This window comes from Notolepis coatsorum (assembly GCF_963971535.1).
Source record: "Notolepis coatsorum genome assembly, chromosome: 8".
Lineage (NCBI taxonomy): Eukaryota > Metazoa > Chordata > Actinopteri > Aulopiformes > Paralepididae > Notolepis > Notolepis coatsorum.
In genome coordinates, this window is record NC_140172.1 from 148,621,800 (window position 1) to 148,693,888 (window position 72,089).

Genomic DNA, 72,089 nt, shown 5'->3' on the forward strand with positions numbered 1-72,089 from the left:
CAGGGGACACACACACACACCACTGAGGATAAACGGGGCTACCGTGGACAGGGTGAGCAGCTTTAAGTACCTGGGGGTCCACATCTCAGAGGATCTGACATGGACAACACACATAGACTCAGTCGTAAAGAAGGTGAAGCAGCGCCTCTACCACCTGAGACAGTTAAGGAAGTTCAGAGTATCGGGGAAGATACTCCAGTCCTTCTACTCCAGAGCTGTAGAGAGCATCTTGACTGGAAACATCACTGCCTGGTATGGAAACAGCACGGCACAGGACAAGAAGGCCCTACAGAGATACGCTCAGCCGAGCGTACTACGGGTATTGCACTACCACCCCTGCAGGTCCTATATAACAAGAGGTGCGAATCCAGAGGTGCAAAGCCTGTTCAAGCTGCTGCGGTCAGGCAAACGAACACCAGCAACTAGGACAGAGAGACTTAGCATGTTTACCATGCTCTGTAAAAACTCATGTACATATACCGATATGCCCTACTTTGATTACTGTATTATTGCACAATGTCGTTCTATTGGATTCTTATTATATTATTATTATTATTGTATATGCACAATCGTTGTGGGCAAGACCCCCCGCATTTCACTGTATACTTGTATGCCGTGACAAATAAAACTTGACTTGACTACAGGTGGGGGTCTGTCACTCAAATCGCATTCCGAGGCTGGGCCACAAACAGCCTGAAATCCTGAAGTAGAAAATTATGCTTTTGAGTACTTCTTTAGAAATACAAAACAATGAACTTTACAGATGTGTTCCATAGACTCACAGGAATTGTGTAAAGTTGCCCAAATAGTACAAGGAATAGCAAGACATGGGACCTTTAAGTATCATTTCTGGTTACTTTTTACACCCCTGGGTCTTGTGTATATGACGCCCAAATGTTCCCAAGGGGATCAATAAAGGAATAGCTTATCTTATCTTATCTCTTACACACACACATAGAACATAGAGACAAAGGTGCTCACACATATACAAGTGCACACAGGGGAGTAGCTGTAGATTCTGGGCCCCATGAAAGAATGTATTTGTGGGCCCCCAATAAATGCGCCATTGGCCATTTATTTATTGATGAAAAAGCATAATATGGTTTTAACCTATACAGTCGGATCAGCAGTTCAGCACCTGCACTGTTGGTGGGTGAGCCTAGTAAAGGATGTCGCATTGCGTTCATCTTCAATGAATGGACCAATGCAATAGTCTACCAAAGAACCTTGAGTCGCACTAGGCTGGGAACAACCCTGGGTCAAGTGATAGTAAACTGGACTGGACGAACAACATCGAGGCCCTCTACAGGAAGGGACAGAGCAGACTGTTCTTCCTGAGAGGGCTCATGTCTTTTAATGTCTGCAGCAAACTGCTGCAGATGTTCTACCAGTCTGTGGTTGCTGGTGCCCTCTTCTTCGCTGTGGTATGCTGGGGGGGCAACACCAACACAGACAAAATAAACAAACTGGTCAAAAAAAAAGCTCTGTGGTGGGAGCGGACCTGGACAGTCTGAATCACATTTTTTTTCTCTTTTTTTCTGCCTTAAACAGATATTTTTCAAGTTCCAAGTTTTAATACTCTTATCAACATGCGAGTCAACAAATGCTTGCTTTATGCAGCCATTTAACACAAAAGGATGACCCTCATGCATTGCAAATTTGCATCAAATTCAAAACAGAGTGATGCACAAAATAACTTAAAAGAAAATAATAATTTAAAACAATGAATAAAGTGTGCATGAAATAATAGGGGAAAGAAAACATTAGGAACTTGTTACATTCACGCACACAAGGGCTGAGTAATCACACCCCCCCCCCCCCCCCTCTCTCTCTCACACACACTCTCCCAGCTCTCTTTCTCTCTTGCCCCTTCCTCATCTCTCTCACCCCCCCTCTCTCTATATATCTCACACACACACATTTTTTCTGGCCCCCCCCCCAGTGCTGGGCCCTTGGAATCATCCTAAACTCCCCCCCCCAGCTACGCCCCTGAGTGCACACACGCCCATGCAGTGGCGGACTGGCCATCGGGACGTTCGGGACGAATCCCGATGGGCCGGGACCAAAGTGGGCTGGTCCAAAAAAAAAAAAAAAAAATTATAAGTTTTTTTTTTTTTAACTTTTTTTACTTTTTTACTTTTTTTTTGGGTCAGTGTGTGGGCCAGTGTGTGGGCCACTAATGTGGGCCGATGTGTGGGCCAGTGTGTGGGCCAGTGTGTGAGTCGGTGTGTGGGCCACTAATGTGGGCCAGTGTGTGGGCCGGTGTGTGGGCCAGTGTGTGAGTCGGTGTGTGGGCCACTAATGTGGGCCAGTGTGTTGGCCAGTGTGTGGGCCGGTGTGTGGGCCAGTATGTGGGCCGGTGTGTGGGCCGGTGTGTGGGCCAGTATGTGGGCCAGTCTGTGGGCCGGTGTGTGGGCCAGTGTGTGGGCCACTAATGTGGGCCGATGTGTGGGCCAGTGTGTGGGCCAGTGTGTGAGTCGGTGTGTGGGCCACTAATGTGGGTCAGTGTGTGGGCCGGTGTGTGGGCCAGTGTGTGAGTCGGTGTGTGGGCCACTAATGTGGGCCAGTGTGTGGGCCAGTGTGTGGGCCGGTGTGTGGGCCAGTATGTGGGCCGGTGTGTGGGCCGGTGTGTGGGCCAGTATGTGGGCCAGTCTGTGGGCCGGTGTGTGGGCCAGTATGTGAGTCGGTGTGTGGGCCACTAATGTGGGCCAGTGTGTGGGCCAGTGTGTGGGCCGGTGTGTGGGCCAGTATGTGGGCCGGTGTGTGGGCCGGTGTGTGGGCCAGTATGTGGGCCAGTCTGTGGGCCGGTGTGTGGGCCAGTGTGTGGGCCACTAATGTGGGCCGATGTGTGGGCCAGTGTGTGGGCCAGTGTGTGAGTCGGTGTGTGGGCCACTAATGTGGGCCAGTGTGTGGGCCGGTGTGTGGGCCAGTGTGTGAGTCGGTGTGTGGGCCACTAATGTGGGCCAGTGTGTGGGCCAGTGTGTGGGCCGGTGTGTGGGCCAGTATGTGGGCCGGTGTGTGGGCCGGTGTGTGGGCCAGTATGTGGGCCAGTCTGTGGGCCGGTGTGTGGGCCAGTGTGTGAGTCGGTGTGTGGGCCACTAATGTGGGCCAGTGTGTGGGCCGGTGTGTGGGCCAGTATGTGGGCCGGTGTGTGGGCCGGTGTGTGGGCCAGTATGTGGGCCAGTGTGTGGGCCGGTGTGTGGGCCAGTGTGTGGGCCAGTGTGTGGGCCACTAATGTGGGCCGGTGTGTGGGCCGGTGTAGTGTGTGGGCCGGTGTAGTGTGTGGACCAGTGTGTGGGCCATATGTGGGCCGGTGTGTGGGCCAGTGTGTGGGCCGGCAATAAAACAATAAACAAGTTGCATAAACTAAATCAGATTAAAAATGATCACAGTTCTGGTTTGCCTTAAGATGCAGTTTAAGATGGGTCTTGAACATGGAGTATGTAGGGCACTCTCTAATCACAACTGGCAGGCTATTCCAGTAGTTACCACTTTTAACAGAGAACACAGTTTTTGCAATGGTAGTATACCGAAAAGGCACCTTACAGTCCCCTCTACTGATGGCCCTGGTGGTAATGCCAGTGTCTGCTTTCTGTTGGATGAACTCATTCAATGGGGGAGGGGCAAGTCCATGCAGAACCTTGTACATGAAGCAAGTATATTTGAAAACTTGGAAATTCTCGAAACTTAGCATGTTATGTTTTTCTAAAACATTACAGTGATGAAATGAAATTGGTTTCCTATCAAATACTTTTATGGCTTTTTTGTAGAGTAATTATATTGGTGTAAGAGTAGTGACATATAAAAGAGACCAGTTGATAAAACAGTAGGCCTACTCGATGTGTGATAAAATCATTGAATGCAGAAACATCCTTGCAGCATTAACTGGCAGGCAGGGCCTGATCTGCCTGAAGTTTTCGATGTTAAACTTGACTGTTTGTCACTTTCTTCACATGACTTTTTGAAGGTCAATGTAGAGTCCAATGTGACCCCAAGATACTTGAATTAATGTACAATGTCCAGCTCCGCCTCTCCCAGAAACACATTAGAGTGAGTGACCTCTACTGGTGACTTTGTGAACATCATACACACTGTTTTCTTGGTGTTAAGTGAAAGACATGCTTTTGTTAGCCAGTCTTGAATGAGACATGAGACATCAGTGAATGAGATTCACGTTTCCTCCCAACCGCGAGTAGGCCTAGAAGCGCAGAAATGGAGAATGCAAAAAAAGAAAGGGTGGAGCTGAAAAAGCTAGAATTAAAAAACTAAAATTGCTAGTAAAAGACGCAGAACAATGTTCTAAAATTACAGACATGTTTACCCGCTGCTGCTGCTAATGATGATGAAGTTCAAGTGGAAGGAACCAACAGTAACATGACAGGTGCATGCAGTAGCCTAGTGCATATTCTACTGTTGGTGTCTGCCGGTTCATGAGGGCTAGCTAGCCTATACTAGCTCTTGCAGTGATTTCAGTCATTCTATTACAAGACAATGTGCTTTCCGTATTCCTGATTCCTTACAGCACGTGGACGTAAATAGTTGTGACTTGTGACGTTTTTTCTCTGACTAAAAGTTTAGTTAGCAATGTTAGGACTAGTGCCCACCACAGCATCAGAAGCTAAAGTGCTAACCTAGAGAGCCAATCAGAACCTAGGACGGTCTGCAAATTAATCGGCTACTAATATTATAATAGTAAATACTAAAATAAAATACTATTATGTTCCCTTCCAAATTTTCATGTTGATATAATATTGGTAATCTAATTGATTGAATTGATTAGTTGCCATTTTACATGCTTAAATAAGATGTACCTTAGAATTCCCAACTGTTAGCCATGTTCTCGATCTGTATATGATTAGTCTCATCTACATGTTTGTAAATAACCACAGCTAACTAGCTTAAGCTAACAACTAGGTCAACTACTACCCCGTAGTTAAACATATGTGATTGCATATAACAGCTAACTGCTACAGCTAAGTTGGTAGTTAGCCTATTCCATTAATGTTGAATGTATTTATGAAGGTTGTTGATGGTGGTTGGCGCTGATTAGCAGACATGATTCCGTCAGTCTGCCACAGGGCAGCTGTGTTTGCTGATGCTGCTCACAACCACCAGTAGTGTATGACTGTGTGAGTGTGAATGCTTGATGGTTTCTGTGAAGCGCTTTGTGGAACAATGCTGATATACAGTTAAGAATGAGTAATTCGCTTTTGGTTTTTAAGAAAAATTTGTAAAGCTATTTTTGAAAACTACAGAGGTGAATAATACTGTTTTCTTTTGCTATTTTCTTTTAGAATACTGTTTTGGAGTCTTAATTTTTTTTTTTTTTTTTTTTTTTTATCCACTTTTTCTCCCATTTTCTACATTTTCTCCCATCCCAATTTCGTATCATCCAATTCAACCCTCCCCTGTCACGAACGCTGTTTCTTGCCTCCCACAAGCCGGCTGCAATGTGGACTAAGTCATACATAGCACAAGTCCCCTCCGGTACTTGAGGTAACAGCAGTCGCATCTTTTCACCTGCGCAGCTCGATCTCTCAGTGGCGAGGAGTAACGCGTGGGAGGCTCACGCTGCCCCCGACACTTCCTGATTCTACTGCGCAGGCACACCAACCGACCTGTAGGAGTCGCTGTCCACAACGCCCAATCCCCACCCATCAGTTTCCCACCCCCTAATACTCGCCAATGTGTATTAGTATGAATGACCAGCTAAACTGAAAGCAATGTGGAGCGCTGGGCTCGAACAGGTGAGCCCAGCGTCTCCAGTATTTGCGGCGAGCGCCTTGCCCACTACGCCACGTAGCCGCCATTTTTTTTTTAAAATTTTTGTTAAGAATATAGGACAGGCATATATAAGCATTATGCTTCAGTCTGTACCTTTTCAGTCACTGTAAAATCAAATATTGTTAAATGATGGGGTATATTGTATTGTGTGAGATGATGACTGAATAAACTACTACTACTACTACTACTACTTTAGGTGTTTTCAAAAGGCTGAAAAACGCTGTATGAATTCAAGCCATTATTATTGATTGCTGATGTTCTTCTTATGCAGTTGACTCTGAGGAAGAGAGAGAGAGAGAGAGAGAGAGAGAGAGAGAGAGAGAGAGAGAGAGAGAGAGAGAGAGAGAGAGAGAGAGAGAGAGAGAGAGAGAGAGAGAGAGAGAGAGAGAGAAAACAGGCTCTTGGAATGGGTGTCTGGGAGGAAGTGGGGGGTCTTTCAATGTTGATTAAACGGCAAGCAACTAATGTCATGAGTGCCAAATTAAAGGACAATAAATCCATTAACTGAAATTGTGTAGCACAGACCTTTCTATTAGGGATGCTCGATATTGGCTTTTTTACTGATACCGATATACCGATATTGTCCAACTCTTAATTTCCGATACCGATATCAACCGATATCAACCGATACCGATATATGCAGGGTTTCCCGCCCCAAGAAATGGAATAATTTCAGGTAATTAACATTACATATCTCTTGTTGTGGAATTAACACAACATTATGCATACTTTTGACAATAAATAAAATCAGAATTGGTTCTTACTTGCTTGCCTGGGTAAATAAAGGTTATAGAAATGTAAATAAAATATTATTTCTTTAAAACCGATACCGATATTTTTCGATATCACATTTTAATGCCGATATCGGCCGATAATATCGGTAGGCCGATAATATCGGACATCCCTACTTTCTATGGATCAAAACCTCAATATTATTATGGTGTAGTTAATACTTCATGTATCCTTAATCCCTAGGCTAATGAGGCACTAAGATGTTAGTAAAAAAAAACATATGCCAATGACGGGAAGTAACGGTATATGTATGTGTGTGTCTGTGTGTGTGTGTGTGCACTGTGCATGAGTGCACATCTAGGGGCGGTGTGTAGATTTGGTCTCCCTGATGTTGACTCCTTAGCCACAGCCTTGGGTTGTTTAATACTGGACAAGTGTTTCATAACGCCCGTTGTGTGGGCCGGTTTCGGGGCCGGTGCGTGGGCCGGTGCGTGGGCCGGTGTGTGGGCTGGTGCGTCTGAATGTCCCGGGCTGAATTTGTGTCCCAGTCCGCCACTGCGCCCATGTGCACATGTGCTCATATGCAGGGATTCATGCACACGCATGCAAATACCTCAGACACACACACACACATACAATGCACTTTCACCTAGAAACCCAGTGTATGCGCGCACGTGTGTGTGTGTATGTGTGTAGTACATGAACACATGGAGCTATCATGCCTTGCAAATGAGGCATGGGGAGAGAGAGAGGGGGATTGCGAGGGGATGGAGAGAGAGATGGAGCAGATGGAGGGAGAGAGAAGGAGGCGATGGAGGGAGAGAGAGAAGGGGGGGTGTAGGGAAAGAGAGAAGGAGGGGATGGAGAGAGAGAGGGGTTCCTAACTAAAGACACGTGTTACTTTATCAACATGTCAGGCTCACATGTAGCTTTCTTCTAAGCTAGGCTAGCTGCTCCCTACTGCTTCCAGTCCTTGTGCTAAGCTAGGCTAGCTGCTCCCGGGATCATCCCTATGTTCCCCGGGTCTTATGTTCCCCGGGTTCTAGGTTCCCCGCTTTGATTGATTAATAGATTGAACATTTTATAAATTTTTATTAATTATTAATGTCCGCCTTGTTTCGAACGGTTAAGCTTAGGCCCTCTTTCGAACTGGTTAAGGTTAGAGTTTGGAATCAGGGCTGGTGGTCTAAAATGTTCAATCAATCAATCAATCAAAGCGGGGAACATAGAACCCGGGGAACATAGGACTCGGGGAACATAGACATGCTCCCCTGCTCCCTACTGCAGTGTTGGGGTACTACTGTAGGCTTAAGGTTAACAAAAGTGGCATATAGGGCCTTAGGATTTACCAACCTAGGACTGGTGTACTGGTCCTTCTCGCCTCTTAAGGGCAATATTCAGTAATCCCTAATCACCCACGCTCCCCCTAGTACGCCCCACACCCCCTCACACCCGGTGGAAGTAGTGGTTGATATAATTTTCCCCAAAGCAGTACCATACCTTTTCTCTGTAGGAGACCTGAAATTAGTACCTACCCCGCTTAGTGGAATACAGGGTTATCAAAGAGGTTAGACAGTAATGCACTATTAAACCACACACACACACACAGTGAATCCAATTATCAGTCTTGTTTACTGTCAATTTCAGGGTTGACGCAGAAACAGAACAATGCATCACAATGCTACTTTCTTAGTAGACATTCCCTTTTGCACTCGGCATGAAAGTAAAACCATGCATCACAATGCTACACTCCTGGTAGACATTCCCTTTAAGGGCGCTACGACAGTAGCACAACTCTTAACAATGCTACTTTACTGGTACACACTAGTGGTAAATACTTCCCCACCCGAGAGCCCCAAATGCTCTCCCTTTTCCTCGCATACGCTTCACAGTTTAAACACACAGTAACACATAGCAGTATACCATCTCAAGTGGGCCCACACTTTAAGAACCAATTTGCTTATAACTACGCTAAGCCGGCACCCTAAAGTAACCACCAAGAAAAGAATAAAGAAAACCCTGTTGCAGCGCTGAGTCGTAGCTTGGGGGACGTAGTGGGCGCAAACACAATGGCCCTTTCACTCCCTTGAGAGCCTGAACAAATAAAAGGGCAGTACTCCAGAGGCAAGGAAAAGAACGGGGTGTCCCTTTAACGAGCATGCGCGCATATCAAAGTTCGCCGCCACGGCGCATATGTAGCGTGATCGAATCTGCGTTGTGTCTGGTGTGAGGTGGACGTAGACTCAGACAACGGTACTCAGTTGATGGTATTTATTTCCTGTTAACAAACCAACACAGCACGTACACAAAACATGGCGGCGTTAGCGACCGTCATCAAAGTGCAGTCCACCTCTGCTCTCGTACTCAGCCAACTCAAAGAGAGCGCGCGCGCACATTTAAAACAGCGCGCCGTCTACAGTTACAATCATTAAATACATGTAGCTCAGTACAAGTCAACTTCAGCAAAAACATATGAAACAATATGAAATAAAAGGCAGTGTGTAAGCATTAAATAAACCAAAATACAAAAACAACGGTTCATACCTGTTAACAAACCAACACAGCACGTACACAAAACATGGCGGCGTTAGCGACCGTCATCAAAGTGCAGTCCACCTGGTATTGCCAAACAGAATACTGAGTTAGTACACGAACGTACTATGGCTGTTTTACACAGGGCGAATTAATGTCATTACACAACAGGGTATTTCAAGACCAAAACCAAAACATAAATCAGTTTTACAAGTTATACAAAGCAATTAAATCCAATATTAGGTAAACGAAAGCGCATACCTCTGCTCTCGTACTCAGCCAACTCAAAGAGGGCGAGCACTTGCGCCAGCGTGTCTCTCGTCAACAAGCCGGCTAAACCATTTGGTACATTAGTTGAACGTATTTACAATACAACAATTATTCAATGGAAAGATATCCTATCTTCTCTAAACCCATTATAAAAGACCCAAAAGGGATTTCGTTTGGAGAATTGGTAACTCAATGTGAGGAAATTAATATAACCTAGTAACCAAGGCACCCCTCCAAAACTCTAGAGTGGGCTCGGTCCACTTTGTTCCTTCAAAGTAAAAGTGTTTCCATGTTGACCTACTTATTTAAGATAAAAGATACCAGTTTCTGTCCATGATTCTAGCATAACAACTTCACTCTGCTACATACTCCCCTACTGACTTATGCCAGATCATGGACAGTGTTCCCTTCAATCAACTCAACAGCGTAAGTATAAACCAAAGAAACAGAAAATAATAAAAAAAATCACAATGAATCAACGCGTCACATGTAACCCGGTGTATTCCCTTAATTCCAAACCTAGAAAATAGGTTGACCAGCTCAAAAGCTATCCGATAAAGGATCAGGAAAAATAAAGGGTAGCGAACCCCTCATCTAACCACAGGCAAAAAAACATGCCATGTACATATTTATACCATGGAATACACCAAAATTACCAAATCATGTCTAATGCAATAGACAACCGTAACTACCAGTATGACTCAAAGAAAACCAAACAGCAAAATCAATGAAAGAAAAGAAAAAAAAATTTCAGTAATAAAAAGAATTACCCAAAAGAAAACAAAAAAATTGTGTCATCTTTTAGGATGACAGCAGAGCCCTGACTTGTACAGCCATCGTCTGAATGAGCCTGTTAACTGGCCTGATTAGTCTCCCCCGCCTAGTGTAAACCCCTTGAGGTACCTCAACTACACTCGGTGTGACATCGACAATGGCCGATTCAGGTTCACTCACTGGTACAAATAAGGATGCACTACAAGGGGCCTCCTCCGAAGCCATCATGTCTCCAGTAAATCAGTAAATGATTCCACAGTTGTCGTGTCTGACGACTGATCACTATCCTGATAAACAATTACCGAGTACGACTCCTCTGATTCAACATCTGCATCTGGTCCCTCCATCCAAAAGTGGCGTGGTTTCTTCAGTTTACACTCCTGCTCCTCACCATTATGTGTCTCAAGTGTAATTCTATGATGTTGATCACTAGTCATGCTCCCCACCTGCTCCTCTGCTGGCTCTGATACACCCATCCCTGTCATGGTATCTACTACCCCCTCCACACTGGACTCAGGAAGATGAGCAACCCACCGGGCAGTCCTCAGCTCATCCTCAACAGAATCATCTGCCATTTCCTCACTCGGAACAGTGCCAGGAATAGACGCCTCAATCTCTGGCTCATCCCATGACGGCAGAGGCAGGAAATTGACGGGCATAATCAAGTTCCTATGAACAGTCTTAATCCTCCCTGTGACAGGATGACGGATACTGTATACATTCAGCCCACTGTTTTTACATACTACAGTATAGACGGCACTCTCCCAGCGGTCAGCTAGCTTTTTCTTGCCTCGCTCCCCCTTATTTGCCAGTAAGACCCGATCCCCCTTCTCTACCGCATGTCCCTTTAACTGTCTGTTATACACCTCAGCTTGCCTGGTCTGTTGCTTCTCAGCATGCTTTTGAGCAAGTGCCATTGCTTCCCTCAGATCCTTCCCCAGTGATTGGACATACTTATCCACATCCACCGTATCTCCATCCAAAAGGACACTCTGAAACATGACATCGACAGGTAATCTTGGAGTGCGACCAAACATCAAAAAGAAGGGTGGAACCCCCGTGGTCTCATGCACTGTGCAATTATAAGCAAACGTCAAAGTGTTCAACATCTGAGGCCATTTCACCTTGGAACGAGGTGGCAAAGCACGGATCATACTACCTAAAGTGCGGTTTAGACGTTCTACTTGTCCATTTCCCATAGGATGGTATGGCGTGGTATGGGATTTTTCAACCCCTGCCATCTGAAGCATTTCTGCTATGAGTGCACTCTCAAAATTAGCTCCTCTGTCGCTATGAATGCAGGCTGCAAAACCATAAACAGAAAAAAAGTTATTCCAGAGCACTCTGGCCACCGTCTTTGCAGTTTGATTGGGACACGGATAAGCACACGCTAGTTTGGTAAAATGGTCAGTTATAACAAGCACATCAATGGACTTATTATTGGCATCCTCAGCCGACCAAAAGTCAATACACACCAACTCCAGTGGTGCAGTGGTGACTATAGATACCAGCGGAGCCCTAGCCTCCGGCTCAGGCGCTTTGCTCAGTACACATCTCTTACAATGACTCACATATTCTTTGACATCCTTTTCCATGGAGTCCCAATAGAAACGTTGTCTAGTGAGCCACAATGTGCGCTGCTGGCCCTGGTGCCCAGCCTCATCATGTACCCCTTTCAGCACCTGTCCTCTCAGAGCGCTCGGTACAACATATTGAAAGACCTTCTTCTTACTCACAACGTGTTTTGAAACACGGTACAACACTCCCAATTTTGTTGTGAGTTTTCCCCACTGTCTCAATGTGCGGTTTGTTTCTTTTGACTCATGAACTCTCTCTCTTCGAGATGGACGGCGGCCTCTATCTACAAAGAATTTGACTCTACCAGTGACAGGGTCCTGGCACTGTTTGTCGTACAATTCCTCATGAGTGAGGACAGGCAATGGGCTCTGTCCCATGGACACCAACCTTTCTAGCTGCTGCACATGAGAGACTGCTCTCATAGCGGCGCCATCCTCCCAACAGCGATGTGTGTGGAGTACAGCAGATACCTCTTCACGAGATATGCTCCCACTGTCACTACCCACCTCACCACTGGCCTTAAGGGAACTCTGAGTGGACAACCCTAGGCCCTTCCTCCTCACCTCTGGTTCCTCACAGGTAAGACGGAACATGTTCTGCACGTCATCCACCTCCAAACCTCTAGCCTCCCTCAACAAGACATCATACGAGGTCCTTGTCAGCCTGTGCATCACCCTAGGCTTAGCAAACGGCTCCCTGCTCAGTGCATCAGCTACTGTATTTTTAGGCCCAGGGATGTACTGAATGTCAAAATCAAAAGGTGCCAGCTTAGCCACCCATCTCTGCTCGCATGCATCGAGTTTTGGCTTTGTGAGGATGTACTTAAGTGGATTATTATCTGTCCACACTGTAAATTTATGTCCTCGCAGCCAATGGCTAAACTTGTCGTGTATAGCCCATTTCATGGCGAGAAACTCAAGCCTATGAGCGGGATATTTAGACTGCGCATGATTCAAAGATTTACTAGCAAAAGCTATGGGCCTGGCTGTGCTACACCCTTCCTGCACTTGTGAAAGCACAGCTCCCAGTCCACTAGTGGACGCATCTACCGACAATAAAAATGGCTGAGAAAAGTCAGGGTGAGCCAACAGAGTTTGTCCCACCAATGCGGCTTTTAACGCCTCAAAGGCCTCCCTACACTCCACAGTCCAGTCTGCTGCACTAAGCCTACGAAGGGGGGCAGCTCTCTTGCTTTTTACTTTGCCTCTCCGTGGCTTCTTCACACCCGTGGTCAACTGAAACAGTGGTCTTGCAACTACAGAGCAGTTCTCAATGTAATGTTGATAATACACCATCATTCCTAAAAATGACCGGATCTTATTGGCAGACGGGGTGACCCCATCCGACTCCATAATATCGCTCTCCGTCACACCCACTATCGCCTGCACCTTATCGGGGTCTGTGGCTATCCCTTCCCGAGAAACAATGTGTCCCAAAAACTTCAGTGACTTTCTCAGAAACTGACACTTAGATGGAGACAACTTCAGGTTGTGCTCTCGTAAATGCTGAAATACCATCTCCAGCCTCTGCAAGCTCTCTTCTTCCGACTTGCCAAAGACCAGAAGGTCATCTAAGTAACAAAGAAGACTCAGTGAGTTCTGATCACCAAAGATTGTGAGCATCATTCTCATGAACGTCGCTGGACTGTTACAAAGCCCCTGGGGCATACGGTTATATTCATGTAAACCGAGAGGAGAGGAGAACGCCGTGTATTTCTTATCATCCTCATGCAGTGGGACATTGTAATACCCGGATGTCAAATCCATAGAACTGAAAAAGGCATTGCCTCCCAACGCTGCAAGTACATCTGCTTGATGAGGTAATGGATGTGCATCTTTCACTGTACGAGCGTTTAACCACCTGAAATCTGTGCACAGTCTCAAGTCCCCATTCTTTTTCCAACAAAGAACGAGGGGGGATGCATACTCGCTACTCGACTTCCTAATTATCTCCCTGTCCTCCATCTCGTTCAGAGTCTCTCTCAACTTTTGGTAATGGGCGGGGGAGAGCCTCCGGTAAGGTAATCGAAAGGGCCGATCGTCAGTCAGTCGGATACGGTGACAGAAGCCACCAGCCTCACCACAATCCAACCGGTGTCTAGAAAACACATCCTCATAGTTCTCGATCAGATCAGTCAGTCTGTCTTTCCAGACTGGTGAGACCTGACAGTCATCAACTGACAGGTTCTGGAGCCCTAGACTAGCCAGTCTATCGTTCCCCCTAGCTACATTGTTGCTATCACAACTCCTAGCTGTCAGACTGCCGTGAGAGCTGCCACTACTCACTCTACCGGCATTCTGGTGGACTGACGTGTCCGTATCATTGTCAAAATCTTCTAATGCAATGCATGGATATACGTCAGCCACTTTTGCATTTCTTCTCAAGGTGATAGCCTTGTTAGTCGGATTTATAATCTTGACAGGAAGCCACCCATCCCCCCAGAGAGGTGTAACTACCCTGCCAACTAGTATGTTACGGTGCACACAACGAGAGGCGCTGGGTTCAACGATAACAGTACTTCCCATAGACAGTTTTGTCTTGGGTGGGAGACGACCCCACACTACATGCTCACTCATCGGTTCAAGTGTTACGGCCTGTTTCAACTTGACTGTTCCCACTTTGTCAGGAATTTCCTCCCCCCTCCATCTCTCAAGATTGGCCATGAACCTGATAAACTGACTGTTTTCGTCCTGACATGGTGACTCAGCTTTTCCCAATATGCGCCAGTAGGCCCCCGTGGATTTGAACTGTCTAATTAAGGGCTTCATCACATTGGTGCCTATAATGAGCTCATCTACCTGACCCTCCACTATTAAGACTGGTACTATGTATTCAAAACCGTAAAGCTTAAGTTTCAGCTCACACGTTCCCACCGGGCTAGTTTGTTTCCCACCACACCCCACAAGAACAACATTGGTAGTCGATATTAGATCACCCGTCACTACTCCTGCCTCCCTCAGCCGAGGAACCACATCAGCGCGCAGAGAAGTAGCCATGGATCCACTATCTAACATCCCCTGTAACTCAACCTTGTCTCCTGTCAATACGGTGGTGAAAAATAAACTGTCACTTTGGGATGTTCTGGTCACGTTCTGCATAATTACTGTCTTGTCTTTGGGTGCTGCTTCACAAACAGACGTATATACAGACTGGATATCATCATTGCAATTGGAGGAAAAACCTGTGGTATAATATCTAATGTTCTCATGTAAATATAGTCCCCTCCCCTATATCCCCTTACCTGTGCCCCCCCCCTCTCTGTGGAATAAGACACTCCCCTCCCCTATATCCCCTTACCTGTGCCCCCCCCCCTCTCTGTGGAATAAGACACTCCCCTCCCCTATATCCCCTTACCTGTGCCCCCCCCCTCTCTGTGGAATAAGACACTCCCCTCCCCTGTGTCCCCATTACCTGTACCCCCCCCCCCCCCCATCTGACCTATCAAATGGGACCACACCCCCCCCTGTTAACTATATAGATCTCCTCTTGAGATCTATCCAGGTCTTCTTACCTGGGTAAATTCAGCTGATCACCTGGGGGGAAACCCTCAGCCATTCTCTCTATGTATTCTATCTGTTTGGTTAATAAACCCTTGTTATTTGCCAAAGCCTCGGTTGACTGAGCACATTCTTCATCAGGATATCTACAAATATCCCACAATTGGCGTCTACGAACTTGTGACGGACTTTTGCGTCCTCCCGGCGTGCTGTATCATTTCAACTATACAGAGAAAAGTGAGTATAATAGGATGGTCGACCAAAATTGTATGGCAAGGAATTAAAACCTTCCCGCTTTTCTCTGTGCCAGGTGAACATTACAGAATGTTGTCAAATATTGAGATCATGGCTGAGTAAGAATAATGTGCATTAATATATCTGATCTGTATTGAGAATCGTTACCAGGGCGCGCGTGCACCTGGGTCCTTATCAGGCGGTTCTGAAAGGATGGGTTATATGTGCTAGTCCCAAAAGTTTAGGCACAAAGGTTGAAGTGCTATTCCTGGTTGAGTCGGAGCCGACCAAAAGCTAAGGCACACAGTAAGGTTGTCGGATTGTTAACCCAAGTCTAATTCAGACTAAAAATATAGGCAACAAAAGAAGATACGTGAGCTTATTATGATGTGATATCCTTGAAAACGCTACTCTGTTAAAAACGTTCTGTGATTCCTTTGCAAAGAGGCGGGAAGTAGGACCGAGAAGCTGATGGAATCATAATTAGAAATTACCAGAGTAGCGTCATAATATTCATTGTTTCAACCTCAAACTAAGCCCACAATCTCTTCCATTCCTGAAAACGATGTATTTTGGATTAAATTAACCAATTGATCAATACAGATAGCGGGAAGATGATCACGCGATGTCCTAGTAGCACATGATTACGCAATGTCCCGGGAGTACGTGAATGTACATTAAACGGGACATCAGTCGCGGAAAGTACATTAAACAGGACGTTAGTCGCGGGTTAAGAGGCCGAGAGTATGATTAAACGGTATATTCACATCTAATATATCGCTGGTAAATTTCGAAGTCAGGTTCGGTCGTTATGACTTTAATAACGATGTATAGATAGATCAAGGGTATAAATGCCTTGTCGCAGCAGAGTGCTGGCCGACTAAACGAACAAGCGATCCAATACAGTCAGATATATACACACGTTAACTTATATGTATTAATGTTTGTTTGTCTGTTTAAGTCTCGTTTGTATGTGCACAAGTATTATAGGACCCGTCGCGTTGCTTTATTGAGCCAAGAACCGGCTGCGGATAGCGCGACGAGCATTGAGAGACGAGTTACCGTTATACAAAGAATAACATTGAAGTGCAGTTCACGCGACAAACTAGGATAGTAATTTCCGGAATCAACAAAACCGGCCCACGGGAACGACCATTTGGGGAAGTATAGTTTTATCGTTTCAGTTTGTTTACGTTTCACATATGCACAGGCGCGTTCATTCGGTAACAAAACGCTGGTTTAGGAATTCCAGGCTATTGAGAGCTCGTGGGAAAAATACTGTATGAATTGCAAAGCGTTATTTCCGAGGCGAATGAGAACGCACGAACGTCGCATGGAGCAATGACGTGACGCTATGCGCGCCGTTAAGTTATGATTTTATATTAAACTATCCATAGACAAACGTAAAGTTTAATGTGCCCAAGGCCGAAGGTGCGTGAAATCCACTTGTAGTATATGTTTTATTTGTATATGTATGTGTGCGCTGCCATTGGAAAATGTTGAGCTGCGGTGGCGAGATGCGGGTTGCATTATCCCAGACCACCGGAGAAACGAGCCGAACATTGCATTGACGACACGTAACGGATCCAACGTCAACACAACAGTTGTCCCCGGTGAGTATGAAAATCATAAATATAGATGCTTTGATTGATTGATTGAAAACTTTATTAACAGATTGCAGAATGGGTACAATACAGCACAGCTCAATACACAATTGTTAAGGGGATGCAGACCAGAGAGAGACCTTAGTCTTGTTTACATCAGGGTCCCCCATTTTCAATACCAGATTTGTTTACATCAGGGTCCCCCATTTTCAATTCATCAGAACATAATAGGACATACATGACAGACAGATAGTCAGTACTGCTACATCTATACATTTATGACATACCAGATTTGCAAATTCAGTACTTTTTGTGATACAAAAGGAGTCAAGAAAAGGGAGTCATTTGACGTAGAAACTGTACATATACACAACTATCATCTCAGTTACAGCAAATTACAACTATCTCAGATCACTTGAGTGTTTATGTTGCTTTAATTTACACATTATAAGTCACATAAAGCTAATTACAATGTCTGTTTCAGAATTATAATACATCTGTGGGCGTACCGGCCATACTGACCAAAACGGAGAGTTAAACAAACACTCCCGGTTTCCAGTATACGGCAGTACAGGAATTGTAGTCCACATAAACAGCGTTAGATTAGGCTATATAAGCTTTTAATGTTGAAAACTTGAGCACAAACAACATAGATCATGTTTAAAAGTAAGAGGTTTAGGTTATATTCACTTGAGTTAATGTGTTTATCTAAAGAACCAATGAAAGATAACAAGCCCTTTCCATTGTAAGACATTTTTAAACATGATTCAGAATGTGTGGTTCCACATTCATATGATGCTTGTGTACATATGCGATATGATTGATAAATGATAACACTATCATTACATCCTAGGACAGGATGGATGAGAAATAGCTGATGTTTTGTTAAGCTCACAGACAATCAAGGAGAACCCACTCAGATGGTCTTAGAAAAGAGTGGAAAATTAACATGTGTTTGTATTTACAGATCTGGCTCTGAGGCGAGATGCAAAACAGTGCATGACTACACCCAAATTGTATCACAAAAGACAGAAAATCCAACAATTTGCATGTCAACCGAGAGACAGTGCAGAGCTGAGAGACAATCGATTGACCATTTGGAACAAATCTACATCCAAACACCCACATGTAAATTTCTTCAGAGTGGGCACTTGGGAGACAAAGCAATGCAAATGCCTGCACTCGTGACCACAAACTTGGTGGACTCACCTGGCGGTGGATGGCAACAGAGAGCCACTTAATTAACATGAATTAGACACAGGTGATGAAATTGCAGTTATGAAAGGCTACCATATTTCCCATACTAACAGAATAACTAACCAGTTGTTTTCATCTCTCTCTTTTCAAGAAGGCACACAAATTAGAGATATGATGTCTGAATAACACCAAACAAAGTAGAAGTGCCTGAGATGAAAGATCAATGATGAAAACAATTTAACATACTATAACCTCCTTCTATTCTCTGCTTAACCACTAACTCTTTGCAATTTCAAGTACTTTCCATGACTGCAAATTATCAACCACCAAAATTGAAGCACAATTATCTAAATATACAAGATATCAACAACATTGATCATTTAGCTGACACTTTTATCCAAAGCGACTCACAGGTTCTGTACGACAGGACATCAGGCAGGGCACACCTCTATCAGCTGAGTAACAATGGTCATCAAAGTGTTGAGTGCTACAGTGTAGGTTAGTTTATTAGGACAAATGCATGACAGTAAGGTTAGTTAGGGTTAGATGACAAAACGAATGATTGTTTTTCATGCCAAATTAACTGGCTACCTAGATTTTATGTTTTTTCCCCATGCTAAATTATGACGAGCCACGCTGAGACGTGAAGAACAACCGAGAAGTCATGGCGAGGTAAGTATCTTGAAGAAGCACACCATCGTACACGGCCTGAGGTAAGATCAACTTCAATTAACATCACAGACTATGAAGAAAAAGAGCTATTTCATCTGATTCAAGACTTTGGCCATTCATTTACAATTTTATTTAAAGCCTAATGCTGTAAGATCTAGTTAGATACAAGATCTGATAAGATTGTAGTGAATGTGACCTTCTTAACATAAAGAATCACTGCTAATGCAATTGGCTTGCATTTCCTATTTTCAATTAAGTGATTTTATTTACAAATGAATTGAATTAATCCCAAAATGATTTTCTTCTTTAGCAGAAAGGCGTTGAATCATTTATGTGAGGAGGTTTTCTAAGGCAGTTTTCATCATCCTCAGATCATGAATTGGTGAGAGGACAGAACGAGTGAGACGACGCGTGACCTGAACCACGAACGACGGTGCGACCAGGCAAGGAGGAACACAACCCAGCGACCTGAGCGACCCACGACAGCATACTACCACCAGGGACGCCGCCAAGGAGCTGCGGACACAACCAGGGCGACGACAACAACCGTGGGAGAACCACCAGCCCACGCAACACAGACGTCCCCAAAGGAAGGGGAGCAGAGACAGAAAGGACGACATGCAGCCCCACCCCGGCGACCCGCGGCAGACCATCTGCAAACGGGAACCGAAGTCCCCGACCATCAAGGTGGATTCCCATGACAAGATTGTCATCCGTGTGAGAGAGAGCGTCCTACTGACTAGCCACTACACCGGCGGGCCCTCGCCCTCCATCAAGTGGTACCGCAATGACGAGGAGAGGACAGCGAAACCAGCACAACACATTCAAAAACGCCCGCCCCCTCGCCCCTCTAGTACCGCGATGACCAGGAACGGGGGGGACCAACCACCACACAGCACGTTCAAGAACGCCCTGACCACCATGTCTCTGGGCCTGATGGGGGCCAAGCGTGAGCACAGTGGCGGATGTGTGGTGGTGATGGAGAACAACGCAGGATCCAGGAAAAGAGTCTGCAAAACCACTATAGTTGACTGCTACAGGTGACCCTTGACAGGGAATGAACGGCGACCAGTGAATATTCCCGACTGCATCGTCAAGAAGAGACACATCAGAGACCTGTGGACCAAGAGACTTCTGAACGCCACATTGTCCACATTATTATGTATTTATTTAAATTTTACTGTGTTACTGTATTACATCACATTTGAATTACTTAGGTTACAAAATTGTATTGTCAGACAAGAAAGAATCAGTTGTTTTATTCTCTCATAGAAGAGGACATGTAACGTTGTTTTGCACCTGTATGGTGAACCATTGATAGTATATGCACTAGAATTACATACAGAAGCGATGCATAAGACGTTTTATCTCCTCATTTATAGAGAAGAAATGGAGAAAATTGCCTGATTCTAAGTAAAGACCAACAAAGCTGAGGCAATCACAGATGAAAGTGACACTCAAACTCAGATTAAATACAACTGGATCCTAAGTAATTTCATCAAGAATCATCATAAAATGTGCAAATATATATATATATATATATTTGTGAACAGTTTCCCATAATCAATCATGTTAGTTTTATTAACCACCAGGTTAACGGTTGTTAAAACGTTTTTGTACACATTAGCCTTATGTGTAAATCCTATTCCTAATAATTATGCACACAATTTTGTTTTTTCACCCTGTGCACTCTGACCACACAGAGACAGTGCATGTATTTAATTGGTTTATTACGATGCCTGTATGCACAACAATCACGTCACGACATGAACGACTGAAGGTATGCCAAGATATTTGCACAGCGATAGCTTCTAATGATTATGTTAATTGTTGTTTGATATCAGAGATGAGGACCACTCATTGATATAGGTATTTTGAGCGATTAATAAAAGAAAAGGGTGATATCTATTCCCACATCTCTGATATCAAAATAACACAGACCGCAGTCCAGTCGATCATGTCATGAATCATGTATGTAAATAATTCTATTTTAAACTATTATGCCAACAACCAGATCACATTGGCCAAAATTTTCATTATTTTAATTGTTTTCTATTTTCACTTTTACCTGTTCCAAACAATCCTGGTATATTATACATTAATCTCACCCACATTATAAGAAAGAAAAGTGAGTATTGTGGTATAATATCTAATGTTCTCATGTAAATATAGTCCCCTCCCCTATATCCCCTTACCTGTGCCCCCCCCCCCTCTCTGTGGAATAAGACACTCCCCTCCCCTATATCCCCTTACCTGTGCCCCCCCCCTCTCTGTGGAATAAGACACTCCCCTCCCCTATATCCCCTTACCTGTGCCCCCCCCCTCTCTGTGGAATAAGACACTCCCCTCCCCTGTGTCCCCATTACCTGTACCCCCCCCCCCCCATCTGACCTATCAAATGGGACCACACCCCCCCCTGTTAACTATATAGATCTCCTCTTGAGATCTATCCAGGTCTTCTTACCTGGGTAAATTCAGCTGATCACCTGGGGGGAAACCCTCAGCCATTCTCTCTATGTATTCTATCTGTTTGGTTAATAAACCCTTGTTATTTGCCAAAGCCTCGGTTGACTGAGCACATTCTTCATCAGGATATCTACAAATATCCCACAAACCATAGGGGCCCACATTGTCCTCCTTTGAACGAGGGCCGGCTAGTTTTCCTGGGGAGGACCAGCCTGTCTCTGACCAGGGGGCTGTCTAGGAGTGGTCTGCCCACAATAGATACCAATATGCCCTGGACTCAGACACTTGAAACACAGCCTGTGCGTCCTGCAATGTGTCCTAGTATCGTGCTCCGAACTGCCACAAACCTGACATTCTTGAGAAGGTCTGGGGAACTGCCTATGGGGGCCATTTTGTACGTAAGGACCATTTTGTACAGACTGAGTGTTGTTGCCTAACGCCATTTCTAACACTCTCAGAACCCTATCCATTGTGTTATTCTCAGCTACAGGCGTCAGCTGCTCTAGCTCTGGACTACTGACAGCCACAGGGGACGCGCTTTGTTCGTGATTAACAACCACCCTCTCCTGTGATGACTCAATGGCGACCACTTGTTGTGTCAACCGACCTCGACTCGCTCTATGTTCTCTCAAATATTCATCCAAATGTCCCTGCACCTCACCTGCTGTCCACTCGCGAGATGGCTTACTTTTGAACACTAAGGACAACTCCTTATCGGGGCAGTTACGGATGAACATGAGAACTAGATGCTTGCTCAGGCTAGTCTGAGATTCCCCCGTACTAAGAAGACACTGCTCTGTGGCTTCTGCTGCTTTGTTAAGCCTAATCCAATAGTCAAGAGGATTCTCGCTTGCATATGCTTTGACTGCATAAAAGTCAGCTAATGGAAGTTCTGAATGAATAATATCACCAAAATGTTGTCTCAAAATGCTAAAAATAACACCCACCTCACTGACAGTTGAGTTGCTACGCAGCCATACTTTGGTAACGTCCCGGGCCCTCCCCATTAGCTTGTTCATAACTTCCTCAACTTGTTCAGTTCCAGTACAGTTATTTTTCTTTCTGAGATACGTCCTCATGAGTTCCTCCCACTCAAAAACAGAACACTTATCTGTGCTATCCCCTCTAAAATAGGGTGGGGCATTTGCATCTGAACGTAACACCAGATTCATTTTGGATGCATCAATCACAGTATTCCCACATTGGTCAGGTTGGAACGTCTGTTGGGGATTTTGAGAAGCTAATACAGGTGAAATCCCCGTGATTGTGTTCTGCATTAACGTCATTCTAATAGCTTCCCCTATTTCTGACCCAATGGATCTTATCAAATTGGCCATTTGACTGGGGGATGTTTCAACACTAGTGTTGTTGATTTCACCAGGTGAGGGAACAACCGGAGTGAAAAGTAACGATTGGGCATTTCTCTCTAAGTGACCCTCTACACGCCTCCTTTCAGGACTAGAGGAACCTGAACCACCTTGACTCCCCGGAGTAGACTGCATAACCGGTGTGTAATCGAGAACCCCTCTCCCTCTCCCCACAGTCAAGCTCCTTGTAGGAGTGTTTCCTTCATTCAAAGTCATTTTCAATATCAAATGGTACTTTTACCGTTTTACTCTTCAGTGTGTTTTAGGTAACCCACTCAAAATCAATAAACTTGATTAGAGACTATCTTTTTCAAAGGATTCAGTGCTCTCCAGCCTCCTCAGGAACAGACCTCAGGAACAGGCGGCGAATGCAGCGTCCCTGTGACCAGATCGCGCCAGCAGCATCCACGCGTCTAGGCCGCACATGAAGCCTCCACGTCTCTCCAGCTACACCGGTGGTCGGCCTCTGCTGACCAGTTGATCCGGCTTGTCTCGGCACCAGTTGTAGCGTGATCGAATCTGCGTTGTGTCTGGTGTGAGGTGGACGTAGACTCAGACAACGGTACTCAGTTGATGGTATTTATTTCCTGTTAACAAACCAACACAGCACGTACACAAAACATGGCGGCGTTAGCGACCGTCATCAAAGTGCAGTCCACCTCTGCTCTCGTACTCAGCCAACTCAAAGAGAGCGCGCGCGCACATTTAAAACAGCGCGCCGTCTACAGTTACAATCATTAAATACATGTAGCTCAGTACAAGTCAGCTTCAGCAAAAACATATGAAACAATATGAAATAAAAGGCAGTGTGTAAGCATTAAATAAACCAAAATACAAAAACAACGGTTCATACCTGTTAACAAACCAACACAGCACGTACACAAAACATGGCGGCGTTAGCGACCGTCATCAAAGTGCAGTCCACCTGGTATTGCCAAACAGAATACTGAGTTAGTACACGAACGTACTATGGCTGTTTTACACAGGGCGAATTAATGTCATTACACAACAGGGTATTTCAAGACCAAAACCAAAACATAAATCAGTTTTACAAGTTATACAAAGCAATTAAATCCAATATTAGGTAAACGAAAGCGCATACCTCTGCTCTCGTACTCAGCCAACTCAAAGAGGGCGAGCACTTGCGCCAGCGTGTCTCTCGTCAACAAGCCGGCTAAACCATTTGGTACATTAGTTGAACGTATTTACAATACAACAATTATTCAATGGAAAGATATCCTATCTTCTCTAAACCCATTATAAAAGACCCAAAAGGGATTTCGTTTGGAGAATTGGTAACTCAATGTGAGGAAATTAATATAACCTAGTAACCAAGGCACCCCTCCAAAACTCTAGAGTGGGCTCGGTCCACTTTGTTCCTTCAAAGTAAAAGTGTTTCCATGTTGACCTACTTATTTAAGATAAAAGATACCAGTTTCTGTCCATGATTCTAGCATAACAACTTCACTCTGCTACACATACAACAATGTCAAGTTCACGTTAAACAGTCTAGCCGTGGCTGGCTTTAGCACGCATGTTCCATAAAGTCTGTGCTTCTCTCCGGCGATAAAGTGGTCTCTGTAGACCGTCACCTGGTCCACCCCGGCCGGGATAGTGCGGGTAGTCAGTTGGTGGTCTGGCTGGTGCCCCGAAGTGTCCAGTATAAGCCTTGGGTGAAACGTCCTTCTTCCACTGGTAGCTTGGTGGGCACGACGAGCTAAGCTTGTCTCTTCCCAGACATGTTAAGCAGGAGAATAGTAAATGCCGTTTCAAAATCGTGGTAAAACAACATTTTCAACCAAAGAAATTGACATTCCCTAATAGATAGTGTGTACGTAAATGAAAATGTATGTGTCTGATAAAGAGATAGGTATATATGGATGAAAAGGCATGTGTCTGATAGGGATATATTATTAAAATATTGTATAATTGGCTGATATGAACATAGATAATGTATGTAAAAGCTAAATAGTATATTATGCTGTATTGTATTATGAATTAATTATGAGTAGGTATTATTGTATTGTATTATGAATTCATAAGGCGTATATATTTTTATATTGTATTATGAATTTGATTAGGGTTTTTATTGTTGTTTTAATTGTCTGTATGACATGTAAATGTTGTGAGTGTATAAGGGGTTTTATTGTTGTTTTAATGGTCTGTATGTCATGTAAATGTTATGAGTGTATAAGGGTTTTTATTGTTGTTTTAATTGTCTGTATGACATGTAAATGTTGTGAGTGTATACGTCTGTAACTGTATTTTATGTGTTATGGACCCCAGGAAGAATAGCCCCAGCACTGCTGTGGCTAATGGGGATCCAAATAAACTTAAACTTAAACAATGGGAGCATGTCTATGTTCCCCGGGTCCTATGTTCCCCGCTTGATTGATTGATCAGACCACCAGCCCTGATTCCAAACTCTAACCTTAACCAACTTCGAAAGAGGGCCTAAGCTTAACCAGTTTGAAACAAGGCAGACATTAATAATTAATAAAATAATAATACAAATTTATAAAATGTTCAATCAATCAATCAATCAATCGGGGAACATAGGACCCGGGGAACATAGGACCCGGGGAACATAGGGATGACCCCCTCACGATGATAGAATTATCTAGTAGCCAGTGTGGCTAACTTAGCTCTCGACCTAGACTGCTAACACGCAAAGTCTCCGTCGTCTTCTCACGTTGGTCGTTGACCGTCCTCTTCGGCAACACGACGTCTCGATACTATACTTGTTCTAACACGTTAACACTCTGCGTTATACTTAATCACTAGGCCACGTTATTAGCCGTTAGCTCGATACTCGGGAGAGCTCTCTCTCGCATGTCTGCTCTCGTCGGCGGTCTGCGCAGGGAAGGGGCATGTTCCTTGTGTAGCCGGTACAACACTGTACCTGCCAAACACTTCGACCATGCCTTGAGTGGGAGTCGAACCCCGGGCGTCCGCACCGGGGCCAGCAACACAGACCGCTGTGCCAAGAAAGGATATCCTCTCTAAGCGCTCAGTCTGGATGCCTCAGGGGAGTGAGTTTTACTTCTATGTACCGTAGTCACACTATCGCGGTACATATCCATTACATTCACCCCCCCTAAACTCACACCACTCAGGCATCCGGGTCAAACGGCACCACTGTAGCCGGTACAACACTGTACCTGCCAAACACTTCGACCATGCCTTGAGTGGGAGTCAAACCCCGGGCGTCCGCACCGGGGCCAGCAACACAGACCGCTGTGCCAAGAAAGGATATCCTCTCTAAGCGCTCAGTCTGGATGCCTCAGGGGAGTGAGTTTTACTTCTATGTACCGTAGTCACACTATCGCGGTACATATCCGTTACACTTGCTTCTTCGTGTCTTCCACAGTACACCGGACGCCGTTCTTCTGAGCACCAGTCTGACTGTCCCGCAGCACCCCCTAGTGTTCGTCCTCCCAAGGGAACATATCTGAAAGTCCAATGGAACCTATTCCAATGTCTGTATTGAATACCGAAGTCTTTTAACAGACACATTCATGTGTCTACACTAAGCTGTGTTCCTTGATCTAAGGAAAGCTTTTGACACTGTTAACCATACTATTCTACTCCAAAAGCTGGTCAATTTCAATTTCTCCATAGAGTTCCTCAACCTCTTCAAATCATACCTTTCATTCCGTTCCCAACTTGTCAAAATTGAAAATCATAAATCTACTGCCATCTGTATGTCAACTGGTGTCCCGCAGGGCTCTGTCTTGGGTCCAATCCTGTTCAGCATGTACATTAACGATTTGCCTTCTGTGTGTGGCCAATGTGATGTACTGATGTATGCTGATGATACAGTGATCTTTACACACGGTAAAACCACAGAAGAGGTTGCAACAAAATTGTCTAATGTTACGGTGAATGTCACATCCTGGCTTAAGAACAGCTGTTTACAATTGAATGTCTCTAAGACTGTCTGTATGTTCTTCTCCAAGGGCCACAGAGAAGTTGCAGAGCAGGATATCTTCATCTCCGGTCAGAAATTACAGGTAGTATCAGAATATAAGTATTTAGGATTACACATAGACCCAAACCTTAGCTTCAAAAATCACATAAAAAAAGTCTGCAATAAGGTAAAGTTCAGCCTATCAAACTTCAGGTACATAAGAAACTTCCTTTCAACAGAGGCAGCAAAGCTATATTTTCATTCAATGGTTCTTTCCCACATCACATACTGTTTGATAACCTGGTCCAATTCACATTCCACCATTCTGAAACCACTTCAATCACTTTACAAACAAGCAATACAAATTCTAGACAAGAAACCATTCAGGTACCATCATTGTCACATTCTAAAGAAATATAATCTACTCAGTTGGGAAAACCTGACCCTATATCAAAACGTCTGTCTAGTTTTTAAAATAAAGTGTGGATTGGCTCCTCCTCCTTTGTCCGGTTTCATCAACCTCAAGTCTGCCTCAACCAGGAACACTAGAGGTGCGGCAAGGGGGGACTGTACAATCCCTTTCAAAAAAAGTGTATTTGGCCAGGCCGTCTTCTCATACAGAGCATCCCACCAATGGAACTCAATTCCTCAAACAATTAGAGTGTCCACATCATACCATTCATTCAAGTGCAGGGTTAGGGAATGGCTCATTGAAAATCAGAACTGTCAACACTGAGGTGTCTGTATGTGTATATGTGTGTGTGGATATGGTGCATCTGTCTATGTCTGGGTCTCTCAATATGTCATGATGTGCTCTGTCCTTGTGTCCATGACTGTATTGTGACCTGTATCCCTACTATGTGCTTTTGTTGTGTTTTTATTCTAATGTATTTATCTTGATTTTATTCTGTTTTTATTGCTAACCCTTTTTTTACAGTGTACATTTTAGCCTGTACCTTCTGGCAGGGGGACTGCCAATGGAAATGAGCCTTTTGGCTAAAATTGGGTGCATTTACATTTGTAAAATGTTTTATTAATGTACACTGTCCCCCTTGAACTAATAAAGTAAACCTAACCTAACCTAGCTAGGTTAGCTGCCCCCTACTACTGCTTCCAGTCCTTGTGCTAAGCTAGGCTAGCTGCTCCCTACTGCTTCCAGTCCTTGTGCTAAGCTAGGCTAGCTGCTCCCTACTGCTTCCAGTCCTTGTGCTAAACTAGGCTAGCTGATCCCTACTGCTTCCAGTCCTTGTGCTAAACTAGGCTAGCTGCTCCCTACTGCTTCCAGTGCTTGTGCTAAACTAGGCTAGCTGCTCCCTATTGCTTCCAGTCCTTGTGCTAAGCTAGGCTAGCACGCACCTGGACCTCTCACTGGGGCTACTGGACACACAGGGATTAAACTGATATCAATCTTATTATCTGACTCTGTGGGAAATGGCAAATAAGTGTATTTCCCAAAATGTCTTTCTTTAATACATCCACCGCCAATCCTGTTGTACAGCGTGTTTGCCGGCCATGCGTTGCCTGCCAGACCACACTGTACAGCGATATTGAGATCATATTTCATTTTTTCGCCATGGCATTCATAATTCCGCCACCCAGCCTCTGGTGATACAGTGGGACCCTGCACAATAGTGCAACGCCTCAATACCGCCGCCTGGTGGATGATCGGGCGAGTTACAACCGGAAGTGGCCATCGGTGCATCTGGGAAATCCGTCCGGCAGTCACATATCGTTGCGGGACTACAGACAAACACTGGCGTGCATATGGATCGCTGCCATAACTCAATAATCGATATGATTTGGCCATTTATTGCGCCATACAAACCGGAAATGGATCTAGTAGATCGACGTCAAATAAGTGGGATCTTTTTCCTCCAGTCTCATCGGCGAACGGTAAGAGGACAGTAACGTTATTTTCAAGCCGATTGTACATTTCTTTATTTACAAACCATCTGATCAATAAATCAACCCATACTACATAAAGCATTTACTGACGATCACGGAATTATAAACGACCCCCCCCCCCCCCCCCCTTTCATCCACGCATGATGAGGCATAACGTATACGATCATGTACAGTTGAATTTTTTAATATAGCGTATATGGGAAAGAAACGGCAATCGATAATCTATATATGCGTTTAGGCCTATATCTCACGTTCTAGGAATTACTGCAGAAAACGATAAAAACATACTTATATTCTACAAGGTATTTTTGGAAGAATCTATGAATGAAAAGGTATAACGTCCCTACATCCTGAACAATAGATAATCGATGTTGAATGGGCCATAGTAATGTCAATTTAGCAATACAATTTAAAAGGTTATAGCCCTGCAAAGAAGGTGAACATCTCCATAGGCTTACAGTGGTAGCAGTGAGCCTACATTGATGGATAGAACCGTGGCAGGGAATGTGTTAACAGAGGTGGAAGAACAGCTGTTTTTCTCATCCTGAGTCCAGCAGTAAACTCTTTAAACAGGCCTATAACCAACTGCTTCCCCCCCAAGACACTCACACACATACACACTGGCTCCTCTAGGTCAAAGTGCATGTATATGTATGTACTGTGTGTGTGTGTGTGTGTGTGTGTGTGTGTGTGTGTGTGTGTGTGTGTGTGTGTGTGTGTGTGTGTGTGTGTGTGTGTGTGTGTGTGTGTGTGTGTGTGTGTGTGTGTGTGTGTGTGTGTGTGTGTGTATGTGTGTGTGTGTGTGTGTGTGTGTGTGTGTGTGTGTGTGTGTGAATATGCACCCGTGAATGCATGCACGCATGAATGTACAGTATGTATGTATGTATGTATGTGTGTGTGCGTGTGCGTGTGCGTGTGCGTGTGTGTGTGTGTGTGTGTGAGGAAATACATAATATAACTTTTAGGTGTGTGGGCTCATAATCGTAATCTGTGCCTGTGAATGTGCAGATGTGTGTGTGTGCGTGTGTGTGTGTGCATGAATCCCTGCATATGAGCACATGGGAGTATGTGGCACTTGTAGGTGTGTGAGCGCCTTTGTGTCTATGGTCTGCGTGTTGTATGTGTGTGTGTGTGTGCGTGTGCGTGAGTGCATGTGTGTGTGTGTGATTTATGTGTGCATTCGCACGAGACCGTTTCGTCCTGGTTTTTTCTAGGTCAAGCTCCTCGCTATTTGCCATTTCATGGTTTCTGTGTACAGTAAGTAGGGCGCAGGTCACGGGAAAGCAGCGCCAGCCAGCGGTGTGGAAACATACACTGTTACACAAGTAGGACTGTTTGCTCAGTGAAAAGCAATGGAGTCATCGCAGAGGAGAATCACCGGTACATTTCACCTCTCTGAGAATCACCGGTACATTTCACCACTCTGAGAATCACCAGTACAGTTCACCGCTCTCTGAATCACCAGTACAGTTCACCGCTCTCTGAATCACCAGTACAGTTCACCGCTCTCTGAATCACCAGTACAGTTCACCGCTCTGAGAATCACCGGTACAGTTCACCGCTCTCTGAATCACCAGTACAGTTCACCGCTCTGAGAATCACCGGTACAGTTCACCGCTCTGAGAATCACCAGTACAGTTCACTGCTCTCTGAATCACCAGTACAGTTCACCGCTCTGAGAATCACCGGTACAGTTCACCGCTCTCTGAATCACCAGTACAGTTCACCGCTCTCTGAATCACCAGTACAGTTCACCGCTCTCTGAATCACCAGTACAGTTCACCGCTCTCTGAATCACCGGTACAGTTCACCGCTCTGAGAATCACCGTACAGTTCACCACTCTCTGAATCACCAGTACAGTTCACCACTCTCTGAATCACCAGTACAGTTCACCGCTCTCTGAATCACCAGTACAGTTCACCGCTCTCTGAATCACCGGTACATTTCACCGCTCTGAGAATCACCAGTACAGTTCACCGCTCTGAGAATCACCAGTACAGTTCACCGCTCTCTGAATCACCAGTACAGTTCACCGCTCTCTGAATCACCAGTACAGTTCACCGCTCTCTGAGAATCACCAGTACAGTTCACCGCTCTGAGAATCACCAGTACAGTTCACCGCTCTGAGAATCACCAGTACAGTTCACCGCTCTCTGAATCACCAGTACAGCTCACCGCTCTCTGAGAATCACCGGTACAGTTCACCGCTCTGAGAATCACCAGTACAGTTCACCGCTCTCTGAATCACCAGTACAGTTCACCGCTCTCTGAATCACCGGTACAGTTCACCGCTCTCTGAATCACCAGTACAGTTCACCGCTCTCTGAATCACCAGTACAGCTCACCGCTCTGAGAATCACCAGTACAGTTCACCGCTCTGAGAATCACCAGTACAGTTCACCACTCCGTCCACATTTCACCATACGCAGATGTCACCATGATGTATTTTTGGTGCACAGGCTTTTAATCGATTCCTAGTGTGTGCATAAAAAAACACTTCTTTTGACTATAACATTTAACATAACATGAGATAACAACCTAATATAGCATAGCATAAGTTAACAACATAACATAGCATAACACAACGGTGCATGTACAATGTGAATGAATGAATGAATAACTTGTGTGTATGACATCAGTGATTTATTTGTGTTTCATTTGAACTTGAGACTTGGACCCTGACGTGTGAAACCGGGGAAAGACGACATTCATTTGACGTGTCTCTGGAGGAAAGGTCTGCAAATGTGCTGCGTTTTCTGCTGAGTCACAAGAGGCGGATCTCACGACACTGACGAGCGAGGAACACATTGTAAAGCACCTTGGATAAAAGCGCTATATATAAATGCAGCCATTTACCATTGAATGAGAACCGATGGAAGAGGAGGGGGAGAGGGGATGAGAGAAAAGGAGAGAGGGGGGAAGGAGAAGAGGACAGAAAGGAGAGAGAGGAGGATAATTTTGACCCGTTTTCACAACCCAGGATTCTTTGTCTGATGCTGCTGCTAAAATATCGGTTCCATGTTTCATACTGTGGTTCACACTACACTTCCAGATGTGTCATACTGTGCTTTACACTACACTTCCAGATGTGTCATACTGTGGTTTACACTACACTTCCAGATGTGTCATACTGTGGCATACACTACACTTCCAGATGTGCATGTCATACTGTGGCATACACTACACTTCCAGATGTGTCATACTGTGGCATACACTACACTTCCAGATGTGTCATACTGTGGCATACACTACACTTCCAGATGTTTCATACTGTGGCTTACACTACACTTCCAGATGTGTCATACTGTGGCATACACTACACTTCCAGATGTTTCATACTGTGGTTTACACTACACTTCCAGATGTGTCATACTGTGGCTTACACTACACTTCCAGATGTGTCATACTGTGGCTTACACTACACTTCCAGATGTGTCATACTGTGGCATACACTACACTTCCAGATGTTTCATACTGTGGTTTACACTACACTTCCAGATGTGTCATACTGTGGCTTACACTACACTTCCAGATGTGTCATACTGTGGCTTACACTACACTTCCAGATGTGTCATACTGTGCTTTACACTACACTTCCAGATGTGTCATACTGTGGCTTACACTACACTTCCAGATGTGTCATACTGTGCTTTACACTACACTTCCAGATGTGTCATACTGTGGCTTACACTACACTTCCAGATGTGTCATACTGTGGTTTACACTACACTTCCAGATGTTTCATACTGTGGTTTACACTACACTTCCAGATGTGTCATACTGTGGTTTACACTACACTTCCAGATGTGTCATACTGTGGCATACACTACACACTTCCAGATGTTTCATACTGTGGCATACACTACACTTCCAGATGTGTCATACTGTGGTTTACACTACACTTCCAGATGTGTCATACTGTGGCATACACTACACACTTCCAGATGTTTCATACTGTGGCTTACACTACACTTCCAGATGTGTCATACTGTGGTTTACACTACACTTCCAGATGTGTCATACACCGTATGCCACAGTATGATTGAGTGAAACCCTCCCTGTTCTTCTCCATGCTCCACTAGGATTGCTTCTTTATGGATAAGATACAAAATATTCCTTTAATGATCCCCTTGGGGAAATTTGGATGTCATAGGGAGGGGGCATGGGAGGTACAGGTATGGGCAGGGAAATAGTAGAAGGACATAAATATAGGCAATAAAGGCAATTATCTGAATATAAAACATATGAGAAAAATAAACAGTGTAAACAATATAATCAACTCTGAATATAAAAAATGAACTGTATACACAAGGTGCAGGTGAGGGTCTGTACCCTGACATTTATCTTTATTTTAAAAATGTTATTTATTTGAAAAGCAGTAAAAACATATTTACAGCAAATCGAGGATGTCACAAGAAAGTCGTGGGACTTATTTCCATTGTGGTCCTCATACAACTGGACTGGAATGATATACGTTATAGTCTGTGCAGGTTTTGGTGGTTAAGAGTCAGATTTACGGTAAAACGTATAGTCTAGGCAGAATAAATACTTTTATAGCTTCACTGAAACGACAAGCTACCTTTTGAACTAAGTATTCTCTGAATCTGAAGAATAACAATTGTGTGCCTCATCAGTCAAAATGGTCTCCTATTCTACAGCTGTGTGCCGTCAGTGTGCTGCTGTTTTGGGGCCGAATAGAATTCCTGTGTGCTGAGATTTTGTTGATTACTTGATAATTACTTTAGATTTTTGCCTAATTACAGGCTTTGCAAAGTTGTTGCTGACCCCTCTCTCCCCTATTGCTCTCCCAGATCCATTGCATTGGTGACGGCAGCCACGCCCAGTCCAGCTGGACATAGGAGCACTGGGAACCCCAAGAGGAGAGGCGCCCACGTACCTAACAGGGACCCCTGACTCCCTGCACCTGGGAGCCGAAAAGTCCCTCTTTATTGATAAATAAGCAAAGAGGGAATAATACTTCACAGCAAAAGAAGGGGGAAGGGGAGGCTAATGTATGTCACACAAGTAACAACATTGTTAGATCAGTCACTGATTACTATGCGATTACTGAATTTGGAACAGTAATGCTTTATATTACCTCATTACAGACAAATGTAATGTGATTATTTGCCTATTTGTACAGTACATACAACTTGAACTGGCTTCATATATATACTGTATACTGCATATTCTATTCATTTTGTGAAATATGACATCATAACTGCAGTGCAAGATGTTTCTGGTTTTAGTATGTATTGTACAGTCCAGAATTGAATGTCCATATAGTCTAGTTATACATATTGAATTGTCTCTCTATTCACAGACTTTAGACAGAGAATAATAGTTACAGATAATTGTATAAAAATATGACTTTATACAAATCCTGTCTTTGTAGTGAAAAGGGAGTTCCACTTTTTGATACTGAGCAAAATATTGTCTATGTTGTGTATTCATAGCTAACACAACCCGAGATTAGGAATACCTTATGCCTCTATAGAAGCTGAGTAAACCAATCATGTTCCCATACATCCATACTTTTCTCTTTTTATTTACAACGAATTATACAAGAAAACCCAAAAAAATTGCAACAACAAAAAGTCAAGGTAAGAACTTCATACATTTCTGGTGGTCTCTCCCTGGCATCACAGGTCAGGCCAGGGACGTTTTGTTGATGCCCTGCCTGATGCACCTTGTACCAGGTGTGTACAGCAACAGGCTGAGATAGCGACCAGCAACAAAACCAGTGTAGTGCGACATCTAGTGGCCGAATGCTGTCTAGCACCTTTAAAACAGCCTCCATGGAGGAGGTAGAGAAGAGCTGATTTTTGTCTGGTTTCTCCTCCTAGACTTGTCCTTGTTCGAGTTATCACCTGAGAGCTATGGGGGCCCCCGAAAGCTCTTAGAAAGCCCCCGAAGATATTAGAGGAATATCTCATTCGGATTAGAATCTAATACTAATGAGTAATGACATCACACAACAGTCTAATCATTAGACTATTGTGTGATGTCATTATTCAGTCTCATTCTTAACCATCAATATTTGTTAATTTTCTTACTCACCTCTAATATATAATGCCATATTTACTTATTTGCATCTGATAAAATACAACAATTTAATTTGACAAACCCTAACCCTAAAGTAAGTAAGTCGCTTTGGATAAAAGCGTCAGCTAAAGACTAAATGTAAATGTAGGTAACAAATAATACAAATTCGTACATTGAAAAAAAATATATATATATAAGAGACCCCCACAGGTGTTGTTGACTATGGGGGCCCAGACTCTATCTATAGGGGCCAAGCCCCCATTGCCCCCCCCCCCCCCCATAATTCGAACACGGCTTTCACTACCACACTACAGAAGGTTAACCGTCTGTAGTGTGGTAGTGAAAGGTTAACCGTCTGTAGTGTGGTAGTGAAAGGTTAACCGTCTGTAGTGTGGTAGTGAAAGGTTAACCTTCGGTAGTGTGCTAGGGAAAGGTTAATTTCACTTAACTTGGTGGATTTATATTGTTAGAATATTAGAATTTACATTGTTTAGACTAGAGGTTGTATTTATGTTTGAACACTAGGGGGCACACCACCTCCATTATAGCTCCTCCTCTATAAGTAACCTAGCTGATCACTGTAATTCATGCACCTGTTATGGAGATTCGTTTTCCTACCTGTTTCACTGTTTGGAACTGATAGACAGAGCAACTGACAACTGCTCTAATTGAACCATTTCTTCATTCTTCTTTGGACAATAAAACCCTGTAAACCGTACCAGCCGCAACTTGGACATTCTTCTATATTTACATCACAAACTGTGTTACTGAGTAGAGAACTAATTATGGATGCATCGTGACCCCTGTCAACACTATCGGGGAGTGACAGTCGGCCACTACAGTTAACCTTCGGTAGTGTGGTAGTGAAAGGTTAACAGTCTGTAGTGTGGTAGTGAAAGGGCAGCCATTTCATTGTTCTGAAGTATAAAAGGGCTACAACACGTTTCACCCAATATGGATGTAAAGCCCTCATATTATAGCTGGACGTGTTTCAAGTTCAAGTTGAGTTTTGTTGCATTTGTCAAATATAAAGTACATATACATTACAGTGCAATGCTTGGTTCTGTAATAGCCTCCCGAGATTGTGCTTCATACAGTAAAAAGTAAAAGAAAAGGCAGAACACTATACAGAATAGACAATATACAAAACTAGACAATTCCACTGGGAAATTGTGAAAGTGTGGGTGATGCCTGTGCACCGCCGGCCAACGGGAGAGGGTCTGTATTGTCTCTATGACAAACGGTTCAAAAGATACAAAAGAGGTGGTTGCTAGGGTGTTATAGCTGGTTGCTAGGGTGTTTCTAGGCGGTTGCTAGGGTGTTTCTAGCTGGTTGCTAGGGTGTTTCTAGGTGGTTGCTAGGGTGTTATAGCTGGTTGCTAGGGTGTTTCTAAGTGGTTGCTAGGGTGTTTTAGGTGGTTGCCAGGTTGTTATAGGTTGTTGCTAGGGTGTTTCTAGGTGGTTGATAGGGTGTTACTAGGTGGTTGCTAGGGTGTTATAGGTGGTTGCTAGGGTGTTATAGGTGGTTGCTAGGGTGTTTCTAGCTGGTTGCTAGGGTGTTTCTAGGTGGTTGCTAGGGTGTTATAGGTGGTTTCTAAGGTGTTACTAGGTGGTTGCTAGGGTGTTACTAGGTGGTTGCTAGGGTGTTTCTAGGTGGTTGATAGGGTGTTACTAGGTGGTTGCTAGGGTGTTATAGGTGGTTGCTAGGGTGTTACTAGGTGGTTGCTAGGGTGTTTCTAGCTGGTTGCTAGGGTGTTTCTAGGTGGTTGCTAGGGTGTTATAGGTGGTTTCTAAGGTGTTACTAGGTGGTTGCTAGGGTGTTTCTAGCTGGTTGCTAGGGTGTTTCTAGGTGGTTGCTAGGGTGTTATAGGTGGTTTCTAAGGTGTTACTAGGTGGTTGCTAGGGTGTTACTAGGTGGTTGCTAGGGTGTTTCTAGCTGGTTGCTAGGTGTAACTGAGGGGTACAATTCCCTGACTGTATGGTTAGATATGATACTTACTACCACTACCTCTTGTACTTTAGACTCTGGCCACCCAGTACTAGGTATGAATATGTTGAACACTCCCACCTGATAAACGGATCCAACACAAATGTACCAAATCGAAAGTTTGAGTTTTAATACATAGCAAAAGGTATGTACAACGATCACTTAATTACATTTATGATTTGAAATAGTATGCACTTGTATGGCAAATGAGTATTCGTAGGTAGATCAATATCGAATGTCCAATCTCTGATTGCGCAGGAAGCAAATATACAACCTGGAATATTTAGGGAACAATAGCAATGATACTTGAATGATTATATAGCTGGATACACTAGGGGAAGGTTCCGACTGCTTGTAGGACAGCTGGAGGGGGGGGGGGGGGGGGTTAGAGAGTCACTAGCTGGATCCCGTCTGGCCGAGGGTATCTTGGGAGAGTCCACAGTTGTGCGACACGGTGCCCAACGATCCTCGATCCACAGATGAATGCAGTTGGACCCTCTGTGGCCGGCGTCCTCCGGTCCACGACGGAGAGACGTGAGGCGACCTCACTGTGCAGAGCGCCGTCTCACCTGTCGTCCTCTCCGGGGGGGGTATTTCCAACACACCGCAGTGTTGGCCTTTATCCATAGAATAATCAAAGTACTCAAAGCATAATCCAAGCCGGGGAAGGCTAGCCGTCGTCGGTAGAATAATCCAATATACAGGTCCACTCGCTCTTTGGCCTGGAGCTCCTCGGGTGCAGCTTCACGTGGGGTCAACCACCCTGGATAAGCGTCCAGCTGATGCCCGAAACGATGGGGGTGCTGATTACTATAGAACTCTTACCGCACGAGGCACTATATATGAATAGACTATTATTAGCTTAATAGAATACGTCCAACTCGACGATATAGTGCCAAATATGACTATTCAAATATTAATATACACGATGTCTCAATGCCGATACTGGGCCGAATTGGCCTTACTGCCCACACGTGGTTCGCGGGGAGGCTTTTGCGTCTGTCACTCTGTTGGAGGGTAATGAACTGGACTAAAAGAAAGCTCTACTTTAATAGCGCAGTATATATACGCACTATGAACAAATAGTACCATTAGTGGTGCGGTAGACATATTCCTACGCGGAACTAGGACTTGTCCATACATGTTGAGCGGTACGATTGAACCTGGTCTGAGGGGTATGGCGACCTGGCACCAAGGTCTCGTCCAATGGTAGAATGGAGACTATTATGGGATGTTCAGTAGACTAGAAGGGATATTCAATGCATATTGTACAAGGAATATACAGGGGATATCAGGGGATATACAAATACAATTAAATATATATATATAAATAAATATATATATTCGGTTTAATCTGATCCTTCAGAACAGCCGCCCCCTAATTGGTCCCAACCTAATTAGTTAAGCAGAGACAGATTAACCGCACTGTCTACCACTCAAGGGTTCGCTGTAAGGGTCAGTCAACTCACAAAGTCATAGGGTCATGGTCATCATCGATTGTGTCTGGGAGTCGGGGCAGTTCTATGAGCCTCGCCACAGGACGGGTGTAAATGCGCCCTTGGACGAGTACTTCAGCTGCTCGGACCTTGCCATCGGCACCGGTGATCACTTTGCTTACGCGGCCAGCCGGCCACATAGCTCTGGGTAGTGACTGGTCAATAATCATGACGACTGTTCCTTCCGTCAAATTGTCTCTCTCTTTTACCCACTTCTGGCGGGTCTGTAGAGACGGTAGGTAGTGCAGTAGGAAACTGCTCCAAAACTTGTCGGCTAATACTTGGCTGTACCTCCACATTCGTCGGCCGTTCGCTTCTTCAGGCCGGTACATTGTCTGGGGTAACGCGGGATCTAGCCGCCCCATCAGGAGGGTGTTGGGGGTGACTGGGTCGACATCTGCTACATCACTGGAGACGTAACCGAGGGGCTTTGAGTTCAATACTCCCTCAATCTCCGTGAGGACTGTCATTAGGACTTCTTCCGCCACAGTCTGGGCCCCAAGTACTGCGTACAGGGCTGTCTTTATAGAACGTACTTCTCGTTCCCAAGTTCCACCGAAGTGGGGTGCGTTTGGGGGGTTGAATTGGAAGTCAATCTGGGCTGGAGCGAGGTGGGTCTTAAGTTCTGGGCCCATAGCTTGGAAGCTCTCCCTCAGCTCTCTTTCTCCGCCTTTGAAGTTTGTCCCGTGATCGGACAATAATGTAGACGGTTTTCCTTTCCGTGATGTGAATCTTCGGAAGGCCATAAGAAATGAGTCTGTGCTCATGGTCGGAAGGAGCTCGATATGTATCGCTCTGGTGGTCATGCATTTGAATACAATACCCCACCGCTTCTCGGTGCCTCTTCCTTTCTTTATGTGCAGCGGGCCAAAACAGTCCATGCCTGTTGAGTGGAATGGCTTGTCGCCGAGTCGGAGGCGACATGGAGGTAGGTCAGCCATCCGTGGTATGCTGGGCTGCGCGCGCCACTTTCGGCAGTCTAGACAGGTTCGCTGGAAGCGTCGCACCGCCTCTCTTCCTTGAAGTATCCAGTAACGACGTCTGATCTCCGCGAAGACTCTCTCTGCTCCTGCGTGGTGTACATCCTCGTCGTATTTCTTTATAATCAGCTCTGTGACCTTGTGTCGGCTGTTCAATACGATCGGGTACTTAATGTCATCCGGTAAATTGGGGGCTCTCCGCAGGCGACCACCCACTCTGATGAGGGTATGTGTGTCACTCTCGGGGGCCAGATGAATCAATCTGCTGTCTGATGGGACGGGCTTTCCTCCCTGTAGACAGTCTAGTTCATCGGGGAACGAGTCTCTCTGGGCTCGTTGCAGTAGAAGCAGTTCTGCTTCCTCGTAGTCAGCTGCTGACATATCAGCAGGGGACTGAATCTCTGGGTGGTGCCGCAGGAATGTCCGTTGCTGCGCACTCTCTATGGTAATGCAATCGTCTATGTTGGGGTCTGCGGAGACAACAGTGCTCAATCCACAGAACATAGGTTTCTTATTCTCAGCCTCCTCGTCACTTGCTTCCCTCGGGGTGGGCGTGGGCCAATCTCCTTCCGGGAGCTTGAGGAATGCTGGTCCGTCACTGTAGATGTTATGACGGGTTAAGTCATCTAGGGACATTCCCCGGGTGATGACGTCAGCTGGGTTGTGTTTTGTATCAACATAGCGCCAGTTTGCTTCTCCGGTTAACTCTCCGGTTAACTCTTGAATCTCAGTGACTCTGACTCCCACGAAGACTTTGTATTTGCATGAATCCGATTTGATCCAGGCGAGTACTGTCGTGGAATCTGACCACAGGATTGTTCTATGCACCGGAATGGTGAGCTCACGTTGGATGAGCGTGGCTAGATGCGCTCCTGCGAGGGCTGCGCAGAGCTCTAGACGTGGGATAGACTGTTGCTTGCGTGGGGCTATTCTCGAGCGGGCGAGGATGAATGCTGTGTAGATCTCTCCCCCCTCTTCTTGGGCCCGCAAGTAGGCTACTGATCCGTAGGCGACCTCGGAGGCGTCACTGAAGACGTGTAAATCCATTTTACATGTCTCTGGCCTCACCGTGGGTGGGAAGTAGCTTCGGCGTATATTAACGCCTGGGAGTGAGTGGAGTTCCATCTCCCACTCTCTCCAGGTGGATGCAAGGTGTGCGGGAATGGGGTCGTCCCAGCCCTGGTCCTTGTCCCACAATGCTCGTACAATCATCTTTGCCCTGGTGGTGTACGGTAGTATACATCCTAACGGGTCATATTGTCGGGCGAGTGTTCTGTACACACTCCGTCTGGTGGTCGGTATTGCCGTCGACCTTCCCTGCTCCGTGGTCAGGGGTTTGTGTCTATAGTGGAGCGAATCTGTTTTGAAGCGCCACACTAGTCCTAGTGTCATCTCTTGGGCTTCTCCTGGGATTGTGGCCATCCAGGTCTCGCTGCTCGCTGCCTTGTCCGCGGAGGAGAGGCTGCGCAGTACGTGCGGATCGCTGCTGGCCCACTGCCTGAGATCAAAGCCGCCTTTGATCAGAGAGGCGCGGAGTTTAAGTAGGAGAGCCTCGGCTTCTTCCTGGGTCGAAACGCTTTGTAGACAGTTATCTACGTAGAAGCTGTTCTTCACACTGTGTCGGACCTCTTCGTCCGCTGCTGGGTCCTCTGCGACATGTCTCTGTAGTGCAAATGTAGCACAGCATGGGCTACATGTAGTTCCGAAAGGGAGGACTTCCCATTGGTAGATGGCTGGGTGCTCATCTCCTGGCCTCTCTCTCCATAGGAACCGCAACAGGGGCTTGTCCTCCTCTACTAATCTCACCTGCAGGAACATCCCTTTGATATCCCCGCTGATAGCCACCTTGTCCTGGCGGAAGCGGAGTAGTACGCCTAGTAGGGAGGGGCCGAGTGTAGGACCGGGCAATAGCTCTTTATTCAGATTTTGGGATCCGATCTGGTAGCTGCAGTTAAACACGATGCGGTCTTTGCCGTTGTGATGAACCTTGTGGTGGGGCACGTACCACGATTCAGTCGTCTGGTCGGCCTCTTTAATGTCAATCTTTGTGACGTGTCCCGCTGTGATGAGCTTCTCAATCTCAGCGCGGTATACACTTTCTTGGGCGGGGTCCTTGGCTAAGCGCCGCTCTGTGTTTAGTAGGTACCGCTCTGTGGCGTCTTTCTTTGCGTGAAAGGTAGGCATCCCTTCCCGCCGCAGGAGTGGCATGGCGTATCTCAACACGCCGCTGACTGGGACTCTCTTTGTTCCCGTCTCGAGGAGGTTAATGGCGTAGATGTCGTCTTTAGAGCGAATGTCTTTCTTTTCGTTCTTAAAGGGCATTTGTTCTAAGGTCCATAGCCTCTCTACATGCTGCAGGAGTGCGGTGTCTCCCTCTGTGACTCGGGAGTGGAGACAGCTAGTGGCTGTGGTTCGGTTGAGAGATTTGGCGAGTGGGCCTTGGAGAGTCCATCCTAGGCGGGTCTCGACTGCTGCAGGACAGCCTCTGGGTCCGGTATGAACCCGGTCTATCGGGACAATGAGGTCTGCATGGTCGGAGCCTATCAACAGTGTCGGGGTAGCACCGTCTATGAGTGGGATCGGTAGCTTGCGTAGATGTACATATTTCTCCATCAGCTTGGCTACGGGGTATGTGTACCGCGACAGTCCTATTTCTTGGCTGGTGAAAGCGTCTGTAATCCTGTACCGTCGCTCGGGCTGGCCGCTTGCTGCGATAGAGAATGAGACATTCTCGCCCTTTATCGTTTTCAAATCTCTTCTTATTGTCCGAATTGTCATTTGGTTTTCGCTCCCCCGCAGCCCTAGCTGGGCCGCAGCGGACGCGAGCAGAAGGGTCTTCTCTGACCCGTCATCAAGGACGGCGTAAGTGTCCATGACTTTATTCTGGTAGCTCAATGTCACACGGACTACCTTTAAGAGCACTCTGGCTCCGCTGCTGCTGGCGGGGTCGATGTACATGACGCTTGCTTTGCTGCTTGATGGTGCGGGTGGAGGCCGCCGTCTGTTACTGTCGTGGAGTATGTCCAGATGGGCTCCATCGCACCGACTGCACTTTTTCTTTAAGCGGCATTCGGCTGCCATGTGTGATCGCGCACAGCGAAAACAGCGTCTGTTGGACTTTATCCATTGACTCGCTTCCTCCGCATTCATCTTGGGGAATGAGTCACATTGTGACAGCCAGTGTTCTTTCTCACAGTAGGGGCACACTATCTTCCACTTCTCCTTTCTTGAGGGGGTACTGTGGCTCCTACTGCTTGGCACTGACTCCGATTGGTGCATGACAGTCACCGATCTTCTTCCATCATTTAGTCTCCTGGTTCCTTCTCTGGAGCCAGGGGTGCTCCGTCCGAATGTATCTAGCCGTAAGCTGCTGACTTCTCTCGCCAGGAAGTCGGCTAGATCGAGGAGGTTCGGTTCGGGGCCATTAGGGTCTCGGTGGTCTCTCTGCCGCCTAAAGCGCTCCTGTCGGGCGGGCGGTAGCTTCTCCAAGATCCTCTCTACATTTGAGTTGGCGTATAGTTCATGCCTACCCTTTTCCCTCTGCGCTCCCAGCATCCCTACCAGGGACTGCACTCTGATGGACAGGTCGTCCAGTGCTCGATTGTCTGTTGCTGGGGGTAGGCGGTCGATGTGCCTGATCTCCTGGATCACGTAATCCCATATACGTCCATATCTCTGGTCCAACGCTACCAGCGCTGCGGTGTATGGGGTCGTGGAAGTGGCGTAGGCGAGCGCTATGTTGTGCGCGCGGGGCACCTTTAAATGCTTCAGTAGTATCGCGTATTTATGGCGTTCATCAATGACGTCCACCAACATTGTCTCCAGACACATGCGGAGCTCCGTATACTGGGCCCGGTTCTCCTGGGTGAAGTCTGGTACCATAGGTGTGCCAATGTATGACGCGGATTGTTGATACATCGGCGAGCGTTGGGGGAGAGGCCTCCTAGGCGAGTCTCCTCCTGCTCCTTGGCGTGGGCTGGTACCGGCTGTGTACCATGGCCCGCTGGTCCAGGTGCTGTTCCTCGGTGCGGGTCGTGCGTCGTGCTCACCCGTGAATAGCGTCGGGGGTCTGTAGCGCAGCTCCGCGGGGGTATAGCCTGGGGTGTACTGGACCTCCTGGTCCGGTAGAGTACTGTGCTGTCGTCGGGCGTGGTTCTCCTCCTCTTCCTCTTTGTCTTCCGTTAGGTCATCCAGGGCTTGTAGTCTCTGATTTAGCCTCTCCGCAGTGTATGCTGCTCCTTCCCGGTGGCTGGGTCTCGCTTGGACCGGTTGGGGAAGGGGGTCTGCGGGGGGTATAGACCTCGTCTGTTGGTCAAGTTCAGGGTCGCTTACTCGGCTAGGGGATGCCGCCCTGGAGTGATGTCTAGACGAGTTCCTGGAGCCTCTGGTGGAGGGAGGGGGTGTTGTCCTTCTGATCAGCTGTTCTATTAGTTGCGCTTGTGCTCTGTCGCGCTCGGCTTCGCGCTTGGTGAGATCCGATTCTCTCTGGGCACCGGTGGCGGCGCGCTGGGCATCGGCCCGGTCTCTTGCCATATTCTCTTCCATCTGAATGCGTCTTATTTCCAGGCGTATGTGCTCTTCTTCGCTCCGTTGCTGTATCTGCAATCGATCGCGTTCACCCTGGAGTCTATCGCGTTCAGTAGAGGCTTTCAGGCTGACGAGGAATGCCTGCTGTAGTGTCCTCTCTGCCTCGCTGGGAGAAGACGGTTGTATAGGGGAGCCGTCCCTTGGGGTACTCCGTGCGGAGTCTTGGAGCTCTATCTCCACGGTGCTCTCCTCATCTTCTTCCGTGCCGAGTTCTCTCTCTGTAGTGTTGTCTTCCTCCCGGGACTCGTCGGGGACTACTTCTTCGGTATTGGCGGGGTGTAAAGTCATGTCTGGTTCCCCCTGGTCCCCACCGTGAGCTTGGTCAGTTACATTAGAACCCATAGGGGCCTCTATGGTCGGGGTAGCCTGGTCGTTAGGGTTAGACATAATTTTACTTTCTAGTTTTACCGCGTTTACTGTTGGTAGAAGACTAGGTTATTGACTGACAGCGTAAGCCTCTAGGTACTGAGGGAGCTGTCGTTTGCGCCGCGGGCGTTGTTGGTTAGGAGGATCGTTTCGTGGAGTGTTCATCATAGGCCATTTTAATATTAATAACACTATATTAATATTACACTGATTACCATCCGGCTCGAAGGACCAATTGTAACTGAGGGGTACAATTCCCTGACTGTATGGTTAGATATGATACTTACTACCACTACCTCTTGTACTTTAGACTCTGGCCACCCAGTACTAGGTATGAATATGTTGAACACTCCCACCTGATAAACGGATCCAACACAAATGTACCAAATCGAAAGTTTGAGTTTTAATACATAGCAAAAGGTATGTACAACGATCACTTAATTACATTTATGATTTGAAATAGTATGCACTTGTATGGCAAATGAGTATTCGTAGGTAGATCAATATCGAATGTCCAATCTCTGATTGCGCAGGAAGCAAATATACAACCTGGAATATTTATGGAACAATAGCAATGATACTTGAATGATTATATAGCTGGATACACTAGGGGAAGGTTCCGACTGCTTGTAGGACAGCTGGAGGGGGGGGGGGGGGTTAGAGAGTCACTAGCTGGATCCCGTCTGGCCGAGGGTATCTTGGGAGAGTCCACAGTTGTGCGACACGGTGCCCAACGATCCTCGATCCACAGATGAATGCAGTTGGACCCTCTGTGGCCGGCGTCCTCCGGTCCACGACGGAGAGACGTGAGGCGACCTCACTGTGCAGAGCGCCGTCTCACCTGTCGTCCTCTCCGGGGGGGGTATTTCCAACACACCGCAGTGTTGGCCTTTATCCATAGAATAATCAAAGTACTCAAAGCATAATCCAAGCCGGGGAAGGCTAGCCGTCGTCGGTAGAATAATCCAATATACAGGTCCACTCGCTCTTTGGCCTGGAGCTCCTCGGGTGCAGCTTCACGTGGGGTCAACCACCCTGGATAAGCGTCCAGCTGATGCCCGAAACGATGGGGGTGCTGATTACTATAGAACTCTTACCGCACGAGGCACTATATATGAATAGACTATTATTAGCTTAATAGAATACGTCCAACTCGACGATATAGTGCCAAATATGACTATTCAAATATTAATATACACGATGTCTCAATGCCGATACTGGGCCGAATTGGCCTTACTGCCCACACGTGGTTCGCGGGGAGGCTTTTGCGTCTGTCACTCTGTTGGAGGGTAATGAACTGGACTAAAAGAAAGCTCTACTTTAATAGCGCAGTATATATACGCACTATGAACAAATAGTACCATTAGTGGTGCGGTAGACATATTCCTACGCGGAACTAGGACTTGTCCATACATGTTGAGCGGTACGATTGAACCTGGTCTGAGGGGTATGGCGACCTGGCACCAAGGTCTCGTCCAATGGTAGAATGGAGACTATTATGGGATGTTCAGTAGACTAGAAGGGATATTCAATGCATATTGTACAAGGAATATACAGGGGATATCAGGGGATATACAAATACAATTAAATATATATATATAAATAAATATATATATTCGGTTTAATCTGATCCTTCAGAACACTAGGGTGTTTCTAGGTGGTTGCTAGAGTGTTATAGGTGGTTGCTAGGGTGTTTCTAGGTGGTTGCTAGGGTGTTATAGCTGGTTGCTAGGGTGTTTCTATGTGGTTGCTAGGGTGTTATAGGTGGTTGCTAGGGTGTCTAATGTAAGTGGTATAGTTAAAGGGTTAACCCATTGTATAGAGGTCATGGCTAACATCCACCAATGAATGTAGAAGTCAGTACTGAGTTGATTGACACCTCCCTTAAGTGTTATGCACATGCACATGCAGGTGTCAATAAACTCAGTACACCTGCAAGCCGTAATTGATTCAAATCCTGTGGTCAACATAGACCAATGAAAGAGGATATCCCTACTGAGTACAATGGCACAACCCGCACGTCTCTACGACAAACGGTTCAAAAGATACACAAAAGGGGAGGGGCCGAACCATGGGGGCGTGGTCAACATAGACCAATGAAAGAGGAAACCCTATCGATTTCCTACAAGAATGGCTTTACATTTATGCATTTTAAGCGTTGATCTTACCCTTAAAAAAAAGAAAAAATGGTGTATATATAATATACATGTTTTGAAATGTTTAAAGGAGTTGTTCGTACCCACACCTTTAATTACTTAACCTAAACCAAGTAGGCAGCCCGGCTCCACTTGTTAGGATAGGGTATGTTACTACGCAAGATTATGGGAGGGTAATAGACCAGGGTATTTTTTTATGGGAAGGGGGGGTTTTAAGGGGAAATGGGAGGGGCTCAGACAGGACTGTCTTTGTGAATTGGTTTATAATGTTTACACATCTAGGTATTGTATACTATGTTTTCAGGTATCCCAGTGTCCTACTAACCAGCTATACCAACAACATGGGTGAATGACATACTCGTTTCTCAGTTGGACCATTAATGGTCTTAACCAGCAAGATAAACGCCGTAAAGTTCTTAGCTACATCAGAAGACATCAAATAGACGTGGCCTTCCTACAAGAGTCCCACTTGAATGACACAGAGCACAGCAAACTGGGGAAACAATGGCAAGGTCAAATATTTTACTCCTCATTTACATCTTCAGCAAGGGGGGTGGCTATTCTGGTAAGAAAAGGGATTCCCTTCCAACCAAATCTAGTTGAAAAGGATAAAGGGGGAAGATATATTTTAGTCAGGGGATATATGGGAGACCAACTGGTCACTATGCTAAATGTATATGGTCCTAACCACGATGACCCTAACTTCTATGTGAACTTTTTTCTTAAAGTGACATGCACCCCCTCAGAACTTATAATTGGTGGTGATTTTAACCTGGTATTAGACCCTGCTATGGACAGATCATCCCCTACCCCTAAACTTTTAACCTCAGCAGCCAAGGCCCTTAAAAAAGAACTTATAGATCTTAATTTATTGGATATATGGCGGGAGGGGCATGCATCTCAACGTGAATATAGCTTCTACTCACACATGCACAACAGCTACTCTAGGATTGATACGTTCTTTATACATACAGCAAAACTCCATCTTGTTTCGTCCTGCGAATACTTAGCCATGACACACTCAGACCATGCCCCCTTTTGATTAAAATAGCCTTAAGGGACTCTCACACAAACACCAAACGCTGGAGGTTTCCTAACTTTCTAAATAACGACAAAGACTTTATCAAATTAATTAACGAACAGTTGGACTGGTATTTACTGATTAATAGAAACTCTGCCTCCCCAGCTATAGTCTGGGAGACCCTTAAAGCTTACATAAGAGGTTCCATTATTAGTTACTCGTCCTGGAAAAAGAAACAATATCAGACCAAATTACGCTCACTAGAGACTGATATAAAAGCGCTTGAAACTCAACATTCCCTATTACAATCACGGACCTTATTGGATCAGATAACGGCAAAAAAGGCAGAATACAACACTATCACCTCGCGAGAGGTAGAAAACGCTATGTCAAGGTTGAAACATTGCTACTATGAGCAGGATGACAAGGCAGGGAAACTACTAGCGTGGCAAATTAGAAGGGAGGATGCCGCTAGGTGTATACCGGCCATTAGGGTAAGCGACAAAGGGGAGTTGACCCGTAACCCACTGCTCATAAATCGGGCCTTCTCAGACTTCTACAAGTCTCTCTACTCCTCGCAGGGGGAGAAGAGACAGGAGATGTGTGAGTTCTTAGACAACCTAGATATACCTACGTTAACAAAAGGTACAAGGGGGGACCTTGACAGGGAGATAACTAAGCAACCCTATCCTAGAAATGTTCAACTACTCCATTGAGAATGACCAACTACCTGATACCCTTGAGCAAGCTCTTATTATAGTCCTGCCAAAACCAGGGAAGGACCCTACCTTATGCGGGTCATACAGACCAATTTCGATCCTTTCCAACAAATATAAAATGTTTACTAAAATCATAGCCACTCGACTTGCGAGAGTAACCTCCTCACTTATTAATACGGACCAGACCGGTTTCATACAGAATCGCTCATTAATAGACAACGTGAGAAGATTTCTTAACTTGACGCACTGTGCCAAATCCATAGAAGACCCAGTCATAGCGATCTCGTTGGACGCGGAGAAGGCATTTGACCGCGTAGAGTGGCACTTTCTCTTCGCTGTTCTACAAAAAATTTACTTTGGCCCAAATATGCTAAGAATGATCCATATGCTGTACCTTAACCCTACAGCCAGGATACAGACCAACTCCGAGATTTCACCTTCTTTCCCTCTAAGGCGCGGCACTAGGCAGGGTTGTCCTCTTTCCCCTACACTTTTTGCGCTGGTAATCGAACCCCTGGCTATCGCAATAAGGTCACATAAATCTATTAGTGGGATCAAAGTGGGTTTATTTTTTTTTTTTTTTTTTTTTACTTTTTTTTTAGCGTTTATCGCTTTTCTGGTCAAGCATGACCGACAGATATAGGGTTAAACGGGATATATATCAGGGGAAGACATTCTGGGAAATGACGGCGGGTCCGGGAATCGAACTCGAGTGCCCCAGATCCGTGACCTGCAGATAGATTCTCCTAGATCTATCTGCAGCCTTCGACACAGTCAACCATCAGATCCTCCTCGCGGCCCTCGCAGGAATGGGAGTGGCTGGATCTGCGCTGACATGGCTGACATCATACCTCAATGACCGCTCCTACCAAGTGTCATGGAGAGGGACTCTGTCGGCCACCCGCCCCCTCCGGACGGGTGTCCCCCAGGGCTCGGTCCTAGGACCCCTTCTCTTCTCCCTCTACACTAAATCACTGGGTAACATTATCACGTCTCATGGCTTCTCATATCATTGTTATGCCGATGATACTCAACTCTTCCTCTCCTTCCCTCCCTCAGATATCCACGTCTCTGAGCGGATCTCGGCCTGTCTGTCCGACATCTCCGCCTGGATGACGACCAACCACCTCAAACTGAACCTAAGCAAAACAGAATTGCTCCACCTGCCGGCCAAATCCTCCCCCCTGACCGACCTCTCCATCACAGTCGAGAATGCAGCTGTGACCGCGTCGCCGACCGCCAAGAACCTTGGTGTTGTCCTCGACGACCAGTTGAACTTCTCTGCTCACATCGCAGCGACAACCAGAACCTGCAGATTCCTCCTGAGCAATGTCAGAAGGATACGCCCCTTCCTGACAAAAGAAGCCACCCAACTCCTCGTCCAATCAACAGTCATCTCCCGCCTCGACTACTGCAACGCACTGCTAGCTGGCCTCCCGGCCACTGCCACCAAGCCTCTTCAACTCATTCAAAATGCAGCGGCCCGCCTGATCTCAAACCTACCGAAGTCGGCCCATGTCACCCCACTTCTTAGGGACCTGCACTGGCTCCCCATTGCTGCACGTATCCGCTTCAAGGCCCTCGACCTAGCATACCGTGCGGCAAAGGGAACCGCTCCCGCCTACCTCCGGTCAATGGTCTCTAACAGGGAGGGGCAACTGGCGGCCCGCGGGCCGCATGCGGCCCTCACCGACGTTCCATGCGGCCCCAGGCCAATATTAAAAAAAATATATATATATAATTATATCTTTTTTTTATTTTTTTTATTTTTTATTTTTTATTTTTTTATTATTTTATTTTTTTTTTGTATTGTATTCGACTAAGAAGAGTTGGCAGTCAACTATGGCTCCTTTCGATCGATTAGTAGACTATTTGACTAATAGGGGTCAGCCCTAGTGTGCACATATTCAACGCTGTTGAAAGTGCCGTGCAGCAATATGGGGGTTTTGATAAACTGTCGGCTGTTGTTACCGATGGATTCGCCGGGCTTCTAAGGCAGAGTGGCGTTGAGTGTCCAATGCTGCACTGCATTATACATCAGGTAAGTTCGCTAACATAATTTCCATCTATTGTGCGTCACTATAATGACCAATGCGAGTCGAGTGTAGTCAAATTATATGCGAGAGTCGTTAAATCGTTTTTCTTTTTTTCTATCTGATATAGGAGGCTCTCTGTGCCAAGAAGCTTGAATACAGCCATGTTATGGATTTGGTTACCAAGGTTACCAATCTAATTCGTGGAGGCAACAGGTCACTAAACCATAGAAAGTTTGTCTCCTTTTTGGAAGAGATGGACACTGATTATGGCGACTTGCAGCTACACACAGAAATCCGATGGCTGAGCCGTCGGAAACTACAGGAGCGACATTGAAACACTGCAAATGCAATTCAATGATCGGTTTGAAGATTTCAACGGCATGCAGTCACGGATAGCGCTGTTTGCCGGCCCCCTCACCGCTACGGTGTCAGAGCAGCCCCCACCGTTGCAGCTTGAACTGTGTGAGCTACAGTCAGATCCTTTTTTTCAAGCAAAGAGAAATGAGAGGGGAATTTCGTTTTGGAAACTGCTACCTGAGCCCCGCTTCCCACTCCTCAGGGACTTTGCCCTCTCTATGGCCAGTATGTTTGGGAGCACATACATACGTGAGAGCAATTTCTCAAACATGAAGCACATCAAGTCAAAGGAGAGAAACAGGCTGTCGGATGAAACATTATTTCATCTGATACAGATTGCATGCACAAACATTGAAGTTGACATTCCTGCTATTGTGCGCCAAATGGAGAGACCACAAGTGTCTCATTAAAGACAGGGGGGGGAGGAGATGATGAAGAGGTGTAGAGGGCGGGGGAAGGAGATGATGAAGAGGTGTAGAGAGGGGGGGGGAGAGATGATGAAAAGGTGTAGAGAGGGGGGGGGGAGATGATGGAGAGGTGTAGAGAGGGGACCATTATTATTATTATTATTATTATAACCATTATTGACCCACTGTGGGGCGAGGGTGAATGTCATGCCAGTTTGATAAAGGGTCAATGGGAGGCATGTAGTATTGCACTTTACTTTACTTGCACTTTACTTGTTTACTTTTGTAGTGTTCAGATAACACTAATAACACAAACACAAAGCAGCATTCCTGCTGCATTTCACTACAACAGTAAATCAAAAGTGCAATAATAAATGATTTTGTTAAATGTATAAACTTGTATCCTGCTACTAAACAAAACATTCCTGAGTGCTTCATATCCATAACATGCATTTCAGTGTTATAATGTTTTGTTTAGTAGCAGGATAAAAGTTTATACATTTAACAAAATCATTTATTATTGCACTTTTGATTTACTGTTGTAGTGAAATGCAGCAGGAATGCTGCTTTGTGTTTGTTGAGCAGTGGGCTTTAAGTTCATACATTTATTTTATTAGAAGCCTTAATTATAATTGATCATTTTTGTATATATTTGGGGTTACAGCAATACTTTTAAATTCAGCTGTTTATAAATTCATAAAGTTGAAATTGCATTACTAAATGCATTTGAAATGGAATAAAAACAAAGTTACAACAAATTATAATTGTTTATATACCTTATTTATCACATTTGTGACTATTATGGGCTATTTGAGTGATGGGGTACTACTGGCGGGACTGCCGATAAACAATGCGGCCCCCCAGATTGATTGTGGACATTTTGTGGCCCTCACCATATACAAAGTTGCCCACCCCTGGTCTCTAACTACACACCCTCAAGACCCCTACGCTCTGCATCTTCTGGCCGCCTCAGATCTACTCCTATCCAAGCTCCCGGAGGGTCATCAAAGAGAAGCCGCCTATTCTCAGTCCTTGCCCCACAATGGTGGAATGAACTACCCATCCCAGTTAGGACAGCCGAATCCCGTCCAATCTTTCGCCGTCGACTAAAGACTCACTTCTTCAACCATTATCTGAAATGATAAAAAAAAAAAATAAATCTAACCCCGACTAACCTTAATGTCATGCACTTGTCCTAATAAACTAACCTACACTGTAACACGCAACACTTTGATGAACATTGTTACTCAGCTGATAGAGTTATACCCTTCTTGCTGTCTTGTCGCACAGAACTTGTAAGTCGCTTTGGATAAAAGCGTCAGCTAAATGACTAAATGTAAATGTGACGCAGCACGGTTTTCCCCGACGCAGAAATAAGCGCTGAGATATGCGGTGAGCTACTGGAGCTCCCCCCAAAGTGGGTCTTGAGAGCCATGTCATCTCTTTATACGCGGACGACATAGTCCTGTTTCTAACCAATCTTGACTCATCCATGCCTGCCCTTATGGAACTACTGTCAAAGTATAATGTAATCTCAGGCTACAAGGTTAATGCACAAAAAAGCGTGGCCATGCCCCTTAACTCACTAGCCGAAATAATACCAAGGTCCAATTTCCCCTTCCAGTGGAACTCTCAATTTGTAACATATTTGTGTCTAAAGATCCCGAACCAAATAGATACAATTTTCTTACTAAATCATGACCCACTACTTAAAAAAGTGGAGAAGGACCTAGATAGATGGATGCAGCTACCTCTCTCGCTAATCGGATGTGTGAACTGCATTAAGATGAACGTCCTTCCTAAATGTCTCTATCTTTTTCAAACCCTCCCTATATCTATACATAAGAACTTCTTCAAGAAATTACAAAGGATAATATCTGCATTCATATGGAGGAGGAAGGTCCCTAGAATTCAAATTAAAACCCTATATAATTCCCCCCAGTGTGGTGGACTGAAACTCCCGGACTTCCAACGTTATTACTGGGCTGCACAGACAAGGGCTCTGTGGATTTGGCAGAATGAGTCGACTAATTCCCCTGCCTGGAGACAAATAGAACAATTCCATACGATGGACGTACCGCTGGCCGGAATTCCTTTTATCAGGTCATACATACCACACCCTGAAGAATAGTTCAGATAACCCATTTTTAAACACACGGTTTGTAACATGGTTTGAGATTCAGACACATCTTGGTATGGCGTGGGGTATGTCTGGGAGTGCTTGCATTCTTTCATTTATTTGCATTTATTAAAAATGTGTTGGACCTTATGGTGTTCTTGTTCTGTTCTTGACTTATTGCTATGTTTTCTTCTTGACTTGTTTAAAGAAGACATGTACGGCCCATGGGGACATTAACGTGTGTTGTCGGGCCTTATAAATAAATTTGATTTGATTTGATTTGATTTGGTAGCTTTATTGCATTTCACAGGAATACTCCCTTCCACAACAATCCAGCTTTACCAGAATCACTTAGAGATGACATCACCAAGAAGTGGTACACTCAGGGAATTAAAACTTTTGGGGACCTATATGATAATAACATACTTATGTCCTTTGAACAGTTACGCGGCACCTTCCACCTTCCAACTACTAATTTCTTTAAATATCTACAGGTCAGACACTTCATAGGTACAGGTCAGGGAGGAAACTCCACTCTTCCAAAACCCCTCCTCATAGATGATATTCTAAAAGGAGTTATTCACACTAGAGGCATCCTATCATTAACATATAATAGAATTCTGACCTTTACAGAAATAATACCCATAAACGCCAAGAACAAATGGGAGCGGGACCTGGACTGTACCTTTGATGAAGATGAATGGGAATCACTATGTGAGTCCGCACTATCTTTTTCATATAACACTCGACATTAACCTATGCAATTTAACATACTCCATAGAACCTATTTTACGCCGGAAAGACTTCACAGGATGAATGACGCTATCTCTGACCTTTGCCCTAGGTGCTCAACGGAAACAGGTAGCCTGCTCCACATGTTCTGGGAATGTAACAAACTAAGACCTTACTGGGGCTCAATTTGGGAGATTCTCGAAGAGATCACAGGGTTTGAGATCCCATGTACACCTAAATTAGCATTATTAGGAGACATGTCTGACATCTCTCCAGATAAGAGAAGCATTGATTGATTGATTGATTGAAAACTTTATTAACAGATTGCAGAATGGGTACAATACAGCACAGCTCAATACACACAATTGTTAAGGGGATGCAGACCAGAGAAAGACTTTCGTCTTGTTTACATCAGGGTCCCCCATTTTCAATTCATCAGGACATATATGACATACATGACATACAGATAGTCAGTACTGCTACATCTATACATTTATGACATACCAGATTTGCAAATACAGTACTGTTTGTGATACAGAAGGAGTCAAGAAAAGGGAGTATATACATTTGACGTAGAAACTGTACATTGGAGGAGGTTGGGTGGGGGGGGGGGGGGGTTGGGTACATTGGGATATTGACAACCATACTGGGTAATTTACATTGGAGGTGGTTGGGGGGGGGGGGGGGGCACACTGTATAAACAAGCAAAACTGTACATTGAGGGGGGGGGGAGGAGACACTGTACAAACAAACAAAATTGCACATTGGACTATTGACAACCATACTAGGTAAATGACTGTACATTGGAGGGGGTTGGGTTAGGATATTTACAGGGGCCAGTGTTGAATTGCAGTCTCCCGTAGGTGTCCCTTGAGAGAGGTTTTGAAAGTGGGTAGTGATCCACATTCCTTTACAGCTTTGGGTAGGGCGTTCCACATTGATGTGGCATAATTGCGAAACGTGTTTAGTCCCTTATTTGAGCCGAATCTGGGTTTAACATGATTTGTGGAGCTCCCTCTGGTGTTGTGATCGTGGTATTCACTGACCTTTGGGAAGTATTTTGCCATGTACATGGGTACCTTGGTCGTGTAGTGTATCTTGTAGACCAGGCCCATTGCAAGTTGCTGTACTCTGTCGTCTACTCTAAGCCATCCTAGGTTGTCAAAGTGGGCAGGGGTGAGGTGGGTTCTAGGAGTAAGGTCAAGCAGTAGTCTGACCAGTTTGTTTTGAGATGTTTGTAATTTTGTTTTTAGCGCCTTTGAGGTGCTTTGGTACCATGAGGTGCAACTTGTAGTACCCTTGAATGAGTGCTCCTGCTAGTCTTCAGGGTATTCTTGTTTACCAGAGAGGAGATCCGGTACATGAATGGAGTTCGTTGGTTGACTTTTTTTTATTACATTGGATGCCATTTTGTCACAGGAAAGATTTGCCTGTAGGATGGAACCTAGGTATGTAATTTCATCTTTCCTTGTGACAATATTGTCACCCACTGTAACTGAGAAGTCGTCGGTCTTGCTGAGTTTGTTATTTGAACCAAAGAGAATGGACTCTGTTTTGCCCAGGTGTAATGATAGTTTGTTATCAGCGAACCATATGCAGATTTGCCTAGTTCCGAGCTGAGGGTTTTTTCAACCTGTAACTTGTTCTTGTCAGAGACCAGCAGGGCTGAGTCGTCCGCGAACAGGAACAAGTTGCAGTCACAAGCTGGGAGAGGTGTCATTTGCATAAATTAGGAACAGTAGCGGTCCTAGTATGCTTCCTTGTGGAACACCACAGCTCACTGTGAGGGGGGGGGGATAGGGTACCGTTTACCTCCACCATCTGTTCCCTCCCCTCAAGGTAGGATTGCATCCAGCTCACTGATAGACTATCAAAACCAATTGCTTTTAGCTTGTCAATCAGAATGGAGTGATTGACCGTGTCAAAGGCCTTTTGTAGGTCCAGCATGACCATGCCGCAGTATTTGCCTGCGTCCACCTCTTGTTTGATGTGGTCATTCAAATAGAGAAGGCATGTGTCAGTGGAGTGGGATGTTCTGAAGCCAGATTGGAATTCGTAGATTAGATTTTTTTCCACTAGGTACTTTTCGACCTGTTCGTAGACAATTTTTTCCATGACTTTCGAGATGGAGGTGAGAATAGAAACAGGGCGGTAGTTGCCTGGGTCTAATTTGCTGCCCTTTTTGTGCAGAGGGGTCACCCTCGCAATTTTGAAGTCCTTGGGGACGTGTCCCTGTTTTATGGAGAGGTTTATTATGTGTGTGATGATTGGGGTGATGGCGGCTGCTGAGTCTCTGAGGAATTTGGAGGGGATGTTGTCATGGCCAGTGGCCTTGTTAGGTTGGAGGGCGCTCAGTTTATTGAGTACCTCATCTGTTGTTACCATTTCCAGCTTGAAGTCGTCCTTGCGGACCCCTAGGTTTTTGTAGTAAGCTACTATGTGTTCTACCCCATAAAGCCCTGAGTGGGAGGGTAGTTTGGGTAGCAAGGTGCGGATCATTAAATTGGCCATGATTGCAGGGAACAAGTGTATTGCCATGCTGTGGAAAAGTGCTGAATTCCCCGCCCCCCATGTCTATGTGGCTTAGTGAAATCTCTTCGTACATGGCATCAGAGAAAATAATGTTCAATCTTAAGAAAAAACAACATCTCTTTGATAAATGCTGGGCTGGGTTTAGGCAATACTTAGAACAGATTACATAGTAGGTTGACGATGTAGGCTATTAATGATGCTCGCTTTTGTCTTTCTGATGGGTATATATTGCAATGAATGATACTGTAAATGTTATTATTTGCTCTTTGAAGAGAAAAGATGTACTGTTAGATATTTATTTGTTTGGTATAGAAGTATGGGCACCTGTTGAGACAGGTGTAACTGGGCTTACTAAATTCTCAAGTTGTGTAAAAGGAAAAAAAAGTTTTGAATTTGTTGAGGTCCTAGTCTGGGGGAGGGGGGGTCTGGCCTTGAGGTTTTCTTTTTGTTTATATTCATTTGTATTTCTTTCAGGGGGGGGGGGGGGGGTTAATTTGTATCTATTTTTCTGTAACTCGGGGTGAAGGGGAGGGGGGGCAGTTGGCAGCATTTCCTTTTGTATTAATGTTGAACTGATGCTGTAAAACTGACAAAAAGAAAAAAATACCAATAAACATATTGTTTAAAAAAAAGGTGTCATATGCCGAGGCAGTTAAGACAGTTGCGAGTGAGAGAGAAAGGGGAAATGTGGTGGTGAAGTGTAGAAGTGCGGCCTGTGCAGGGGAGTCAGCAGTCTGACCCTATTCTGCCAGCCACGTCTCAGTCTGACATGGTGATAATGAACAAACATGCGTTTCTGGTTTTCATGGTAGAGGGGGTGGTGAGAGTTAAGAACAGTGGCATTAAGTCAGTAGTAGTAGCCTGTAGTATGGTGGCTGAAGCAGCCGGGAGGTATTTGGATTTAGAGGTACATGGTGAAGAAATCCATAATGTACTACAGGAAAAGGAGAATGAGAAGAAAAGTGGGGGTGATCAGCAGGCAGGCAAGAGTGGGTGGGGTTCGCGGTCAGTAGACAGGGGTGGGGGGGGGGGGCGGGAGGGAGAGAGAGGGGGAAAGTAGAATGGAGGAAGGTGATAGTAGATTAGATCTACTATCAGATTAGATCTAGATCATTTAAAAAAATATATATATATATTTTATGCATATGCGTATTTAAGTTCTCAATTGTGGGCGTAGTATAAGAACTGAGGGGGGCAGTAATACGCCATGTCGCATTTACACTGCCGGAAATTCACAAGAAGAAGAAGAGTACAATGGCACAACCCGCAAGTCTCTACGACAAACGGTTAAAAAGATACAAAAAGCGGGCGCGGCCTAAGGAGCAAGGGTTAATCCCCTGAAGGGGGAGGAGCCGAACCATGAGGGAGTGGTCAACATAGACCAATGAAAGAGGATATCCTAACTGAGTACAATGGCACAACCCGCAAGTCTCTACGACAAACGGTTCAAAAGATACAAAAAGGGGGCGCGGCCTAAGGATCAAGGGTTAATCCCCATGAAGGGGGAGGCGCCTAACCATGGGAGTGTGGTCAACATAGACCAATGAAAGAGGATATCCCTACTGAGTACAATGCCACAACCCACAAGTCTCTACGACAAACGGTTCAAAAGATACACAAAGGGGGCACGGCCTAAGGATCAAGGGTTAATCCCCTGAAGGGGGAGGAGCCGAACCATGGGGGCGTGGTCAACATAGACCAATGAAAGAGGATATCCCTACTGAGTACAATGGCGCAACCCGCAATCTATGTCTACGACAAGCGGTTCAAAAGATACAAAAAGGGGGCACGGCCTAAGTATCAGATGAATCCCCTGAAGGGGGAGGAGCCGAGCCATGGGGGCGTGGTCAACATAGACCAATGAAAGAGGATATCCCTACTGATTATGATGTCATAATAGAACATTCTAGAACATTTGTGTATTCTAGAACATTTGTGTATCAGAGAGACTAAACAACACATAGACTGAAGCCTGCATTTTTCAAACAAGATGCCTTGGTTTAGCTGTGGAAAGGTGAGTGTCCACAACGCGTGAATATTAAAGGCAACCAACTTGTGTTCAGCTTTTCGTTCAGCGTTTCTCTGATTGGCCACACGGCCAATCAATCAATCCACTAGCACACGCCCTTGCGGCGCGGCAGAAGCGCTGGTCGAACCAGCGGTGTTCTGTTGTGTGACTGTACTACAGCGGTGTTCTGTTGTGTGACTGTACTAAACTCTTCCACCACATGACCGACATTTGACATACATACACCTCCTATCTATGTTGGGATTATGTTTGGTCATGACAAAACAATAAAAATCGCTACTGTTAGTAATGCTGCCACCACCCACTTCAATGACAGAGCTCTCATATTTGCGAATGCATAAACTATATCTTAAATTATGGCTATGTGTCTAATATGGCTGTCGCTTAATTAGTTTATGCATTCGCAAAATATGAGAGCTCTGTCATTGAAGGGCTTCGTTCTACAACGGAGCACGGCCGCTGCTGCTGGAGCTGGACCGAGTCAAGCCGGCGGCGGCGCACGGAAGCCAGGGATAAACCACCGCGTCGCCCCGCTGGCGCTTCAGGCTCAGCAGCCTCCACGGGCGAAATAACATATAACGTTACAGTTCCACACTGATGTACAGTGAGTGTCTAATATGGCTGTCGCGAAGTCATGCCTCTCCCTCTGAAAGCCCATCCACGCTGTGTATCATAGAGACATAGAGCACTGGGTTTTATCACTGGAGATATATTTCTCACTCACCATTGTATTTTGCGCCATCTGACAATATCATAATGATGTGTTTTCTATATTATATCCACAATCATTCATCTAAAAAATTGTATGGGCTTTGATTAAACATGTAACCTACACCTACTGTAACTTACTGTACCTCTGCTTCCTACAGCACAGCAGGTAATGGCGTTAATCAATGGAACGCGAAACATAATAACGTTACGCTTTCTAGTTCAGCGCATTTCATAACTGTATGGGCTTTGTTTATACACGAGTGAATCTGGTAGTTGGTTGTTAAAAACGCGAAACATAATAACGTTACGCTTTCTAGTTCAGCGCATTTCATAGCGCTCCACTGCTACCGCAGCCCAACACAAGTGCGTTGGAACAGCAGCCACAAGTTGGTTGCCCGCGCTGCCGCTCGCTTGCGCTCCTTGGATTTCATTTGGGACGTGGGACGACTGGGGGCGGGGGCGGGGGGGCGCGGCCAATCAGAGAAAAGCCGAACACAAGTTGGTTGCCTTTAATATTCACGCGTCCACAACGGCTAGCTAGCTGTTCTACTTGAATACTGAATGTTAACACTTTGGATGCCAGCGACGCCTTTTGTCGTTAGTTCATGCCGACCTTTGAATGCCACCAGCGCTATATAGCGAGCCTCAGGTTAGTGCTGCAGAGTCTCTCTGAGCTCAATTGGGAAGATACCGCCCCCTATCGTCTATCCCTGTGTAACTGCACCCCATTAGTTTAGACTGATGGGGGGCGGGCCAGTTTCCTCATTTTACTTTTCCGTCAAGCCAACTGAAGAGACCCAAGTTGATCGCCGACCCCAGAACACTGTGGATTATGTATTTCCAGCACCCAATGCTGAATCAATAAACGCGATCGATATTTGGAATGGCGATCAGGAATTGGAATAATCTTTTTGGATAACATCTGATCTGAGGTAAGGAATCTATTTTAGCAGTCTTGGGATAATCAGAGCTTTTTTCACAGATATATCAACGTGTCCCATATGTGTGTGTGTGTGTGTGTGTGCCGCTGATCAGGAAATGAGAGAATCCATATTTCAGCCCGCTTCTATAGCTTGCATAAGTACACGATCGATAATCGATAATCGATTATCTAGCGTTTATTTGAAAACGATTCATAAATAGGCCGAAAAATGACAACGTTTTTGTGTATGCCAGAATATTCCAGTAAATGCCGTTTATCACGGAATCTTAATATTTTTCTGAAAAACTAGGGCTTTTCAAAATGCTATAAAACGGAAATGAAGCGATTAAAAAACAATCCGTTTCGACAATGTTGACTGCAAACAAGTCATTGATAAGCGACGGGCAGGTTAGACACAGCCATAATTTAAGACAGAGATTATGTGTTCACAATGCTATCAATTAAGTGGGTGCTGGCATTCAGCCAGGTAAGTACGACACCCCCTGGTGACTCTGAAAGTGTTAATATTGAATCAGACACTATTGAATACTGAATGTTAATATTGAATCAGACAATAGAATACTGAATGAAAAAAGACTCATTTAATCAGATGAATCACTTTATTTGAGGATATAGCCTATAAAAAAAAATATAAGAATCTTAAAAAAAATATATATATATATTATTAAAAACGAATGTTCGAACGTCCGTTTAATCAGATTAATCACTTTATTCAAATTGTAAGTATAATTTTATACTGTATATTAAAAATTGCACATGCACGTCACTTGCACGTGACCACGCCTACTCCCGTGCATGCCTACAAGACACGTGAGAAACATCCAAGGGACCTCAGGGCGCTGAAGAGTGAGACACTCAGCCAGTATTCATATAACTAGGGTATAGGATAACGTTCGTTATATATTCATACTGGCCAATCGCATCTCGCTCTGCCATTATGAGATCAAAAGTGGCAGAGCGGACGTGTGGCCACGTCAAATGCACCCCCTGAGGGCCCATAAGCCCCTGCCAGGGAGGAGGGGAGTCCCGTCCACCCGCCCATCCTAACGAAGGGGGGGAGGCAGTCAACTACAACCAATGTGCAAAAAAGGGAACCAGTCACCCAAGAACGCACAGTGCAAGCGGGACCAGGTGTGACACAGCACTCCGCGGGTCACACCCACACACACCTGCTAGCCCACCTGATGGCGGGATGCAGGAGAGGTCCCGGACCCCAGGACTGCCTGGGAGACAGCCCCCAGTCATGTCCATGAGGTAAAACCTAACAAAAGGACCCGGGGAGGACCAGGAGGCAGCAGCGCAGATGTCCTCCACCGAGGCCCCCCCAAACAGGGCAGCGGAGGTCGCCACTCCACGAGTGGAGTGTGCCCTGACGCCTGCGAGGGGAACCTGTCCAGCCAAAGTGTAGCAGAGGGCAATGCCCTCGCACAACCAATGTGACAGGCATTGCTTGGACAGTGCCTTACCCGCGTGAGAGCCACCGTAACAAACAACAGTTGATCGGTAGCCCTGAGATCCTGCGTGCGACTAAGATAAACTTTCAGCACACGGACAGGACACAACAGGTGAAGGCTCGCCGCCAACTCACTAGTGTGAGGAGGAGGGTGAAACGCCTGAAGCACAATATCCCTGGAGCGATAAGAGCTCCGGATATCCCTTGGCATGAAGGCCGGATTAGGCCACAGATTTGCCTGCCATCGGCCCGAATAGACATGCACTCTGACCGCACCGAGAGAGCACACAGGTGATGGCCAAAAGGAACGCGGTCTTAAAGACAGACGATCCAATGGCGCCTGCTCAAGAGGCTCAAACGAGGCCCCCAACAGCCTTCCCAGGAACAGTTGGAGGTCCCGACTCGGAGACAGAGCACGTTCCACAGGCTTGAGACGCCGTGCGCCAAGCAGGAAACGTCCCATGAGAGGGTGGCAGAACCATATGTTTCTTCACAAAGCCATTGGGGGGGGGGGGGGGGGGGGGGGGGTCGTTTTCCGACGCTGTGATCATTACAAAAGTATGTTTTATGATGGGGTTCGGTAAAATAGACATAAAATAGACGTTACCTTTGTCAGAAGGTACTCTACTCTCGCTCCAAGTGTCTTGAATCAGAACAGGATCAATTATAACGTTAGGTGGCCCTCATCCGTTGTCTCCTTCGTCTATAGTCTGCTCGGGCCAGACTATACCACGGAGCCCAATAGGTTTCCTCATCGGCCGGTTTGACTAGTATTTTTATGATTTACCAGAAGTGCTGAGTCCAACATAGTCTGGTGGAAAAACGCACCTTATCGTCCATAATCATCATCCATATAATCCGTTTTGTCTTCTTCATAATATCCAATAGTTCGCTCTAGGCGATCGCCATTGTCGAACGTTAGATTGCTGTAGTTTGCTCAGTGCTGCCATGCCATGGCTGCCACTGCTGGGAGTGCCCTAGTGATCCCTAGTGATTTGGTTACTCTCAGCCCATGCAGTTCATAAGGTAGGCGATACTGCCACCTGTCGGGATTAAATCGTCATTGCAAGTCCCAGAGTGTTTAGAATAAGAAAATTGAAAAAAAGGAACTGAAAACGAGATATCTCGTTTTTGGCGCTCTACCGCTGGCTCTCGGAAACGAGATATCTCGTGATTGGCGCTCAATGAGTTCATAGGAAAAGTGGGCACCTTCTGTAGAAACACTTTGAAGCTATAAATATGAACAGATAGCTGTCTGGATGAAATCGTCAATAACATGATTTTAACATTATTTTGCTTTTGCTCGTTTCCTTAACAGCGTGGAGACCTTAATTCCATCATGATCAGCCACCTGGAGACACCCTTGACCCTGACCCTTGACCCTGAAGAGGCTCACAGGACCACAGAGTCCACTGGGTCAGCAGCCAAATCATCAGGAAACCGCGTTCATCGTTCCAAAATAGTCTGGAAGTCAGTGAAGCGTGTAGCTATGTGTTTTTGCTGTTTTTTTTTGCCGGATTGATAAGAGAGCCCACCACCAGAGAGCCACCACCAGAGAGCCACTCTTACCCCACCCCCTGGAGGGGAGTATGGACGCTGGGCGACAGCGCCTTCCCCTCTCACCCCACCCCCTGGAGGAGAGTATGGACGCTGGGAGACAGCGCTGTCCCCTCTTACCCCACCCCCTGGAGGGGAGTATGGACACTGGGAGACAGCGCCTTCCCCTCTCACCCCACCCCCTGGAGGAGAGTATGGACGCTGGGCGACAGCGCCTTCCCCTCTTACCCCACCCCCTGGAGGGGAGTATGGATGCTGGGAGACAGCGCCTTCCCCTCTCACCCCACCCCCTGGAGGAGAGTATGGACGCTGGGCGACAGCGCCTTCCCCTCTTACCCCACCCCCTGGAGGAGAGTATGGACGCTGGGCGACAGCGCCTTCCCCTCTTACCCCACCCCCTGGAGGGGAGTATGGACGCTGGGCGACAGCGCCTTCCCCTCTTACCCCACCCCCTGGAGGGGGTATGGACGCTGGGCGACAGCGCCTTCCCCTCTCACCCCACCCCCTGGAGGAGAGTATGGACGCTGGGCGACAGCGCCTTCCCCTCTTACCCCACCCCCTGGAGGGGGTATGGACGCTGGGCGACAGCGCCTTCCCCTCTTACCCCACCCCCTGGAGGAGAGTATGGACGCTGGGCGACAGCACCTTCCCCTCTTACCCCACCCCCTGGAGGGGGTATGGACGCTGGGCGACAGCGCCTTCCCCTCTCACCCCACCCCCTGGAGGGGGTATGGATGCTGGGCGACAGCGCCTTCCCCTCTTACCCCACCCCCTGGAGGGGAGTATGGACGCTGGGCGACAGCGCCTTCCCCTCTCACCCCACCCCCTGGAGGAGAGTATGGACGCTGGGCGACAGCGCCTTCCCCTCTTACCCCACCCCCTGGAGGGGGTATGGACGCTGGGCGACAGCGCCTTCCCCTCTCACCCCACCCCCTGGAGGGGGTATGGACGCTGGGCGACAGCGCCTTCCCCTCTTACCCCACCCCCTGGAGGGGAGTATGGACGCTGGGCGACAGCGCCTTCCCCTCTTACCCCACCCCCTGGAGGGGAGTATGGACGCTGGTGTCAAAAAATAAAGAAAAGCAATATATAAAAAAAATAAAATAAAAAATAATTATGCTTTTTTTATATATATATCCTCAAACTAAATCCTCAATTTGAATAAAGTGATTAATCTGATTAAACGGACGTTCGAACCTTCGCTTTTAATAAAAAATTTCAAAAGATTTCTATAATTTTTTTAAAATAATGCTTTATTGAAAGTGCATAATGTCATAAATCATGACTGGACCTGGGACTGGACCTGGACCTGGGACTGGACCTGGGACTGGACTTGGACCTGGGACTGGGACTGGACTTGGACCTGGGACTGGATTCATGGACTATAATGGTAGGAGCAACATTCCATGTCAGCCTTCTGATGAAGCTCAACACAGAGATGTGGGACAATTACAATCACAGCCAGGGCCTCTCTCTCACCTGATGCTTCCACGCCCGTATACTTCCTGTCGCTGCTTCCACACGCTGTCAGCCAGGTTCAATCCAAAAGAGGTATCCAAAACTTGTTTTTCAGTTGCCCCATCGGGCGAGAGGGAGACACCACAAGTCTGAGTGCAGAAAGTTAGAAGTGCAGGAAGGAGGGAAACTGTCATGGTTTTTGCCTTATTTCACCTTTCTGTGAGGGACAGCTGTCTATTTTTGCTTTATTTCACCTCTCTGTGAGGGATAGCTGTTAATCCCTGTTCCCTGTGGTTAATTGCCTCATGGGTCGGCAGGTGTGTGGGCTTGATTGCACCTGATGCAGTGCAGCTGTGCCTATGGCCATGTGGAGTCTATTTAAGTTTGGAGATTGCAGTGTTAACTGCTTTTTCATTTTCCTTGTGCTGGCTATACTTTTGGTCAGGCTTCTTATATTTAAGTGTAGTGCTGCCCTATTTCGCATTTAGCCTTCTTTTGTAGCTATACTCGTTTTCATCTACTGTCTTAGTTTACACTTTATTTTATAAAGGCTGAGTCCTTTATGGTAGTGTTTTCTTTTGTTCTTTTGGAACTGCCCTTTGCACATAAACTACCTTGGTGGAGGTTTATTGTTTTATGTTTGCAATATAAACTCTGTTTTTAGGAGTTGCCTTTGTGGCTTATTTATTTTCTCTACAATACCTCTTTAATGAGTGTCGTCCTGTTTTTTTGGACATTACTTATTTTCTTGAACACTCACTTTGAGGCTTCCACCTGTAAAGGTTGTTTTGTGTTGTTTATTTTTCCCCTTCTCCTAAAACGTCTGCGTAAGCAGTTAATGGTTATCCGTTTTACGTATAACTTTAAGAATCCCTATTATCTGCTCATGACCCACACACACCCACAGCCCTCACAGGAAACAGCTTAAAGCAGAACGGAAGAGGAGGAAGTGCCTCTATTAGCAGGCGACCTCGCTGAAGTTTGGCTGCTTTTGCCGCTTCCACACGCTGTCAGCCAGGTTCAATCTGCACACCTGAGACTCGTCAGGTCATCACCAGCCCGGACAAGAGACCATGCGTCTCCTGCCACTCCCTGTCCGAGTGTTGCTTGAATCTGGAGACAGCTGAGACGCAGCACCCTGGCAATCATCTTTTTTTCTTTTCCTTATCTTATCAATACATTTAACATGTTCATCATTAAACATTTAACATCATTAAAAACATGTATTGTATTGTTTAAACATCTTAAATTAAATTTTGTTTTAATTAAATATTAACATAAGTCTTTCATCTCAATATAATATACCATATATCTCTAATATAATATAGGCAATAAGCCCTGTTCATAGCTGAACGTCAGCAAAACAAAAGAGATGATTGTGGACTTCAGGAGGTCGGGGGTCAAGGACTACAGCCCCCTCAGCATCGACGGGGCACCGGTTGAGAGAGTGAACAGTTTCAAGTACCTCGGAGCCCACATATCCGAGGACTTGACATGGACCACACACATTGACAGTGTTGTGAAGAAGGCACGACAACGCCTCTACTTCCTCAGGCGCCTAAGGAAGTTCCAAGTCAGTCAGAAGATCCTTAGGAACTTCTACTCATGTACAATAGAGAGCATCCTGACCGGCAACATCACCTCCTGGTTTGGGAATAGCACTGCACAAGACCGTAGCAGACTACAAAGAGTGACACGTTCAGCCGAACGCACAATTGGAGGGGGGCTTCCCACCCTCCAGAACATTTACAACAAGCGGTGCAGGGGGAAGGCTAAGAGAATTATTAAGGACTCGAGCCACCCGAACAACTGCCTCTTTGAACTGCTGCGGTCAGGCAAGCGATACCGGAGTCTTAAGGCGAGCACAGAAAGACTCAGAAGAAGCTTCTATCCCCAGGCCATCAGGCTGCTAAACGAACAATAAACACTATGCAACAACCATCAAATGCACACAGCACACCCACACGCACACACTCACTTAAACCACACAAACACACTTTATATTTATTGATAAAGGATTTGCACTACAACTCGTACACCCACTGTAAATTGTACCTAAATTGCACCTCATCCCATTTCTGCCTTGCACTATATAGTATTGTATTAGTACACTGCACAGTATTGTATATTATATGGTAACTCAGTTACGTCTATTCTGCATCGAACATTGTACATATGTCTATACTGAACACTGTGACCTCATTTTTTTTTTACTTCTAATTTACATGCTATACTATGTTATTTTATTTCATACTTATCTTGTCTTGCACAGTCTCTGGAGCGTAACAGTAAGAAGCATGTTGTATAAAAGTATTCTGTACTTCTGTATGACAACTATTAAAGAAACTTGAAACTTGAACTTGAACTAGCTACCAGTACTTTGACACGGGGCAACCCAGCCGTGTGCACGGTTGACTGAAAGACAATTCCATATACCTTTTTAGCCAATCGGGTAGGAGGCTTGGTACTTAGTCGTGGTAATATGTTCACTTCATTTTTTCTTATTGTGTTGTTAGTTTCATTTTTATGTCATTGTAGGTATGGTGTAAGTGTTGTTTGTCTATAAATGTCAATACAAAATTTAAGTTAAAACAAATAAATAAACATGCTCCCATGAACGTATGACCTATAATTACATACAAACATGGGAACATCAAAGAGGGGGCGTGTCCACCTGTCAAAAAAGGGGAACATCAAAGAGGGCCGTGTCCATCTGTCAAAAAGGGGCGTTTTGATTCATACAGTATCCTCTCTCTCTCACAGCTAAACACGCCACAAAGTCTGACAAATAATGTCTGCATGCATCCCCCCCTAATTGTGCCATACCTCATCTTTTGCTGAAACAACGCCACTGGTCACATCTCACAAAGACCCACTTCTCACATGATGACTGGGTACTTGATTTATTGTTAGTTTTCTTAGACTTGGACCAGAGGTGCCATGACCACGTTTCTGTTTTTCTGCAGATTCTGGAAGAATCTGCAGAAATCTCAATATCGTAGAAAAAAAGAAAGAAAGGCGATTTTGGGGGTGCTGTCTCGCCTCAAATAGAGGCTCCTCACATCATCACCTGTCCATGATTCACCATCCCATCCTAATGTGTACTCAGGCCTTTTGAGGGAGAGGCTATATCCACTTCACTACTTACACACCTGTCGTGACAATTATGTAAATCCATTCTACACAATTATGTAAATCACAGTTAAGAACCCATACGGTGAGGATAATTACACAGCAATAATATAAAAACAGAGTCTTACCTTAAAGTGAATTTGAAGACGTTTATTATTAAAGATACCGACAATTTCACACGGTAACTGAGTCTCTGGGTCTCTGCTAATCAGAGATATCGCATCATTACCTCTGCCCATTGCAGCTACGTCCAACAGAGATAACTATCTGTTTCTAAACTCACTACCTCCAGTGTTTCATAAAGTTCTGGAGGAGAGACTAAAAAACATCACAATAACATCAGCTTTTATAACAAACAAAAGAGGTGGGTTATTCTTATCGTACTAAACTGATCTTAACCAATCAATGACCCTTGTGTAATTTACACCGTTTACATAAAAGTATAGCTATTGAAGACTGCTGCTATTGAACCTGGACTGCTACAGTACATACCCATGTGCAATACTATACTACTATTATCTTACTTATGTTATTCTTATGTTGTGTTTTTTCACTGTGTTTTCTTTCTTCTTTTCTTTCTTTTACCTTTATATGACTAGTGCTTTTACTGTTGAGCTGACTTGATTTTGCGTCCAACACATTTCATTGTAGCGTTGACTTGTGTTAACAGTTTAAAACATTAAATTGATGCACTGTGGTTATAAAATAAAAATGTAATCACTTCATCACTCCATGAAAGTATTTACATCTCTTTTCACAGTCATCCCAAAATACTTGTCAATACTGAAAAGTCAAAGATACTTTATAATGTATCTGTGCAAAATATGAATACAATGGAAAGTGGATGATACGCTGACATTTGTTTGTACTTCCGTAAGGCATTCAGTGCAACAAATTTGACAGTACAAAATAAAACTATAAAAACAGATTATACATCATGGAGGCTTAAAGTGGAACTCAAGTGACTTCATCAACCATTTGAAAATGTTCAAAACATACCATGGAAAAAAACCATTAACTTACAGGGGGAAATGGGAACCAACTGGTCTCTGACCAGTTGAATGTAACACAGATGTCTTCCCACAGGTGAAACGGCCTGATATTGGGTTTATAACTGGTGACACTATATCCCTTCTTCTCTTCTTCCTCTTCTCCTTGGGGTTTTACGGTGGACGGCCACCATCTGAATGGAGCATTTACCGCCATCTTCTGGAATCCTTTATCCCCCCTACAGTGTCCATTTTCCCTTCCCCATCATGAAGTGCAGCTAATGCTGCTCATCCCTGACTGAGCCCCCCTCTGTGAGACACTCCTTGCCTCCTATGGGCTGACTCTGGACTTCTTGGATATTCACAATCCCCTTCTCTAATTCCCTAACCACTTCCTCCCATTTCAGACCATCCATGCCCAAGTGTTGAACCGCCACTCTAACAATCATCTTAATCCTCTCCGTTCTGCCCTTAACCAATGCCGTAGCATTAACCACTCCTGCCACAAAGGCCACAATACTCAATTTCTCCTCCCACACCCTCTCTCTATCCTCCTGTACTACCCTTTCTGCCAAATGCCCTTCTCTAAACCCCTGTACCTTATCTTGACTTCCCTGTCTTACCCTCCTAGCCGCCTCTGCATATGATATCTTACCTTCCCTTCTCACTCTCTGAACCACTACCTCCCTTTTCATCACCTCACAACCCCTAAACGCTACACTATGCTCCCCACCACAACTACAACACCTCTGCCTCACTCCCTCTCCACACTTCCCATAGTCATATTCCCCGCCAGATCTTGCACACCTCTGCTTCCTCCTACATGTAATGGCTATATGCCCAAACACCTATAACACCTCAGTGGATTCTGAACAAACTCCCTAACCCTATAAACACCATACACCCTACAAACACCTCATTAGGAACAACCTCATCTTCAAACTGAATCACTACTGTCTCCGTCTCTCTCTTATCTGCTCCTCTCCTCATCCTTTCTGCACTTTTAACTTTCCCATTATGTACGTCACTCTTTAAATCTCCCACCAGCTGCTCTATGCTAATCTCGACCGGTATCCCAGCTATCACCCCCTTACACCCCCCCCCCTCCCTCTTCTCCCCTACTCTTACTACTTTACATATACTAACTCCACCAATGCTCCTCATTTTCCTAACGTTCTCCACCTGCTCTACACTTACACACCCTACAATCAGATTCCCATCTCCCAAAACGTTTGCAAACTTTACCTCACCTAATTGCTCGTGTATGAGTTTGGACAACTCGAACATCCTTATTTTCCTCACTCCCCCCTCCCCCTCAAATCTAACCACTATATGAATCACTTCTGTAATATCATTTCCACTACCCTCACCATCTGACCCACTTGAGCTATCTCCCCTACCCGTCTTCCTCTTTTTTTTTTGATCCACTTTTTCTCCCATTTTCTATATTTTTCTCCCATCCCAATTTCGTATCATCCAATTCAACCCTCCCCTGTCACGAACGCTGTTTCTTGCCTCCCACAAGCCGGCTGCAATGTGGACTAAGTCATACATAGCACAAGTCCCCTCCGGTACTTGAGGTAACAGCAGTCGCATCTTTTCACCTGCGCAGCTCGATCTCTCAGTGGTGAGGAGTAACGTGTGGGAGGCTCACGCTGCCCCCGACACTTCCTGATTCCACTGCGCAGGCGCACCAACCGACCTGTAGGAGTCGCTGTCCACAACGCCCGATAGGAATAGTGGAGGAGATACAGGATATGGAGAGGATAACACACATGCTGAGGTTACAGGAAGAGAAATTTGGAGAAAGATGGGGAAAGTGGGAGGATTACAAGGGGAACGAAAACGACATCACAGAGGAAGAACCAAATGCATCACAAGAGGGCGAAGGGTAAAGGAGGAAAGAGGTTCAAGGAGGGTCTCTGAACCCATGTCACACACTTTTGACTTAGTTAGTATTTTCTGATTTTCTTTTTCTTTTTTTTGGGCATTACAATTGTATTACATTTTTTGTACTTTATTATTTATGTCTGTTTAACAATGTTGTATTAATAATCAAGGAAGATGTGGTTTGTAAATGGGTGAATCAAAAGGCAAAGAGAAATTTAGTATAAAAGAAATAGAAAGGGCGAAGGATAAGAGAAGAAGGAAATTCAAGGAGGGTCACTGGACCCATACCATACATATTTTCCTTAGTCAGTATCTAATCCTTTTGAGTAGGTATTAAATTTGTCTATACCTGTTCAAGGGCGGTATACAATCAGTCTTTGTATTAAGGGCCTGGAAAAACAACTGTAGTGAAAACATATAACCAACAATGCTATTCATGTAACCATTTATGTCCACTGCATTCTTTCATATTGTGTTATGGGATCCATTTTTGTGTAAGTGTTGTTTGTCTATAAATGTTAATAAAAATTTAAGTTTAAAAAAAAATAAAACTATCCAGCTGCAAGCTAGCGTAGCTTAGCACAAATGAATGGAAGCGGATACGGACCAGCTAGCCTAGCTGTCGGCCAAAAACATACCTCTCTTGGTGTTTTATGCTATTTCCCATAATGTTGGTGTTTCCTTAAAGCAAGTGAATGAAATAACAAATACAATAGAGGCCTTTCACAAAATGTTTAGAATTAGGGCATAAGGTGAAGCCTGAGAAGTGGCTAGACAATTATTTCCCGCAATTTTCACTCTGGGTGAAAGATCTATTGGTGTAGATTTAGGAATAAAAAGTTCTCCATTTAGAATCTACCCGATTTTGCGCAATTATAATTTTTACGTCGGGACTAGATCTTTCCTCGCGAACGGATACTTGGTCATCGCGTAGTTATATTTGATGTAATTCGTGCAAGTTCTATCACGTGTCTTGTGCTCCACCAATAGCAGCCTCTTTGTTGCTGAGTTACAGACTTTGATTGATTGATTGATTGAAAACTTTATTAACAGATTGCAATGTCTCTAGATCATAACTCTTAAAGGAACACGCCAACATTTTGGGAAATTAGTTTACCGTCTTCTCCAGAGAGAGACAAGAAGATAGATACCAGTTTCCGCTCTGTGCATTCAGTAGAACGCTATCTGGCTGCACCTTAGCCTAGCTTAGCACAATGAATGGAAGCGGACATGGCCGGTTAGCCTTCGGGATTGATTGATTGATTGATTGATTGATTGATTGATTGATTGATTGATTGATTGATTGATTGATTGATTGATTGATTGATTGGAAACTTTATTAACAGATTGCAGAATGGGTACAGTACAGTACAGCTCAATACATACAATTGTTAAGGGGATGCAGACCAGAGAAAGACTTTTGTCTTGTTTTCATCAGGGTCCCCCATTTTCAATTCATCATAACATAATATGACATACAGATAGACAGTACTGCTACATCTATACATTTATGACATACCAGATTTGCAAATACAGTACTGTTTGTGATACAAAAAGAGTCTAGAAAAGAGAGTATATACGTAGAAACTGTACATTGGAGGAGGTTGGGTAGGTGGGGTGGGGGGGGGGGACTGTACATTGGAGGTGGTTGGGTGGGTGGGGTGGGGGGTTGGGTAGGAGGGGTGGGTGGGGGAAACTGTACAACTGTACAAGCAAAACTGTACATTATAATATTGACGAAACCATACTTGGTCATTTACTGTACATTGGAGGGGGTTGGGTTAGGACATTTACAGGGGCCAGTTTTGAATTGCAGCCTCCCGTAGGTGTTCTTTGAGAGTGGTTTTGAAAGTGGGTAGAGATTC